General features: G+C 37.2%; 7 protein-coding genes and 1 pseudogene across 10 annotated transcripts; 4 read left to right on the top strand and 4 right to left on the bottom strand.

The window, feature by feature from the left end:
• The first annotated feature begins 2,722 nt into the window (after positions 1-2,722).
• On the top strand, positions 2,723-5,155 carry LOC137738752 (glycerol-3-phosphate acyltransferase 1-like). Of its 2 annotated transcripts, none has more exons than XM_068478228.2 (2): positions 2,723-3,568; positions 4,074-5,155. In XM_068478228.2, the coding sequence occupies exons 1-2, from the start codon at positions 2,834-2,836 to the stop codon at positions 4,962-4,964; spliced, it is 1,626 nt and encodes a 541-aa protein (XP_068334329.1). In that variant the 5' UTR covers positions 2,723-2,833; the 3' UTR covers positions 4,965-5,155. The 2 variants fall into 2 exon arrangements, with proteins under 2 accessions (XP_068334329.1, XP_088555743.1); XM_088699617.1 differs by having other exon boundaries at positions 2,742-3,572; positions 4,078-5,155.
• Positions 5,156-16,485: 11,330 nt separating this feature from the next.
• LOC137741174 (uncharacterized) lies at positions 16,486-19,776 on the bottom strand. 2 transcript variants are annotated; one of them, XM_088699473.1, is made up of 4 exons: positions 19,297-19,776; positions 17,216-17,742; positions 17,006-17,036; positions 16,486-16,919 (listed from the first exon to the last, which is right to left on the bottom strand). In XM_088699473.1, exons 1-4 carry the CDS (start codon positions 19,305-19,307, stop codon positions 16,739-16,741), a joined length of 750 nt encoding a protein of 249 aa, XP_088555599.1. In that variant the 5' UTR covers positions 19,308-19,776; the 3' UTR covers positions 16,486-16,738. The 2 variants fall into 2 exon arrangements, with proteins under 2 accessions (XP_088555599.1, XP_068337084.2); XM_068480983.2 differs by having other exon boundaries at positions 17,216-17,737; positions 19,232-19,760.
• A 1,706-nt stretch (positions 19,777-21,482) lies between these two features.
• Positions 21,483-24,323, top strand: LOC137739928 (pentatricopeptide repeat-containing protein At2g42920, chloroplastic). The gene has a single exon (XM_068479681.2). The coding sequence runs from the start codon at positions 21,542-21,544 to the stop codon at positions 23,180-23,182; it is 1,641 nt and encodes a 546-aa protein (XP_068335782.2). The 5' UTR covers positions 21,483-21,541; the 3' UTR covers positions 23,183-24,323.
• LOC137739929 (AT-hook motif nuclear-localized protein 16 pseudogene) lies at positions 23,285-24,274 on the bottom strand (annotated as a pseudogene). Its single transcript, XR_015966309.1, has one exon. The product of XR_015966309.1 is annotated as an AT-hook motif nuclear-localized protein 16 pseudogene (transcript).
• A 302-nt stretch (positions 24,324-24,625) lies between the features above and the next one.
• LOC137739927 (uncharacterized) lies at positions 24,626-31,318 on the bottom strand. Its single transcript, XM_068479680.2, has 10 exons — positions 30,656-31,318; positions 29,770-29,813; positions 29,547-29,664; positions 29,328-29,433; positions 28,251-28,870; positions 27,064-27,379; positions 26,717-26,984; positions 25,909-26,037; positions 25,328-25,768; positions 24,626-25,143 (listed from the first exon to the last, which is right to left on the bottom strand). The coding sequence occupies exons 1-10, from the start codon at positions 30,831-30,833 to the stop codon at positions 24,880-24,882; spliced, it is 2,484 nt and encodes an 827-aa protein (XP_068335781.2). The 5' UTR covers positions 30,834-31,318; the 3' UTR covers positions 24,626-24,879.
• A 4,531-nt stretch (positions 31,319-35,849) lies between these two features.
• LOC137740909 (two-pore potassium channel 3-like) lies at positions 35,850-37,722 on the top strand. Its single transcript, XM_068480713.2, has 2 exons — positions 35,850-37,037; positions 37,353-37,722. Exons 1-2 carry the CDS (start codon positions 35,983-35,985, stop codon positions 37,498-37,500), a joined length of 1,203 nt encoding a protein of 400 aa, XP_068336814.1. The 5' UTR covers positions 35,850-35,982; the 3' UTR covers positions 37,501-37,722.
• A 3,526-nt stretch (positions 37,723-41,248) lies between these two features.
• Positions 41,249-41,967, top strand: LOC137740509 (uncharacterized). Its single transcript, XM_088699620.1, has 3 exons — positions 41,249-41,297; positions 41,382-41,500; positions 41,596-41,967. Exons 1-3 carry the CDS (start codon positions 41,264-41,266, stop codon positions 41,872-41,874), a joined length of 432 nt encoding a protein of 143 aa, XP_088555746.1. The 5' UTR covers positions 41,249-41,263; the 3' UTR covers positions 41,875-41,967.
• A 354-nt stretch (positions 41,968-42,321) lies between these two features.
• On the bottom strand, positions 42,322-45,013 carry LOC137740508 (uncharacterized; the record flags this gene model as incomplete). Its single annotated transcript, XM_088700646.1, has 4 exons — positions 42,322-43,104; positions 43,211-43,674; positions 44,232-44,431; positions 44,872-45,013. Coding segments are annotated over 4 exons (837 nt in total), but the record flags the coding sequence as incomplete, so codon positions are not given.
• Positions 45,014-53,549: the final 8,536 nt, after the last annotated feature.

The raw sequence follows: 53,549 nt of genomic DNA, 5'->3' as shown, positions 1-53,549 counted from the left end.
TATATGGACATAATTAGATAAGACATATACTGCACTCTTAATCCATCTTCAAAATTTGGTAGTGCTTCGTTTTTAAGTGAGTGATTTTATGTAACATCTCATTAATTGGCAGGTATTGAAGATAGGATAAACTAACACGCCATTCCCAATTTGTTCCAACGAGAAAGAAAAGTTTATTAGAACAATGGATAGTACTTGTACAAAAGAGTAATGCTCGATCGTGATACCAAATAATTGTTTAAACTTAATTAATCGATATAAAATTACTTAAAGATTGTGAAGAAGAGAGTACAAATAATATTGCTGCTCTAGACTAAGGGGAAATGAAGCAGGGTTTAAACCTATCAAGAAAAGAATTGCAATAGCTAAATGATAATGTGCAAAATCAATCAACCATAGACGTCTGACTTACGGGATATAATCCTCCACGAAACATAAGAGATTTTGTATATTTTGAAAATTCAAGGTGAAAAATGGGCTTGGCACCTTCACCAAAATCAGGATAAAATTGAGCCAAAAGACTCCGACTAAAGATGAATGCATGAGCAAGCGAAATTTCTTAAGAAAATACGCATGCAACATTCAAGAATTGGTTAATTGGTAAAGATATATGTGCTTGATGCCTCACCCAAGAGAGAAGAACCAAGCCTTGTAGCACTAGTAAATGGTGATTCAACTTCAACATGGATTATATTTATCAAGGCAATCCATTACGTATACTCAAAGACTCTTTTGATCAAAGGAGATTTATGACTAGAAAAATTAATTAGTATTTATATCAAACGTTGAACTACAATACTAAAACATTTCATAATTCATGATATTTTTGTTAGATTGCTTTATTTTTTTGAAATTTGAACTTCATTTACTTTTAAAAATTAAAAATTGTTAGATTCAAGATTAGGAAATTTCGTCACTTTTATAGGATTTCTTTTTTCTTTGGCAAAAGAACTAGGTGTCGAAATCACCTTGTTCCACAAAAGCTAATTTTTGTAGGTCAATATTCATCATATTTAAGGTGGGTCACCTGTCATTGCTTTGAGCCAATTCACATCTCCATCTTATTAGGTGTACGCTTAATAGGAATAGAAAACAGAAATCTAACTACTTGAAAAGCTTGTCGTCATTGTCGTGTGCTAGCTAGCTTCCAACACCCATACTGAATGATTCATATTTCATTAGTCAGCAAAAACATAGAAAAATAAATAAAGAGGAAAAAACAGTAAACTCACGTTTAGATGCTTCTGAATCTTCTATTGTTCCTTCTTCCACGCAAACAATATGCATGGTTATCAAACATCCATATCAAATGATTAAGTGTTCACCAACCTTGCTAATCAGAACTGCATGATCTTAACTGCCATGCAAAAACAAACCAAAATATAAGTAAAATCAGTAGAGAGTTTCATAGATTTTGTGCCCGAATCATGCATATTGAATCTCTGACTAGTATTTCATATAAATCTGTTTTTCTTTTTCGTTTTGGAAATTATTTTGTATGGCTAGCTAGCTTCAATATGCATGCGCGGCCAGCTTCCCATGCCGATTTATTTAAATGAAAATTATTTTGTACATTGACATTGCATGTCGATTTTTAATCTTTTATTATTTTGTAAAGCTCACATTCAAGTTATAAATGGAAGGTTGACGAAAATTTTAATTTTAAGCTTAATTTGCAACAAACTTCATCATAAATACTATCTTTCAACTACTTTATCACAAAGTTGATCAAATGATACGATGCTTTGGGATTCCAAAGTTCCAATGCATGGTACTGTTGGTGTTTTGTGAAAACCAAAAATTGGAAGCTGTTATTTACTATAGAAAGTCAAAGGACAATAGTAGTTGCAAATTACTGATTAATTACTTGACTATCTGCAAACGCCTAGATGATAAAAAATAAAAAAAAAAGAAAAAAAAAGGTCAATAAATCGGATGGTATATGGGTGATCTAACTCATGGATTGGTCCATCTGGACTAAAATAGGTTTGAATGTAATTTCATAGCTGAAGCCATCTCCCTAGTTTTCTCTCCATGCCGTGGAGATAAAAAACTTTATGATACGCTCGAACTACGATGCAGTATATCATATCATTATACAATTAAATTTTTTTTTTTTTTTTTTAATATCTCTTCAATTATATAATAACATAGAACATATCGTCCTTTGTTCTAGATAGACTGAAAAATTTCTCTTGATTACCAAAGAGTTCACCAATTTGGATACTTAATATTGTACACGCATTCCAATGCCCTTGCAATAGTATATAGTCTAGAGTGAGAGATTGCAAATTAAGGCGGTCACCAACAATCCAACCTACTGTTTGTTGCTATCCAGAAAGCTAAAAAGGGGCGGCCTGGCACAGCATGTTGACGAGCTCAATTTGCATAAACGTTTAAGGAAGTTTTAATTAGAATATCGCTAGAGTGTAAATTAAGGGATTACAGTTATATAAATTAAAATGCAAACAGTTTCATCTTTCATTATTAAGAAATATATTATAGATGACGAGTGTATGACACTCCACCTAAAATGTTCCCTTTTTAATGCCCTTGTAAAGATGACAAGAAGGAAAAAAAAATGAAAATAATAGGAGAAACACAAAATTTTGAGGTTTGAATTAATGCCAACGGTGTGGCTATCCAAATGCTTTTGGTCAACCATCCTTCTCACTCTTTAATCGTGTTCCTATAAATACACAGCAAACCCTTCCTCTTCCCCACAACCTCCTCTGTTTCTGTATCTCTCTTCTCTCGTTCTATCTTTCTTTGTCATATCTATCAAAACTTCTCTTACCATCTCTGAAATAGGTCTAGGGTATATCAAGAAACCATGGTCCTCCCAATGGTTCTTCTCAAACTCACAGACTGGGTTTTGTACCAGCTGCTAGCAAACTCATGCCAAAGAGCTGCAAGAAAAGTGAGAAACTATGGTTCCCTCGTAGGCAATTCTCCTCCTCTCACATCACCGCAAAAACAACCCTTTTCATTTCCCAGTGTCACAAAGTGTAATTTAGAGGGCAGAGAGTATGACACAATTGCATGTGACATTTTTGGATCCCTTTTGAAATCCCCATCTGTCTTCCCTTACTTCATGCTTGTTGCCTTTGAAGGTGGCAGCATTTTAAGAGCCCTTCTTTTGCTTCTATCGTACCCGATTTTGCTGGTTTTCAACTACGAGCACAGCTTAAGGGTCATGATTTTCATAACTTTTTGTGGTCTCAGAAAAAAAGATATGGAGAGTGTTGGAAGGGCTGTTTTGCCCAAGTTTTATCTGGAAAATCTCAACCTTCAGGTCTATGAGGTTTTGGGCTCAGCGGGATCTAGGGTTGTCCTCACAAGTGTCCCTAGAGTCATGGTTGAACATTTTCTCAAGGATTATTTGGAAGTTGGTGATGTTTTGGGGACTGAGTTGCACACCATCGGGCACTACTTCACTGGTTTGTTATCCAAGTCTGGTTTTCTTGTGAAGCACAAAGCTCTCAAGAAACATTTTGGAGACAAAAAACCAGATATTGGAATTGGTTCTTCAAGCCTCCAAGATCAACACTTTATATCCCTTTGCAAGGTATGTAATACTACTTTCAAATTGTTTCCTATTTATCCATGCACTCTCAAGTTTGATTTCTCCTTGCACCTGAAGTTTCAGTTTGATCCTAATATTGCTTGTATAAAAGAAATTATATCTAATAAAAATTGTCATGTATTTTTCCTTTTTAGGCATAATCTTACACCTAACCCATAATGCATTAGAAAATCATTTTCAAAAATTACATCCTTTTCCCACTTTCCAATTTCCATCATGTAATTTTTATCTAAAATAACCCAAGAAGAATCCCCCTTTCATTCCTCTAATTAATGGGAGATGTTGCACAAATTAATTTAATTTCCTTGTTTGCAAGAATAATATTATTTTGGCCTAGACACGGTACATGTATGTATTACCATGCATTGGTATTTGAGTCTACTATGTACATTTATGAAAAGTTAATTAGAACATTATGAGAAGTTTTAAAATGTGATGGCATGATCACACCGCCATTTGGTGTTATTAACCCACATAATTGCAACAGGAAGCCTATGTAGTGAACAAGGAAGACAGCAAGAGTGGTGCAAAATCAGCAATGCCTAGGCACAAGCACCCAAAGCCAGTAATATTTCATGATGGAAGGCTAGCATTCTTGCCTACTCCATCTGCAACCCTATCCATGTTTTTGTGGCTTCCTATTGGAATAATCCTATCCATATTCAGGATCTCAGTTGGCAACATCCTCCCCTACGAAATTGCCCTATTTTTGGCCTCCTGGACAGGTGTCAATCTCTCAGTCAAAGGCTGCATAAACTCCACTTCTTCAAACCCACAAAAAACGGGAGTCCTCTATGTTTGCACACACAGAACCCTACTGGACCCAGTTTTCCTCAGTACAGCTTTACGCAAGCCTTTAACTGCAGTCACATACAGCCTGAGCAAAATGTCCGAAATCTTAGCGCCGATCAAGACTGTCCGGTTAACCAGAGACCGAAAACAAGACGGTGAAACCATGGAGAGGCTACTTAGTGAAGGAGATTTGGTCGTTTGCCCTGAAGGAACAACGTGTCGAGAGCCATACTTGCTGAGATTCAGCTCACTGTTTGCAGAACTGGCTGATGAGATTGTGCCAGTGGCTATCAACACAAATGTGAGCATGTTTTATGGGACAACAGCCAGTGGATTAAAATGCTTGGACCCAATTTTCTTCCTGATGAACCCTAGGCCTGCATATTACGTTGAGGTTCTTGGGAAGCTCCCAAAAGAGCTTACTTGTGCTGGGGGGAAGTCTAGCAATGAAGTTGCTAATTACATCCAGAGGAAATTGGCTGATGCTTTGGGTTTTGAGTGCACCTCTCTTACAAGGAGGGATAAGTATTTGATGCTGGCTGGGAATGAAGGAATTGTCCCTGATAATAAGAGAAAGAAGCCTTAATTTTCATATAATTAAACTTTTTTCTCTTAAAATTCATGGACGGATTTGATTATATTTATTTAGCTTCTTCTTTGTTAAGGTGGTTAGGAAACCATTTGCTTTGATGTTGTATATGGTAATTTTTTGTTAGATACCACTATTATTGGCAGATTGTTATTTCTTTATTTGAATTCAATTTCTTCTTTTTCTTATTACTGTTGTTTTAACCTAATGATATACATATTCCTATCTTTCACGTCCTTTTCTTGAGTAAAGATTATGTGAAATTAACTAATCATGTATCAAAGTAATGGTAAAGAGAAATGTCACAGAGTTTACATTTTGTAAATCTCATCTCTAATAAAAATAAAATCTACCTATATTGACGGACTATATCTCTATTATCACATAGAGATACATTTAATAAAAAAAGACACAAATTAATACAATTCATTTTGTTTTACATGGCCATGCACTTGATTAATGTACAAACAAAATACAAGGGCCGATTTATTTGACTTTTTCTTAAGATTTAAGTTTTCCCATCTGCATTGGTATTGAGGAATGTTCTGTGCTTGCAATGAATGAGATATAAAAGTAACAGTCATAAAATTGCAGAGGGCTTATCATAGTAATCATTAATCTTAGGGACGAAGATCTAAAGAAAACAGATGGTACGCATGCACATTGGTCGACACAAGGTTCTCACACGTTTTCTTTTTGTAGTTGAATTAGGTTTAGACTGGAAACGTTTGACAATTTGAGATGGTGACTTCGAGCAGCTATTTATGTTTTCGTAGTTGACGAACAATTGAACAACTTGAGCTACTCTTATCTGCTAACCATATTATCTTTCTTTTCTTTTATTGCATTACAACTTAGACAAGAAAGGAAGGAGATGAGATAACAAAACAAAAAGCCTTTTTTTTTTTTTTTGAAAGCAAAAAGTATCGAATTGAAATTGTTATTGGCACACAAAAAAAATTTCATTTTGCATTTTGAACTTTCAATAATTAGGAAAAAAAAAATACACTTGTGAGGAGTATAGAATTAAAATTTTAAAATGCTAATAACAATTCTCTTGATTATAGTACACTTTGAAGAAAACTATGCAATAAATCTATTCTATGGAGTTCCCCCAAAAATTTACTTATCTTATTTTTAATCAAGAATTTCGTATTAAATTCGATACTTTAGAAAAATATCAGAATAATCCTATTCTTACCACATTAATACACCACATTAGTGTACCACATTATGTGGCATCTGATGTGGCTGTCCACATCATCTAAATTAATCATAATTTAATTTAAATTAAAAACCATTTAATAAACCAATAATAAAAATAAAAATCTGGAATTAAATAGTGATTGTGGCATACAAGAAGTCTCTCCTTCCTTCCTTCCTTCCTTCCCCGTTGCTTCTTCTCCCATTTCTTCTTCCACCCCATTTTTTTGTTTCAGACCAGATTTTTTCACATTAGTGTGGATACCACAATCTCAACTAATTCTTAAAAGGAGTAGATGTTTAATCAACAAAATTGAAAAACAAAATGCCTATATCCAAACACTGCTTTCTAAAGCTATAAACCAGAAACCAATTTCTTCCAAGATTCAATCTTGCAATCCTGCAGCAACGCTTATAGCTCAAGAAGAATGCAGAGGAAGTTAAGCAAAAAGTGTCTTAAAAATTGAAGCAAAAATTGAATCTTCCAATATTCATAATCTGATCATGAAAATGTTTCTACTTTTTATTCACATTTACAAGTTGTAGAACAATATTGATTGAACTGATAAATCTACTGTATACAAAAAATGTCTAAAAAATTGAAGAAAAATCCAAACCAGAAAAAAAGTACAAAAAATCTTAGAACCAGAATGTTCGTCATCTAACTACATAAGCAATAGTATGAGGCCACCATTTGAGATTGTCTTTCATGTCAATTTCAGTCTCCAATGCAGAAAACCTCCAATTCATGAATGGATTCTCTATCTTCCTCTTCTCCCTGATGTTTGCAGCCCAGGAATGATTCTCTCCAAGAACCGTTCTGGCAGCACACCCTCCAAATCAAAGTCGTCAACTCCGAGGACCTGCTTTATTTTCTCATCAACCAACGACTTCAATTCCATTACTTCGTCTGCTTCCACTAATGGCGAGGCTGCAAAAAAAAAATCTGGGCTGAAACAAAAAAAATGGCGTGGAAGAAGAAACGGGAGAAAAAGCAACGGGGAAGGAAGGAAGGAAGGAGAAGACTCCTCGTATGCCACAATCATCATTTAATTTCATTTTTTTTTGTTATTGGTTTATTAAATGGTTTTTAATTTAAATTCAATTATGATTGATTTAGATGATGTGGACAGCCACATCAGATGTCACATAATGTGGTATATTAATGTGGTAAGAATAGCATTACTGAAAATATCATGTTAAACTCTAGAATATGGGAAGGGCACCAAATGAATTTGATAAATAATAGTCAATTAGAAAATGACGAGCGAAATAATAAATAGTGATATGAAAGTCGTAGTTGGACTGGTCAAAGAACGTCAAAGCAATATCTCGGGCCAATGCCCAGGAAAGATACAAAAGATGAACCCAAAAACCAACGGACCCAAACAACCCAAAATAGGTTGGTCGCCCCTCAAGTGAAAAATAAAGAGGTATACAAGTAAAAAATAGTATGGGAAGTCATTTCAATAAGAAAACTCCCCTAAATATATATGTGATATCCCGTCCTCAAAATTATTATTTTATTTTATTCTTGACGTATTTCGAAGATTTGATTGGAACTAGTTCTTTATTTCTCCAAATTTGAGAAAAACAAAATGAGGGGTACTTTAGTCATTTTCAATTTTCTCGACCTTTTCGGTCAACTCTTGAATTGGTTAGGTAGAGTTCGATTCCATGAGCGCGTAGGTGTAAACGGATCTTATTTTCGAGTCAAAACAGAGAAGTTAGAGTCGTTTGAAGTTGGAGTGATGACGTGCATATTGGAAATATGGTTTGTTTTGTATGATTGGCTTGATTTGATGAAAGGTGAGGGCTAGTAGTGGACTAGGACCCTGCTTGGTTAATCCGCATTGGGGGACCATACTATATGCATGGATCGTGTTTGGTTAATCCGCGTTAGGTGATCCTTATGGCCATGTATGCTTAGGAGTAATCATGCTTGGTTAATCCACATTGGGTGATCACTTCCTAACAGCTGTAGGAGTGACTCTGCTTGGTTAATCCACATTGGGGGGTCACGGCCTGCTGGGTTACTTTCTTGGGGGTGGCTCTGCTTGGTTAATCTGCTTTGGGGGGCCACTTCCTGTTTGGTTACTTACGTAGGCTTCGGTCGAACTGCATCCCTCTAGCCATACTTTTCATTGTGTTGTATAAGATTATGGTTGTGAGATATTGTGATTTGTTTCAGATGAACCGTTAGATGTCTAGTTGACTCCTTTAGAGTTTTCAAAAGTTTGGTATTGGTTTCTTATGAATGATTTATATTCAAGGTTTATAAATTGTGATTGATGGCTGGTTTTATTATTGTATCACATGCTTATTTTATTATCACTCACCCGAGTTTCTCAGCTTATCTGAGTGCATGATTTGCCGGTGCATCAATTCCATAATGTTGGCATTGACTTTACATATGACAGGTCTGGGCAGATTATGAGAAACCACTTGATATTTTGGTTCCGTTGAGTGGTCCGAAATCCTTGCTCTTGTTCATTCCATAAGGTGATCTTAGAATCCTAAATTCGAGTAGATGGGAATTACCACAATAGATATTGTGAAAATAAATTAGAATTACCATGTTTATTACTCATAATCCAAGTGGGGAATTTTATAGAGTTTCTTGGCTAATTCGTGAAATTTTATGTTATCGCATTGTTTGATTAACGTAATTAAATGCTAAGATTGTACATCTTAGATTCATGAATTGATTAATTGACAGGATTGTGGAATGACGTTGGATATGAGTGTGGTTATTATGAGTATTTTAGTTGATTAATATTTCTAGAGAATAATATGTACTTTGTTAATTCTTAAATATGTTACACGCTATGAAATGCGATTTTATGTGGAAACGTGATGATTATGTGATGGATGAAGTGGAAATGTTAATCGTCATGTGGGATTATTATGTTGGATATCATTGTTATTGTTATGATTAGACTTGTTGATAAATGTGGCTAGAGAATGGTATTGTACATTGTTGGTTCTTTGAAGTGATATATGTTGTGAATTGCGGTATCATGTTGTGACATAATGACCTATATATTGATGGAGGGGAAATCACGATTTTCAGGTGGGTTTGTTATGTAACCCTGAGTCTAGTAATTTCATGCTTGTCAAGTTCTATTGATTGATTGAGAAATGTTATGCCTTTCGACTTAATCGGACTGTGTTATATGTCAATTATTGTGCATGACAAACTACGAATGGCTTGATCCCTGTTTAGGGTACGTAGGCAGTCTAACGGGGAGGTTAGATGCAGCCATAAAGCATACGAAAAATTACTATGCGATTCGATTATTAAGTTGTGCTTTGCCCATATCCCGGAGGTGGGGTATGATAGATACGGATTTTTGGTGACGTCACGTGTCAATTCTGGATATATGTCGGGATTGGGGCGTGACAACTTTTATGGTATCAGAGCATTGGTCCCCGGACCTTTGAATTTTCAGCGGACGCTGATGCTTGCCCTGTAGTATCAGTGGTGTCAAATTTAGAGTTTCCTTAGATTTGTGAACCTTGGAGGGAGAGACTAGTACGTCTAGCCTATGGGATATGAATTGGGTAGCTATGTTGACCGTTCGTTCGAATCATTTACATTGGTTGTGGTGATTCAATTCGTATCAGTTTCATTGTTTTCTTATTCTAAGTGTTCTGTCCAAGAACGTTGTGTTCTTTTGAATCTGGTGGCTAAAGTTTCCTTAGTGAGTTAGTCGTTAAGGTAGAAGTTTAGTTTCGTGGTGAAGTGGTTGTCTTGAAATCTCCGTGTTGGATTTGATTGACAAAAGCGTTAGTGGGGGGATACTTCTTGGATTCGTATTTTTGGATTCTTGAAGTATCGAAAGTGAAGTTGGTTAAGTTCTTAGTGTCGATGAGAAGGGTGAGATCCTTATCCGATGTTGATGACGTGGTTGTCAATATGAGTTCAAATAGTGGTGTGGTAGTTCCTTGTAGTTGGGCTTATGGAAATTTCAGGGGCGAAATTTTTACAAGGTGGGGAGGATGTGATATCCTGTCCCCAAAATTATTATTTGATTTTATTCTTGACGTATTTCGAAGATTTGATTTGAACTAGTTCTTTATTTCTCCAAATTTGAGAAAAACGAAGTGAGGGGTACTTTAGTCATTTCTAATTTTCTTGACCTTTTCGGTCAACTCTTGAATTGGTTAGGTAGAGTTCGTTTCCATAAGCGTGTAGGTGTAAACGGATCTTATTTCTGAATCAGAACGAAGAAGTTAGAGTCGTTTGAAATTGGTGGCATTTTGGTAATTTTACCAAAATGCTATAATTGGAGTGAAACCTCCAGGGGGAGGTTTCTGAAAAATGGGAGGAAAAGCTACTGTTAACCCGTTTTAGGGGAGAATTGGACCCATAAACCCACAATACTTGACCCGCTTGTATCTTCTTCATTCGAGCTCCGTTTTGGGTGATCTTGATGTCCATGTAAAGCTCTTGACGAACCCTATATCTCTGTGATGTTAGATTTCCCAATTTATTTTCCATGTTTGCAGTTTGAGGTTGCAAAGTCCACGAGTTTTCCGGCGGTTTTATCATTTTTCCGGTGATTCCGGCAACCCTTTCCTTCGAGTGAGGTATGAAACTTCATCTACTCTTCATAATCTTCAAGTTTGTATGCTTAGTTTGTGCTTTCGTATTTATTTTAGAGTTGGGTGTTTAGAACCCTAGAAATCCGGTTTTCTCCGGTGAATTTGGACGGTTTTCGGTTAGAATTTATTGTCGGCCTAGTTATGAAAAATGTTTCCCTTGTTGAGCTCTAGCTACCACGTAAATTTGAGCTCATCTAGTTAATGTTGAAAATTCGGGGTTTCTAAACCCTTCATCTTGACTACCACCGCGTGTGGCGGTGCGTGGGATCGTTCATGAGTGTTGTCTAGGTTTCAAATACCTTCTAGTGACCCTGTGAACCTATGTCTAGCTTGGTTTCCGAAGATTCAATTGTTTGGTGTGGTGATCAATTTGGACCGCCACTTGCTTGTGTGATTGACGACAATCCGACCGTTGGATCATAAGAAAATTTTAGTATGTTATTCTAGATGCATAATGTGGACCTTGGGTGGTTATGGATCATAAATCCGATGTGTGGATCTTCAAGATCGAATTACGTAGAGTGTGGACCCTATCGTTGACCGAGAGTTGAATGGTGGTCAACATGTCTCGATACGTTCTAAATAATAAAATCAGTACTATGGGAGACTTAAGTGAAGTCTAGTGGGCCTACATTGGTTAGAGAATGACTTGAACATATGTGATACGTTTATTACCTTGATTTCTTATATTGGTATCATCTATGAATTTAACTTGGTTTTATAATGTGATTCTATTGAAATGTGATTATTAAACATATATTTAGTCATAGACCTATATATATATATATATATATATATATATATATATATATATATTTAGTCATAGACCTATGTTTATTAAACATGATTTGGCTTGTGTACTGATGATGATCGTGATATGTGATTTGACGTGCATATTTGAAAGGTGGTTGATTTGCATAGATGGTATGATATGATGAAATGTGAGTGATTTTAATATATATGAATATGAAATGGTATTATAATTATGTTTCCTAAATTGTTAATTTTTATATTTAGCCATCGAGGTAGTTTATGAAGTGGGATTTGACGTGCATATTGGAAATATGGTTTGTTTTGTATGATTGGCTTGATTTGATGAAAGGTGAGGGCTAGTAGTGGACTAGGACCCTGCTTGGTTAATCCGCATTGGGGGGTCACTAGTGGTCCTGCTTGGTTAATCCGTATTGGGGGACCATACTATATGCATGGATCGTGCTTGGTTAATCCGCCTTAGGCGATCCTTATGACCATGTATGCTTAGGAGTGATCATGCTTGGTTAATCCGCATTGGGTGATCATTTCCTAACAGCTGTAGGAGTGACACTGCTTAGTTAATCCGCATCGGGGGGTCACGGCATGTTGGGTTACTTTCTTGCGGGTGGCTCTGCTTGGTTAATCCGCTTTGGGGGGCCACTTCCTGTTTGATTACTTACGTAGTCTTCGGTCAAACTGCATCCCTCTAGCCATACTTTTCATTGTGTTATATGAGATTATGGTTGTGAGATATTGTGATTTGTTTCAGATGAACCGTTGGATGTCTAGTTGACTCATTCAGTGTTTTCAAAAGTTTAGTATTGATTTCTTATGAATGATTTATATTCAAGGTTTATAACTTGCGATTGATGGCTGGTTTTATTATTGTATCACATGCTTATTTTATTGTCACTCACCCGAGCCTCTCAGCTTATCTGAGTGGCAGATTTTCCAGTGCACCAATTCCATAATATTGGCATTGACTTTACATATAACAGGTCTGGGTAGATTATGAGAAACCGCTTGATATTTTGGTTCCATTGAGTGGTCCGGAACCCGATGTTGTTGAATTCCGTTGAGTGGTCCGGAATCCTTACTCTTGTTCATTCTGTAAGGTGATCTTAGAATCCTAAATTCGAGTAGATGGGAATTACCACAATAGATATTGTGAAAATAAATTAGAATTACCATGTTTATTACTCATAATCCAAGTGGGGAATTTTATAGAGTTTCTTGGTTAATTCGTGAAATGTTATGTTATCGCACTGTTTGATTAACATAATTAAATGCTAAGATCGTGCATCTTAGATTCATGAATTGATTAATTGACAGGATTGTGGAATGACGTTGGATATGAGTGTGGTTATTATGAGTATTTTAGTTGATTAATACTTCTAGAGAATAATATGTACTTTGTTAATTCTTAAATATGTTACATGCTTTGAAATACGATTTTATGTGGGGAACGTGATGATTTATGTGATGGATGAAGTGGAAATGTTAATCGTCATGTGGGATTGTTATGTTGGATATCATTGTTATTGTTATGATTAGACTTGTTGATAAATGTGGCTAGAGAATGGTATTGTACATTGTTGGTTCTTTGAAATGATATATGTTGTGAATTGTGGTATCATGTTGCGACATAATGACCTAAATATTGATGAAGGGGAAATCATGATTTTCAGGTGGGTTTGTTATGTAACCCTGAGTCTAGTAATTTCATGCTTGTCAAGTTCTATTGATTGATTGAGAAATGTTATGCCTTTCGACTTAATCAGACTGTGTTATATGTCAATTATTGTGCATGACGAACTACAAATGGCTTGATCCCTGTTTAGGGTACATAGGCAGTCTAACGGGGAGGTTAGATGCATCCATAAAGCATACGAAAAATTACTATGCGATTTGATTATTGAGTTGTGCTTTGCCCATATCCCGGAGGTGGGGTATGATAGATACAGATTTTTTGTGACGTCACGTGTCAATTCTGGATGTATGTCGAGATTGGGGCGTGACAATATAACTAGCCATTCTAATTATAAAACATTAATCTTTATGTACAAAGAGAGAAAAATTGTTTATCCAATTAGGTCCCAACTGGCCAAACCAAATTATGGACAAGCAATTGCCCATACATTAGGAGAGATGGAAACAAAGGTGTCCACGTGATTCAATCCACTAATGTTATGTCTGTTTGCATCGGTCGCAGTTCTGGTGTCTCTAAATTTTGTGTCTCCTCAATGTCTCTTCTCTAATTGTTTTACACGTGTCTTTCAACTTAACATTGTTAACTTTATTATTTCTTTCATTAAAAGGAGAATTTCCAAAAATCCTCTAGGCACACCCACCGCAACCCCGCAGGGAAAACATCCCCTTCTTCCAGTTTCACGGCCTGAAAAACATCATTCCCCTCCAGTTTCATGGCCGAGAAAACATCATCCCCCTCCAGTCTCTCTGGGCACACAAATCGACTGAATTTCAACCATCGTCGGCAGATTCGTCGGGGAAACATCTACTCAAATCCTTTGACCGTGAGCATCTGGCCTGATTAGAAACCAGACTATCCATCCCACAACAAGGCCACCACCAAGTCCCTCATTAGAATCCAACATCCTCCTCCTCCAGTCCCTCTCACTATCATTATAATGCAAAATCCAAACCAACACATCCTCCTCATTTGATGGTTGAATCCATATGAAATCCTGGGGGAGAGAGAAAGATAGAGGAGACTTGGTTGGCGTTTATGAATATACGGAGTTGTCGTCGGCAATGTGGGTAGGTCGTGGATTTGGGTGATTCGATGGCTATCGGTAAAATTGAAGAATTTGGCGTTTACTCTACCTTGGTATTTCTGGGTTTTTGGTTTTAATTTCCGATACAAAATAATGAAGTTAATAGTGTTAACCTTTTAGTAAGTTGGAAGACACGTGCCAAGTAATTAGAAAAGATACACTAAAGAGACACAAAATTTAGAGACACCAGACCTGCGGCCGTTTGCATCATGCATGGATCAATAATAATGTGACAACTCAATTATAAATCATGCTACACTATATATTCAACAGGATCTTCTTCGGATCATTTTGGTGAGGATCCTAGGAATTCGTAAATCGTATCTATTTATCGTACATCGTGCAGTTAGTTTTTGTTAGGTACTGTTTGTATTTAATTGTAAATAAAAATATTTAAATTAATTTTTGATCATACAATATACGATAAACGGATATGATTTACGGATCTCTGGGATTCTCACAAAGAGGATCCACCAAGGATACGGATTCCATTATATATAACACCAAGAAGAACAGAAAACAAAACACCCACTGAAATTTAAATCCACCGACTCTCAAAAGCTGTAATTAGATAATCTATATGATCCACAAAAATATTGCAATGCATGCCTAATGCATCAGCCACCATCCGATCGTGCCACTTGTCCTTCACAACCCCGTTTAACCGTTGGATGACATTGCACCACCACTTCAGGGTCTTTGCCCTTCCACCAGAATTTATCACACTCCGGCTGTTTGGTGCCAGTGACTGTGCCTTAACTTTTCATGTGACCAAATGAGCGTCCAGCCACCATCCTTGTGTACTCCACCATGCCGTCTATAAACTCTGGTGGAGCGCAGGCCTCGCCGTTCCATATCCAGACACGCATCTTGCCACGTAAGACCAAGTCCAATGCATGTTTGGCATGTTCCATGATTGAAGGCCTTATTTGAAGGAAAAAAAGGCCAACTTCTTTGTTGGGTGAGAAGTGGACAATGACTCCAATATTGGTGTACTTGTGCCATATAAAGTTGTTCACCAATGTTAGAGGAAGTCGAGCTCATGCTAGAAAGCTTCAAAACGACTTGGTTTACGTGCTTCTTAGGATGATGATGATGATCGTCGTCAGAGTAAAAAATGTGTTCGACAAACTTGCTAACGTCGAGGATAATGCGGGTGGCTTTGTCGTTGGAGATGTAGAGGAGGTTGAAGCGTCGACAGGCGACAGAGTCTTTGGCATCGTTTACGATGCTTATGTCAAACCCTTTGGATGCTTCGTGGTTTGCATAGATTGCGAGTAGTCTGATGAGAGAAAACGAACGAGGATACCACTATTCGGTGCATAAATAGTATGGTCGTTTTCTAAAATAGGGTTTACTGGTTTTCCATGGATAAGGGGTTAGAAGAGGGATTGTTGGTCCTCCATTGTAGAGAGAAAGTGTAAGAAAAGAAAGGAAAAAGGAATCAAAGTGATTGATGGATAAGAAACGAAGAACCAAGACAGAATAATGAGATGAAGCAAATATGAGTGGACATTGGTTTGTATATGTTTAGGGGTCCCCCCAATCCCATGTGCTCCACATACAATTATATTAAAAGTGGGCAAAGAAAAGAACTACGTATGTACCTAACCTATTTTTGTATTTGATGGAAAATCAATGAAGGATATGAAGATTATTTGGTATTACGGATTTTTGTTTTTGACTCGAGCGATATTGGGCGAGGGAGAATGAGAATACAGGACCTCAAGTGCATGGATGAATATTTTTTAGAAAATAGTAATAATCAATGCATTTGTTGATCTTTTGTTAATTTTGTGTTTTAATTTTTTGATCAATATTGTGTTTTTTTAATTTGTCAATATAATGATAGCACAATAGGAAGTACAAGATTTATGAGTCTATGACCACGCCCCAAAATTTATGTTGCAAAATGAAAAATGGTTTGAGGAGTTTATTGAAGGTGGTTACTGGTGTAGACTCTAGATCAAAGCCCAAACCAGCGAAGGCCGTTAACTATACCATCATCCAAGGTCCAATCAAAATTTCTATTCCCCTTAATTACAAGGGAGTTTTAACAAAAAGTTCGTGGTACTGTTTACTTTAACGAAAAATCATATTTTTATACTAAAAAGTTAATCTTGATACTATTTACTTTACCGTTTATTTTGTCATTATAATTAAAATTCAAAGTTTTCAAACTATTTTCATTAATTTTTTTTAATTACAAATGGTACAAGATTGTTTCATTATGTTTATATGTTGCTGCTCTCAAACTAAACAAAAACCCTTATGGCTGTAGCCCTACAAGAATTCATGAGACGCTCTGGACCCGAGACCCGAGGTCCGAGGCGTGACAATCCATCACATATGCTCTCTTTCTCTCTACCTAGTTCTCTTTCCTCAGTAAGAATGGCATATCTATTACAAGATTCATCTCAACTTAAAATTAGGCCGCAAAAACAGCATCAAACATGCCATGATGAACAAAATATTTTGCAGGCTGTGTGTGTTTGCATCTACTGTTGCTGCTGAGGTGGTAGGGCCTGAAGGGACCGCACCAAACACAGTTGAGCCACTAGTATTTGTTGTGTTCAAGACTGATGAACTTGTGCTGCAGACGCAATATGAATATACAAATATTAATTTTTGTCTTTCTAAATGAAAAAGGAGGTACGAAAACATGAGAGAGTAAATTACCTAGTAGACGGATATTGACAAGACCCTGTACCTGAGAACATTGTAGCAAAACCAGAGATCATTTAGAAGGAAAGAAGAAAAGCGTGACAAATCTTTTTAATTGAAAACAGGATCTCGGGTGCAAGGATAGATGGTTTTAAAAACTTGAGCTATAAGTCCTTTGCAGTATGACATAGAGTTTACAAACGGTAGTATAAAATGGTGACTTACTTGGGTCAGTGCTAGTGATCATAGCAGTTCCACCAAAGTTGCAACAATTTGGAACTGGATTCTTCTGATAATAGTTATTGAATGCGTAAGAAGCATGATCCCGGACACTATTTGGGTTGTAACAGCTTCGTCCCGGCTGAATTTCTGAGCAATCAGTGCCACCATGGCCACAAGCATAGTCCAAAGCAACTTGCAATGCCATTTGTGATGCACTTTGGCTAGCAACACACCAACTTGAACCAGTGGATGCTGGTGATGATGGTGTTGTTGTTGTAGTAAATGGGGTCATGCTAGGGGAGGATGTGACAGGGACAGTTGAATCAGCTGGATTGGAATTAGGGTTCACAATTGGTGTTGATGAAGCGGGATTTGTGGGAGTTATAGTAGGAACTGTTGTTATTGGAGTAGTGATGTCTCTCTGGGTGGTGGAAATTAGGGTTTCAGGGAATTTCAGCCCTTTATTTTCTTGGTCTTTTTCTTTGACGTGTCCAATGTTCTTTTCCTTTTTTGTCACATTCAAACCTGTACTAGAAAAATCAAAACTAAAGTAAGCCTTACATTTTTTGTATTCTGCACTTTATGAGCATTGAAAGAACGGTGCCAAATCTGAATTGGGTTGTGGTTCCAGGTTCCAAAATAAAATCAAAACCCTATAAACCAATAGTTTCACAAGCCATCACAACTAGTTGAACAATTGATGCTTAAATTTGGAAATAGGGGTAAATAATAAAGTTTTCTGTTTGGACTTTAAAGAAGATGGTAAAAACTGAAAAGTTCAGTGACTTTACTGCAGTATAGGGTGTTACCCAATTGGGGTCTTACCAAGATGAAAGACTGCTGTTTTCAAAATGTAATCATGTAAGAGGGGTGATATCCACACATCCCATTTTACTTCTCACACACCTTTTTAATTTTTAACTGTCGGATCAGATGAATTGAAGAAAATCAACGGACATAAATTATCAAAGGGTGTGTGAAAAGTAAAATAGGATGTATGGATAGCACATCCCAAATGCTCGAAGGAACTGAAGAAGTAAAAAGGTAACAAAATGTTTATCTGAGTGAGATGACATCTCTTTCCACTGGGACAGGTTTGGAGACTATGATTGGATTAGATAATTCATCATATTCAAGGTATGTTGGGGAAAAAAAAAAAAAGAATAAATTTTGTCCAATTTAAAGATAGAAGGTGGATTACTCGTAAAAAAAAAAAAAAAAACTTTTTTCTTACCATCCTCACAAATTAGTAGGATCAATAGAAAGAAGTTTCCTTTATATCTAATCTCTTATAATCCTCCCAAAATACAAAATTAATCACAATGACCTTCGTGCATACCTTAAATTACATGTGTTATCCTATCCAAGCACCCCAAGAAATTTAAAATAAATGCAAAGTAAAAGCTATAAGAGGGAAAATTTAAATTGATCTTAGCCATCATGAAAATTTGAAAATAGATAGTACTCTGACCCCTACTTTGACTGAGGAAACAAACAAAAGAAAAAGGAGATAGCATCATGAAAAAAAACTATATCTAGAAGGGTGAAAAATTAATGGAACTTTTTCATCCACAAAAGAAAATGTCTAACTTAAAGAAAGAAAAATGATAAACAGAGTACAATTGATAAGCAGCATTATTTGTAAAGCAACAAATTATGAACAAAGAACAAGAGCCACATTTGAAATGACACAATTCTGAGCTAGGACATTACATATATTCATAAAAATTTCATATCTCTCAATCCAAACTCTGACCCAGAAAAAGATATTCGAATGCAGACATGGATGATTAGCGAGCCGAAAGTGGATGGGGAAGAGGGAAAGCATAAAAATTCACTTGTCAAAGGCAGAAAGAAACAAAGAAAAAAAGAAAAAGAAGCAAATGGTATTATTACCAAATATATTAATTAACAAAACAGAATGATAGATGCTGCCATAACAAATCATAAATAAGAAAAACCAAATATAAAATTGTATAGGATGCAACTCAAAGTTCACATCAAGACAAAGGAAGTCACCTGAACAGAAGAAAATACCCAATAGGAGTAACAAGCAGGAGATTAGAGTTACAGGATAAATAAACCTTCCACCCATTTGGTGCCTTTGCTTACTTCTACTTTCTTGTACTTCTTCTTCTTCTTCTCTTTGATGACTTGTTCTTCTTCCGCTTACTTCTCCTTCTTCTTCTTCTTCTTCTTCTTCTTCTTCACTTTGATGACTTGTTCTTCTTCGGCTTCTTCTGATCTAATCTAGTTCTACTTTGTTTGGTTGGTTGAAAGAAAGAAAGAAAGAAAGAGGAGCAAATAATACTTAAACTAGAGAAGCATCAACGATGTTGTTGAAAAGAAGGTCTTTGTACCCTTTGTCTCAATTGTTATACACTTGAAAAATATTTTCACACTCACACGCATATATATGTATAAGAGAGAGGTGTAGGTGTAGGGAGGTGGAAGCGGGGGAGGGAGGGAGGGAGGGGTGGAAAAAGGAGGCAAAAGGTAGGGCAGAGAAGAAGGTTGAGGAAAAAGGAAAAGAGGTGAGAGGAATTGTTTGGAATTTAGTTTTGGGTTTGTGGCTGTTAAGTGATGATTGTAATGATGGTGGTTATGTGTGCATTTTGCCTTTCTCCTTTTTCTCTGCCTCTTCTTTTTGAAGTTTGACAACATTTTATCTGAGTAACCATCAACCAACCAACCAACATTGCAGCTTTGCAAGTGTGGTGTTGTAGAATATGTCTTCTAAGTTAATATAACTTGTTTACAGTAGGAGAGAGAGGGTAGTATTACATATTCAACTATGAAAATAAACTCTTGAAATTAAAAAATAATAATAATAAGATTAACAAGAAACTTGTACCTTAAGTGGATAAGCATCCGATTCATTCCTCAGTATCGATCAAATTAAAAGATATAACTATCTAGTATGGATGTACCCAAATTACCAAAAGTGTCAATCACGTTTTTTTTTTTTTTTTTTTTTAAGCTTTTTGGTTTGTGTTGCTACTGGAAAAACATCTTGAAGATAGCATAAAATTTCACACGTATAATTTTACGATTGATCGGATACAATATATGCTATTTATTTATATACTAAAACACACGATTAAAATTCGTTGGACTCATGTAAATACATCATCAAACTCACAAAAATAAAAACCTTTGTTCTTCTAAATAGTGTAGAGAAAATGTTAGCTTAAATAATGATCTAATTAGCCCTTATTTGCCGTTTCAGTTACAAAATATATGCGTGTGTGTGTATTATGGATCTTTATGTGGGGCACCATGTATGAACAAAGTGAGCTGGATTGGTGAAATAAGTCCTTAAAGTGGACGGTCTAAAATCCTATCCTATGGCTTGCACTTTTGACCAATTGGATTCGAAATATACCTATGTGGATTAATTTATTAATCCAAAGTTTTTGCTTTATGCTTTGGTTCCAAATAAAGATTGTTACTACCATAATCCCCATTTGTAGATGAGTGGTGAGAATGTCTTTGATTGAGACTATTAAGTATAAAATTACTGGAGGCTAAGATCTTATTAGTCTTTAATCATGCTATAAGCAGCCTATGATAAGTATGTTTACCGACAAATCTTGTATTTGTGTGCCTAAATCTTTGACAATGATCCTAATACCTTGCACAAAGGTCAAGCTTTACCGTAGTGCTGGGTCATGTTAAGCAAAAGCCACACTTGCAAGGGACGTTTTCTGTTTACTTTGCCATAAACAAACTAGAAGGAAACCATCGTGGGTGGCAGATGAGTTTAGTAAGAGAGTAATAATCTTTTTTTGCTAGACTTAAAAATCCAGATAAATGTTTATGTTGTCATACTGTAATTTTAGATTAAATATTTTGTCAAAAATCAACTTAAGTCGATGCTTCAGAGATGGTTCAATGGCTCAATATTACTAATCAACATCAATATCGCTCTTAATTTAACCACTTGTCGTCCAATAATTGTGGGTTTTCTTTGTACAAAAAGCTTTGGTAAAGTTAGTACTGAAATCATTCAATACAAATAAATTTAACTTCATAAGGTTTCTGATGTGAGAAATGCTTGAACAAATCAATGGCTTGAACCCACGATATGACAATATATAAGCATTATGATACGAGTAGTTTCGAAATGTACATCATACGCTGCTGTGAATGGCCGATCGACCAACCCTAGCAAACAAAAAAGAAAGAAGATTGGCCCATAACTATAGTGTACCATCAAGTCCATGGAAGAAATTTGGGCTACGACCACAAGTACCAAGCCCTCAATGTTCAACTAGCATTTCTTACAAATTTTACTCTTTGCACATTATACTACCACAAGAGGATTAGATGCAGCTCAAAAAACGGAAGACAAGAGCCACAAGAAATATGACACCATGCTGTTGCTCCTTCACTTCTTCTACCTCCATATCCAAATTCATCTCAGAAAATCCACACCTCTCCATGCTAGAAAATCAATGCACCTCCATGAAAGACCTCCAAAAGATCCACGCGCACCTCCTCAAAACTGGCCTAACCAAGGACACGGTCGTCGCCAGCCGGGTCCTGGCCTTCTCTGCCTGCCGAGCCGGAGACATCAACTATGCCTACATGGTTTTCCGACACATAAAAAAGCCAAACCCCTTCATTTGGAATACCATCATCAGAGGCTTCTCCGAAAGCCAAAACCCGAAAACTGCAATCTCTCTTTTCATTGAAATGCTGGTAGCTTCAGAAATTGAGCCACAGAGATTGACTTACCCTTCAGTTTTCAAGGCTTATTCTCAAGTTGGCCTTGCCGAAGACGGAGCTCAGCTTCATGGAAGAGTTATAAAATTGGGTCTCGAAGGCGATGAATTTACGCGAAACACGATTATACACATGTATGCAAATTGTGGGTTTCTGAGAGAAGCAAGAAAACTGTTTGATGAGGACTTGGAATGTGACAGTGTTGCATGGAATTCTATGATCATGGGCCTTTCCAAATGTGGTGAAGTGAGTGAATCCAAGAGGCTGTTTGATAAGATGCCTTCGAGGAATTCGGTTTCTTGGAATTCAATGACTAGCGGATTTGTTAGGAATGGGAAGTATGCAGAGGCATTGGAACTTTTTGGTGAAATGCAGAAGGAGAGGATTAGGCCTAGTGAGTTTACAATGGTGAGCTTGTTGAATGCTTCTGCTCAGTTGGGAGCAATTGGACAAGGGGAGTGGATTCATGAATACATAAAGAAAAATGGGATTGAAATGAATGGAATTGTTGTCACGGCGATTATAAACATGTACTGCAAATGTGGAAGCATCGAAAAGGCTCTTCGTGTTTTCGAGGCTGCCCCAAATAAAGTGTTGTCCTGTTGGAACACCATGATCATGGGCTTGGCCGTTAATGGTTGCGAGGAGGAAGCAATTGAGCTGTTCTCAAGGCTTGAAACTTCAAATTTTATACCGGATGGTGTCAGTTTTCTTGGGGTCCTAACAGCGTGTAATCATTCGGGGAAGGTGGAGAAAGCAAGGGATTATCTCTCGAAAATGACACGAAGTTATAAGATTGAACCTTCGATAAAGCACTATAGTTGCATGGTTGATGTGTTAGGCAGGGCAGGACTTCTTGAAGAAGCAGAAGAGCTTATAGATAACATGCCGGTAAAAGCAGATGCCATTATTTGGGGGTCATTGCTCTCGTGTTGTAGGAAGCACAGTAACATTGAGATGGCAAAACGAGCAGCAAAGCATGTGATCGAATTGGACCCAAACGACAGCTGCAGTTATGTTCTTATGTCAAATGTCTATGCTGCCTCTAGTCAGTTTCAGGAAGCGACGAAGGAGAGGCTATCAATGAAGGAACAGAAGATAGAGAAAGAACCGGGGTGTAGTTTGATCGAAGTGGACGGAGAGGTTCATGAGTTTATAGCCGGTGGAAGGCTACATCACAAAGCCCCAGAGATCTATTCTCTGTTGGATGAGTTGGGGTTTATGATTCCGGAAATGGGGTAGGTTACGATACTTTAACTTCAAACTATCATTGGCGGAATCAGCGTGCGCGATTTTCAGATACCGAATTTGTGCACAAAGTAAAGGCATAGAACAGAAGTGAAGTAGATCAACTGTATTTTATAGCTGCTCTTGCAATGGTTACATGATTTATATACTTAAAAGTAGGTTACATGAAAAGAAAAACAAGCAGTAATAAAGGAATCGAAACTATTTCGATAAAGCTTAATGCTACTGGAGAGATGACACATCTCCAGAATATTAATCACCACTTACTAATACAGATTTTGATTTCTTGCAACTCTAAGTTTTTGACATGGTTCGGCCGGATGCCCAGGAGTACACCTCAGGAGGGACATTACCATTAGTGATCAGGTTCTGAGGAAGTCCATATAAATCCGAGATGTCCAGGTGGTGGTGGCGGCTGTTTTGGTGCTGCTGATTTTGCAAAGCCGCCGCAACTTCCTCTTCATCCAGTGGCAGGCGATCAAAAGTGACGTTCATGAACGAGGCAGCCATGATCACCACAGGGCCCGAAGCAATGAGCGCACCGACCACACCCCCTCCCATAACCTGCCCCTGAGCCCCTGCGAGATATATGGTTAGCCCTGTGATCCCTGGAGGGGCTGGCGGGGGCAGGATTGACCCGAGCAATGAGAGGATTTCAAACCGGCCATGGAGGGTCACAATAGCGCCAGATGAAGCTGGTTGTCGCAGCGTGACATTGGTCACACAGCCACTTCCACTCAGTATGCAAATGCCTCTCTGCTTCCTCCTTGCAAAGTTGGTTAAACTCTCACTCACATCACAGCCAGAACTTACCTCCATTGCATGAGCACGAAGCGCATTAGCGCTGTCACGGGTGACTATGATGGGCGGCTTCGGCTTGTTCTTCGAACCTGCTGGCCTCCCACGTGGCCGGCGAAGAGTCTCCCCCTCAGGAACCGGTGCCACTTCCTTGGGCAACTTGGGTGCCATAAGCATTGCATCAATCCCAGGCCTGTGGTGACTCTTGCTTTTATCGGCATCTTGTCTCCGATCAATTACAGTTTTCAACACAACGGAAGGAGCCGCCAGATCTGCACCTCCTGCCATTAGCGAACCCGTTCAAGCACGCAGTCTTTGCAGTCACAAGAGATTCACCATAAGATGTGTTCAGAACGTGTGATTAAATAGCAACATTTCTACCAATAGTTTTGTGAAGCAAACCAGAAAGAATGATCCAGAATTAGGAGAAGATTAAGTGACACCAACCACAAAATTAATCACTAAACTATATCACAACGGTAATATCACTCTCACTGCCTACCTCCCAACTGACTTTTCCAACACTTAGATGTATTATATTTAAGCACAAATCTACCAACTCGATCTTTTCATAAGATATCCACCGGAGAAAACAGGTAAAGCGAGAATTCCGTCGAGCTTTTAAGCTTTCTGCAGTAGTAGAAACAAAAATTGCAGGTCATCGCATTGAATGTAGAATTCATGCCACAACAGTTTCGTAAGATACATCGTCGAGGCACAAGGCAAAAAACGATAACTTCTCCATTTAGAGTATGTACAATTGGACAGCCAGACAGAACCGCCGTAGATTCTGAACTAAAGTGACACCCTAATTTGGCAACTCCAAACTCACTACAAGCCCCATTGCAGAAAACAAAAATAGAAAGAAAAAAAAGAGAGGGAAAAACTTTCTATTAGTAGGTCCCCTGCCAAATCTGGTGCAACTGCTGAGGTGACAGGTCTTGGAAACCTCCTAAGCCTAAATCATTGAGGCGTTGCCGCTGAAGTTCTTGTGTTACGTCCACTTGGGAATGATAGAAATCTGGGTGTCCTCGATAACTCTGCAACTGGGAGGGCAGCTGTCCAGCCTGCCCTTGTCGATATCCTGCATGCTGTTGATTCTGCCCAAGTAAGTTGTTAAATGCACTGTCTGGAACGGAAGGCAATGTTCTTGAACTCTGGAATCCACAGAAAACAGAAACTTTAAAGTGGAGAAATGACGGCCAATCATCAGAAATCAGTATCCGAAACAGTGAATATCAAATCAGAAGTCATGCTGAACTACTGCTCTGAAGCACATTACAAGTAATAAGATGCACAAACACAAATTGCGCCTAACTACTTCTACGTTTCAATCTCTACCTGATAAAGAGCGGTTAAATGGTTTCCATCCTTATACTGAGGGCGGAAAACATCATCATAGTCAGCTATGCTGCCAGGAGTAGCAGATGCATTATGCAAGAAACTCCCGTGATTGTTATTAGAGGCCCCAAAACTTCCATGACCAGCAACAGCAGCAGCAGCAGACGTAGGCAATCTGCTTACTGAGGCTCCACTTCTATACTGAGGGAAGTTGTATTCCATGCTAGCCCCTGACTGATGGAATGCACTACTACCTAGATATTCTTGCTGCAAATTTGATGGCATAGGCGAGTAGTTCTGAGCCTGAGGCATGGAAGGGTACCCAATAATGTTTGCTAACTGTTCGTAAGAATGGGTAGGTTGAGCATATGAACGGGCTGCATGGCGTTGAGGAAGAACAGAAGACACCTCAGATAACGGTACGGTGCCTGGTCTCAGAGCCTGTATGGTTTAATGTCACAGATATCAGCAAACACCGCCGTATTTCATTTATTCCATAAAAATAATAATAAGTTGCATGTGGGCATCAAATTCAAGAGGGGTTTAATGCACTGAACAATGTGGGGTCACCCATCACTTACCTCGGACATGGAACTAGTTGGGTTCTTTACGGATGAAACTACACTGTTGTACATTGAAGGCACAGAAGGCTTCACCAAAAACTGTTGGAATGACTCCAATAGATCACTTCGTATAGAATCTGAATATGCCTGCAGAATTTTTTTTCAAGAGGGGGAGAGAGTGAGAGTGAGAGAGAACAACAAGAATACAAGGAAATCAGGCCACATGCATAATCACAATGTTCAAAACCCTGAAAGAAAATAAAAATTAGACAAGACTGGCAAACACCAATGAAGAAGCCAAAAGAGATATCGGATAATAGATAATGATGATGGATAGAGAACAAATCTGTCAGGGATTAGCTATAACACCAGAAATGCTCTTTCTTGAAAACATACTCAGATTCAACTAGAAATTCCATCTAAGGAGTAGGCAAATTAGCAGAGCAGTTACAAGTAGGGATTGCTCCACCAACAGACAGTAGATGTGCATATTTTCCAACATGATTTTTCTTAATGTGTACAGTGTAACGCATCAAAATGCTCAGAAAACCATGGTACCATGAAAAGTGTTATAAATTCTTTAAGCCAACTCCATGAACAGAAAATCATTAATGTTGTATACAGATCAACATTCCATAGCATAGAAACAAGTCTTGGTTAAAAACTAAACCAATTAGAATCATCAACATTTGGAAATAATGTATAAAAGTAACTACTCATAAAATTCAGTCAAAAAATGAACACTTTCCATAATTCAGCAGCAAACAAATCCTCCTTATAAGTTGGGCATAAAAGAATGCAGAAAGTTAAGAAATATAACTCTTACCATATTGTTTTGAAGAGGAATATTTCTGAATTCAGGATCTGCCTTTGCAAAAGGCAATCCAGAAGTTGCTCTTTCAATGTTCTCAGAATTAAAATTACGTAGTGATGAGGTAGAGCTGTCTCTATGTCCACGCGTTGCTTCAAGGATATCCTGTTTTATCAGATCTGGCTGTGAAGGTACTGGAAAATCATAATTTTTAGCACCTATGGTTGCTCTCCCAGTATTATACATGTATCCAAGAAGTTCGTCGTGATTGTACCCTGAATTTCTGAACAGGAAAAAAAATCCAAAAATTTAAGAGACATTACAACCATATGATAGATTTGAACTAAGTGAAAAACGCATGCCTTGTATCCAAGCGCCCGGCTGAGAAAACATCAACTCCTGCTTCTCCTGCAGAAGATCCTCCCAAGTCATTTTTCAAGGAATTAGATGGCTTGCTGGATAATGCAGAACTTTGAGACGGTCTAAAGGTGCCAAAACTCAAATGCGAACAATCGGCAGCCAATTCTTGCAAATTATTTGGAAGGACTACTGCACAATTATCTTGATCTTCCTCCTTTCTTAAGTTCAGTTGTTGCATTCTCATAGTAGCTGATGCCACACCAACATCATTAGAGGCAGAATGATTTGGATATGGCGCATTTGAACCAATAACAGTTCCTGGAAATACACAAAAGTAATGAACAAGAACGACAATAAGAAAGGGTAGCATAAACTTCTTCCCTGATGGCAACAATAATAAGATTTCAGAGTCAAAACTACTTTCTTTCAAACATTTAGCCATATGACATGGAGGTAAATTTGCAACCTTTCACCGCCAGAACAATCACAAACCCTTCATCAAAGACATTTCAGTTTCATAAACAAAATCCAAACCTAAGCACCACTGTTTTCAGTTTCAAATACCACATTTTAGGTTGAGGACTAGGGGGGAAGATAACATCAACAACTCCACAAATCTAGTCCGAAACAGAGTTTAGATACATAAAAAGTATCAGGACTTCAAAATGAAACAAAGTATTTTGCCAAAAAAAAGTCAATTGGCTACTCAAGCACATTTAGACTCTTCTCAAGTAACTTCCTCTATTATTACCAATTTTAGTGAAGGTTAAAGGACAAAGTACTAGGAGCAATTTTTACCATGCAAAAAAAAACAAGTAGTAGTACGTCAACAAATAAAAGTAACAGATAAACTTAAGCTTATACCAGTCATAAAACTTTCAGAACATAGAAAAGAACAAAACATGAAATTATAAAAGCAGCCAAAGAAGGTTATAATGACAAAAATGAGAAACAGAAATGTAGAGACGTGTTTCATTCAGCCAAAGACGATAGATCTAACAATTCAAACAACCATGGATGTAACCAACACAATAACAACCATGATGTTTTTATATGTTATCTATTACAATACAATGATCTGGATTGATATAGATTCTAGCATGAATGTCATTAGCAATGATCTCTTATATCGTATGTGTAATTGAGTAAACAATCATCCCAAATACCTATATAACACAAAAATAATTACCTTTTCCATTCTCATATGCAGACCTATGAGATTCGTCGGAACTAGAATTGGAAGACAAATCATCAACATAATACGATTTTCCACCAGAACCATCCACCATCTTCTGTCTACTGGAAGCAAAAGCAATGCAGTCGGAACTAAGACTTTCACTACTAATATTCCCCTCTGATAGTTGGACCTTATGTGACTGGTAATCCCTTGGCACATTGGATTCATTGATATAAAACTTAGATTGATTTGCATTTAAAGCTGATGACCTATTTGCAGCTGTTGGCTGCTCAATCACAGGCCATTCATCATGGAATCCGTTCTGTCCAGCACTATCACCAGTTTTATGCATCATCTCTGACACATGAGGATTATGAAAGTGCATATATTGGTGCATCTCTGTTTGGGAAGATTCAATGTGGCTATTACATGAATTTGTAGAAAATGCATCCTGATGCAAAGATGTATCAGATGAAATACGTGAGCCCATGCTAGGTGGTCTACCCATCTTAACAATGTCGGCCATTGAAAGATTCCCTGAGCTGGTTCCGGAAGTAGATTGATTTCCCGTAGAAGGTTGTAGAGATACACAGACTGCATCACCTGGCCTTATTGAAGTACTAAAATATTCGCTGCAGCAGATATTGAACGATGACTTGCATGAGTATTGAGTAATAAAAAGTACATAAGAAGATCTGACTAATCTTAAAACTGTTTCTGATTCTAGTTCTTTCATCAGTTACTTTAATAATAGAAGGGTATTATGATATTAATAAAACAATAAAAGAAAACAAGGAAACCTGCCCTGTTCAAACCACTGAACTAAACAACTCGAGGGAAAAAAACAGCCCCACTCTGTCCCTTCCCCTTCCCCTCCCCCTCTCCTATCCTTTCGCATTTCTCCACCTTTGCTTTACTTACTAAGATTCTGATACCCATCCCTCGTACATGCATTGTTATGGAAGTAAACTATCCTGAATCAACAAATGCAAAATTGCTCGAGAAAATGTACGGCTCATGCATGATGTCACCCCCGCAGCTAATTTCATATAAGAAATAGAGGACACTAGAACTTCAGTTTAAACTTACCGCTGAGATGAAGGTTGCTGGCTTGTGGCTCCTCCTGTAAAGTGAGAAGCTGAAGTATGAGGTGAAACAAACCCATTCTGTCCCTTATAAGCAGCTTTACCGGGCTCTAACAAAGGGAAAACAAGCAGTTCACAATTAAAAACATGCGATACTAAAATGCACCGCAATGCTACTCATACAAGTACTAGATAGTGATTTTACACAATGAGATCAGCATACCATTGGAACCAGTTTGAGTTGATCCACACCATCCACCAGTATGCTCATTACTACCTTTAGCACAACGATTTGAACCTGCACTGTGAACTCGTGGCTTGGAGTCTTGTGTCTCCTTTATCTGGGATTTTTAAAATACCACGACATAACAAGATAAAATATAAAGTACAAAAATAAATAAATGATGTAACCACCGAAAAAAGGGAGCGCATTTTAGCAAGGGAACCTCTTTCCTTCTTTCACGTTTGCTCTTGACTTCGTGAAAAGTATCTACACATTTGGAGAATACTAAATCAAAGATGACTCAAAGAGATTATTAGATAGCGGAAGAAAATTCCATCGATTAAACAAAACTTAAATGCAAAACACTAAAGAGAAACAGAAAATAAGACATCTTATATAAAAATCATATTAGCATATATATATATATATATATATCTGTGTGTGTGTGTGTGTGTGTGTGTGTGTGTGTGTGTGTGTGTATGTGTGTGTATAATGCGGATAGCTATGGCCACCTTACTAAATCAATATTGAATAAGCAACTGCCTATAATTTCTTTAAATTGCCATCGAAAATGCAATGCATAATAAATTTCTGTCTTTGAAATAAAAATTGTTATCTTCTATCATCTCTATACTAAAAAAATCGAAACAACCGTTAGGGTCTACATATCAGCACTCTTAGCCATCAGCCAGTGAGTAGTACAATACAAATTAGATCATCCTAATGCATTGCTTGGATGAAGAAAGAAGTAAACCGAAACGTCTAACAATGCCATTATAAATTTGTTTAAAAATTTGGTTAAAAATCAAAACAAGCAAGGTTAGTCAACCCTATGCAACCAATTTGCTCCGGAAAAATCAAATCTTCTAAATTTTGCCGGAAACAAAAAATCAAACTTTTAATTTTCCCGGCAATAAACCCAAAATTTCACAACGTTCATAACTTTAAATTTGGTTTATCTCCTCCTACGGTTTCTTGGCATCCAAACAAAAAATTACTAAATAAAGCCTACATTTTTCATTCTTTCCTCAAACCTAAAACATCCAAATTTGATTTATAATAAATAAATAGGACTGAGAAATAAAAAGGTGGTGGCGCAGCATAAAAACCTAAAGAGAGCAGGCGCTGAACGGCGTCGTTCGGGTCCATATTGCACTCTTTAAGTACCGAGTAGATCTCAGGCTCCGGACAGTTAACAATCTCCTTCAGGCTCTGTATAATCTTCTTCGTCATCGGCGGAAACTGCGCCGCCGCTGCCGCCACTCCATTCTTCGTCTCGCTCCCCATCCCTCTCTCTCCTAAAAAATATAATCGGAGAAAAAAATTTCCCAGGAAAAACTTTCTTTGCGGCTAGAGATTTTCCGATCAGCCAAACAGAAAACCAAAACCCTCACAGTCTCTCACTCCTCTCGTTCTCTCTCTCTCTCTCTCTCTCTCTCTCTCTCTAAATCTCCCAAAACGACATTACAAAATCTTCTCTCTCTATCGTTTGGCTTTTATTTGCGACACCCCGTTTTTTTCTTTTCTTGGTGGACTGATTGAGGAGGAGAACTGGTAACGTCAGCGAGGATGCTAAATGTACGGGCTGTTACGTTTTTGTTGTGACGGTCGCTTGGTTTTTAATTCAGGCCGTCCGTGTGGGTTGATTGCCGAAGGAATCGACCGGCTGTGGAGAGGGTGAGATTTGAGGGTTTACGATTGACGGTGAGATTAGATGGGCTTGTTGGTCGAGGACTAGAAAGCCTTTTAGGGTCGTTTTTAGGTTGCTTGTCAGCAGAAAAGCGCCGTAGCGGCGTATTGTAATTAGCACACTATTGGTTAATTTAATTTTTATTTAGTAGAAAGATAATAATTTCTTTTCAATTAAAAAAAAGGAAATATTAGAATTAGTAAATGACGAGTGATTTCACGTTCTTTTTTTGCTTTCACACACTCGTTTCTTTTTCTTAGCCTCAGAATTTAGTTAATCAAAACGAAATCAGTTGGCAGAAACAATTTGTGGAATGCAGAGGCCCAAAGTATATGGAATGTGAAATGTAATTTGAATTTCACTCGTTATAGTAGGTAAATATTTTTCTCCTTAATGTTTTTTTAACAATGTGCGAATGTGAGCATCGAAACCCCAAAAATCCTTTAACCGTTAACAATTTTCTTGAATCAGATATTACAGGAAAAAATTAAATTGGGAAGTGAAAAGAATCGCTCAAATTGAAGATTGGTCTCTTGAGAGTAGACGAATGTTTGGAAATAATTATTTTTTATTCTCCCAAAAAACTTATTAGAAAAACGTTTTTACATGAAAAAAACATTGTGATATATAAATTTACATAATTATATAAAATACTTATCAAAATTAGTTTATCTGTATTAAATCCAAAATATATAGTTCTTGTCAAATAATTCTTAAACAGATAAAATAGTTTATAGTTACTTTCTATAGAAGGACACTTTGGATTTTATGGTATTCAGATGGGAATGAGGATTCTTTCCGGATCGTCTTTGTGATGATCCAAATGATTTTTTAATCATGTTCGTTCATCGTAAATCATACGGTTTTCGTCAAATACTATTTATATTCAATTTTAAATAAAAAATTTAAAATAATTTGTAATCGTCCGATGTATGATAAATGGACTCGATTAAAGGATGACAGAATCCTCACAAAGAAGATCCGGAGAGGATCCTGATTCTTCAGATGGGGACGGTCGCAACCTCAAATGCAGAGCACTGTCCCCCCATGGTTGCAGGTTTTCATACAAACTCAAATGCTCAATTTGTCATTGATCCCTTGCAACCTCACAAATAACTTTCGTTAGCTCAAATATTTTATCCCTACGAGAAATTCATTTCACTATGCATACAGTGGAAACGTAATTTGAACTAGGAGAATTAATTTGTAGCATAAATTTGTGAACAACCAACGAATATTGCAACATTGATATATTGCAACATTGATGTTTTGCTTTGTATAATAAATGTTCCTCACAATATATGTCATATTGTTGGTAAGAATTTTCTGACATAGTTATGGGTAAGTTCGGACACATTATGCTCGGATAAATATTTATGAGTCGTATCAAGTCGGCGTTGTCTATTATGAGGTGCACTGAAGTGGCTACATGAATCGTATCAAGAAGGATCGCCAAGTGCATTTGCTCTGTTTTTGGCCATTTATGTCTTGTTAGGGGTTGTGCTGAAATTAGAAAAGTAGAGCATTAACCAGATGTTTCAGCAAGAATCTGAGTCTCGCACAGGTACGAAAAACTGTTCCGAGAACCAACCCAACTACTGCGGGTAGACTGCCGGAAAGTGTTGCAGGTTATGTTCTCATCAGCTAAACAAAAAATATGCAAGTTATATGCTACGCTTTATTCACCGAGTAAGTGCATTTACTAGTACAAGAGGGTTCCTCGTGACATGTTTTTGTTGGTCTATTTGTTTGGGGCAAGCAGTGTTCTTGGCAGCTGAACCAATTTCCTTTTCTCTCAATTTTTCTTATTTCCTCCACAACCCCTAATTTTTTCCCTAGTTGTTTCCTCCATCCCCAGTTTTTTTTCCTGACACCCATTACCCTCATCCCTTCGCTCTTCCCACCCCTCTTTCATTTACTCTCCCCATCCCCAAATTTAAAAATCCAAACAAATAAATAACGAAATTTTAGACAAGAGAAGCTTACCAGAGGAAGGAGGGAAGGCGACGGCGGTGTCTGTAGCGCTGAGACTGACGGAGAGAGAGGAAAAGGAGGAGGAGGAAGAGGTACAACGGCATGCAACATAGGAAGAGGGCATGCGAGAGGGCTTGCGAGAGAGAGTTTGAAAGTGTGAGAAAGGCAAGAGAAATGAGAAAGGAGAAAGGAGGGCAATGTTGGCAAATTGAAAAATTCATTAACAAAATTACTGTAGCTCTGTGTTTTTCACTATAAGCTACTTTTTGCAGCTTCCAGTTTTTGGGTTTTTTTTTCATCTGAAACTTTGAAATAAAACTGGTTTGTGGTGTTTACTAAACACCAAAAACTCTCCCATTTTTTTTAAAAATCACCTCAACCCCAAACCATACCTTAATTTGAAGTTGTATGTGGACCTGTTTGTTGTTTGTTGGGTAACAAGAGTTCTTCCATACAAAAAAGTATATTTGTCCTTCTAGTTTTTTATTTTTTAGTTTTTTAGTCAAAATGGTTCCTGAAATTTGCATAACTCATTACTTTGGTCTCTAAGATTTGAAATCAATAGAAGTGGTCATTGAATTTGTCAACTATTAATCATTTTGGTTATTCAATGAAAATTTAGATTAAATAAGGACCAAAATGACAAAAATACCTCAATTTAATAAACAATGGGCCAAATGATTTGACAAAAATTAAGGGTATTTTTGTTATTTTAGCCTTATTTAATGGAGATTTTTTATCCGAGCTCATTGTGAACCGCACAATTACACATTAATAAAATTGTTAAACTTCGTGTTACAAGGGGATCATGTAAGAACAAAATCTAAAATCATAAATTAGGATAAGGAGTACGATGTCCATAGGTCGATCACATCAGCTAATCACCCCATGATCCCAGAATACTAAATGAAGTAAATCCAACAAATCAAACAACTACGCTCTTCACATATAGATCCAAAAGGGGCAGTACCCACTACAAAAGTTAAAATCACGCACTCTTCTTGTTGTTCGTAGGATATATCATATATTACATGGGCCTGCAGCATCTATTTTTCTACAATAAATACATCCATATCCACCAAATACAAGAGTTACTAAAATACAAAACCTTAATTAAATAAATGTGCAAATGCAACGAGCTTAAAACTCAGTTCATTAAAAGCACTTTTTTCCTGCAACAGTGTCTCGAGTTTAAATTTTCCTCTTTTTAATATCGCTTGTATAAGAATAATAATAATATGTAATTAAATTTCATGAGAAAAAAGAATTAACATAAATTAATGACTCACACTCCATGCTGGTGACTGGATCATGAGTTTGACACTCCAACAGTCAATTTCCATCAAGTTCTGGGTTCTTCTAAAAGGATAATTGAAAAGGATTGAGTTGTAAATGTGGTGGAAATATATTAATCAAATGCATAAGTAATATAAAAAACCAATATATCAATACTTATGTTGGTCAACTCAATATGCGTTTGAAATTATTTCTATAAAAAGCACATTTGTAAGAAGTGCTTTTGTTATAAGCATGTTAAAATTTTTGTTAAACATCCAAGTGCTTTCTAAAAAAAAATACTTACCTAACCCAAAGCACACTTAAGTTTTTTTACCGAATGTAGTTAAAAATGTTTTTGATTGTCAAAAAATGCTTATAACCCTACCAAAGAGGCCTATATACTTTGAGAAGTAGGCCAAATTTTGGGTTTGGTTTTTTAATTATTTTTGCCGCAAATTTTGAATTATTTGCCATCTATTTTAGCAAGAACAAGTAGACGTTAATTTATTAATTATACTATGCTAACTACTGCTTAATTGAATATAATAAACAATTATTTAATTTCAGGGCACCGTAGTACCTATTCTGCTATTCACAGGGTTCAAAAGTGATTGGGGGTTTGGGAAAGCTAAATTACAATTTGTATACCTCCATTAATACATTTAAAAGCTCTAAACCTAAAGAAAATTTTCAGCGCACCCGAAACATAATCAGCACACGTGTCATGATACCATTGGAGAAATATTTGTAAAAAAAAACTTTCTTCAATTGTATTATTACAACCCGTATTCCAAACCACTGAAACAATTGGACAACCTTGGTCAACTTTTGCTGTCGGATGGAGGGTAATGACAAACAGAAATGTGGAGCATTTCTCATTGATCTAATTTTATTTTAAGGGGTAAAGTTGGAATTAAAAAACTTTATCAGGGTTAGTTAAGTAATTTTCTAGATCAACGAGAGATTCTACTCCTATTACTAAAAATATATATCAATGTGAAAAATTAACTCAAATCATACAAATTAAATACTGTGACATTCAAGATTTTCTCTGAATCGAGAAACAACTACCTCACTATTGACCAAAGTACTATACTTGAACAGTAGTTGGACAACTCAGTTAACTTAGTAAATTTCTTGGTCAACAAGAGATTTTGCACTTGTCGACTGGGAACATTATATTAATGTGAATGTCGCACTCTCGCGATGAGCGCGATTAGATGATGAGTCACACTAACGTGTGTGGCCCTCAAATATACATAAGCTTCCCCAAGTTTGCGGAAAGTAGGAAAAGGATTCAACTTAGGTGAACAACCACTCAAACTCGAGCCAAAACCTTCACTTCATGCATGGATTGACTTGTAGTTGGAGTTCATTTTTTCTTTTATTTGTTTTTTATATCACTTTTCCGTAGAACAAACGAAACATATCGATAACACCAACAATATGAACCTTTAATTTCCTACAATATATGCAGACTCCCCAATCACCACGATGGACGAACCTTTACTTTCCAGGATTCAGACAGCACTTGGTGTCGGAGGTGACGATCAACAAGTAGAGTCTTCGAGCAGATCAACGGCCAGGACACCCAGAACACCGCGAAGAAGAAGCTACCCCTCAGGTTACCTTGATGTACTCAACTCCGATGTTATTGTCCCCATCATCACAACACCAAACTCCTCCTCCTACGCCAATCTCCTCGCGAACCTGAACAAGAACAAGCGGAGGCAGCTCAAGCACCGCTCCCACTCAGCTCCCTCGGTGTTCACTGACATCAAGGAGCTGATTCAAGACCCCGTCGATGATCCAAGACCTGCCCCTAAATCAACCCCTCTCATCGTTCGCCAGGCTTTCATCGGTGTCATTATCTATGTCATCATCGGCATTGTCATAATCTTGACAACCGGGGGTTTCAAGGGAGAAGTCACTTACAAGCCGGTTGATGCCTTGTACTTCATTGTGGTCACGCTCTGTACGATTGGCTATGGTGACATTGTTCCTGACACGACCGGTACCAAGCTCTTCACCTGTTTCTTCATCTTGGTCGGTTTTGGATTCATCGATATCCTGCTCAACGGTTTGGTGGTGTACATCTGCGACAGGCAAGAATCGGTGTTGTTGAGCACCATTGATGAGACGAAGTTCAACCACATGATTCAGACGTACATGATCGACAAAGAGAAAGGACGAATGAGGATAAGGATCAAGGTAGGGTTGGCACTGGGAGTGGTGATTGGTTGTATAGCTATAGGGACAATTGCAGTACATTTTCTCGAGAAGATAAGCTGGGTTGATAGTTTCTACCTCTCTGTTACTTCAGTCACAACTGTAGGTTATGGCGATTTCGGTTTCCAGACAATTGCAGGTAGGTGTTTTGCAATAATCTGGTTACTGGTTAGCACATTAGCTGTCGCTAGGGCTTTTCTGTACCTGACCGAGCTTAGAATCGACAAGCGGAATCGTCGAATCGCGAAATGGGTTCTTCAGAAGGAGATCACCCTCAGGGATTTGTTGGCAGCAGACCTGGATAATGATGGATGCATCAGGTACACCCCCTAATTTTGTTTTTCCCTAATTTTTCTCTAATTTGGAATTAAGCCAGTTTTTGATGAGTTTGCTTCTAGTAAAGTTTCCCCTAAATAGAGAAAGTGGAAAGCAACTTTGTTTGGCATCTTAAGGGTTTTTGTCAAGTTCCTAAAAACTCAAAACTTTTCCCAATATGCATTTATGTTAACAGACGTGGGTTGCACCAGTTGACTACGGCAGTGTGCCTGCCCCCTTCCCGTAGTTTAGAGTATCGTCCTGTAAACAAAATATGTATATACATGGTAAGTTTATACTTTCTATCTTCAATGCTGCAGCAAAGCGGAGTTCGTCATATACAAGCTTAAGGAGATGGGGAGAGTGGCAGAGAATGATATTCTGCAGATATGCAAGCAATTTGATTCTTTGGAACATAGCAACAATGACAAAATTACTCTTGTTGATCTAATGGGAAGCGACATGTGAGTGATTCCAATAAGGTTTCCCTCAATCGAAAGTCCGAGGCATCACACAGATCTTGCTACAGAAATTAACAGAAGCAAACTGTGAGAATTCCGAATTTTTACACTACATGTATATAGAACTAGGCATATGAATTTGATGTTTCACTACAGAGCAGAAAACTCAATTCAATTCTTTTGTAAATACTTTTGGTTTCGAATAAAAATGGAAACTTTGACGATCTCATTTCATTGTTTCTTTCTTTGGTTTCTGGAGTCATTTGACATATTATATCAGTCCCTATAGTTTTAGTGAAAGGTCATTTGCGTTCTCTGATCTATAAAGCTTATGAGTTCATCAGAGAGCATGCACTGCTCTACACACATTCAGATACGGACCATATACAGCCTGCTCATCTACAGGGTATGGAACGCGGTGGGAATGCAACTGTGTTTCGGGTTTTTCTTTTCTAAAGCAAACCAAACATTTTAAAGCTGAAGCAGGGGCATCAAAGGCAGCTAAAATTCATTCAATCCTCAAATCTTACAGGATGCTGGCTGAAGCAATGAAGTATCGGTTTATCGCTCTTTACAATCCTATGGCAAAATGCACTGCAGCATGCAAACATAAGTTCATAGCAGAAGGTGGAGCCAACAGATTTATGTAACACTTGGCCTACCCGGCAGTATGGACAAAGAGATTATCATGAGCCAATATCAGTCAAATGTTGATTAGTTTCTTTCTCCATTACACAATGTAAAATACTGTTTTACAATCTTTTTTTTAATCACGCAGTACAACTGTTTGATTAAAAAATGGGTGAAATATAGCCTATATAGGTAAACGTATGACAAAAAGCACGAAGGAAAAAGGAGGGATAATATGACATCTATTGATGACAACACGATAATCATATTATAAAGAACATAATGGACATAACTAGTTACCGTGAATAAGTGGTGTATCTTTTCCAATGTTTTAAAAAACTGGCCTCGGGGCGCGCCTAGGGCACCTTTGAGGCTGGGCGGTGAGGCTAACGCCTCTGTTTTGTTGGAATGGGCAAAAGGCTTTGCCGGAGACGCCTATGCGGCGGAGGCGCGCCTCAAGGCGTCTCAGGCGCCTTGTTTGCCCTTTTTTTTTTTTTTTTTTTAACCATCCAAACCCAAAACGACACCATTTGGGTAAGGGTTTTCAGTTTCAAAATACAGATTCCACTACCTTCGATTGTCCTCCCGAGTCCCTGCAGCTTTCTTCACCCTCTTCTCCCACACCAGAAATACATAGCCGCATCATCCCAGTTGATCGTCCTCTCCCAGTCGCCACGCCGTCATCGCCCTGCCGCCGTCACCCTAGCACCATCAACAAGCCCACAATCAAGTCCCCTATTTTAAAGGTTAGGGTTTCTGAAATTCTGAAAAAGCTAGGGATTTGACTTTTTGATTTTTGATTTTTTTTTTTTTTAACTGATGTGAAAGCTAGAGTTGGAAAGCAAAAAAACAGGGAGGAGTGGAGGTATAAGGGGAGGAGGCTAAAGGCTTTAGGGGATGGGAGAAGGATACGTAGGGCTGCTGGGCTGGGTTTTATAATGGTAGAATTGTAAGGCTGGGTAGGCAGAATTGTAGGGCTGGGTTTTACTAACCTGCTTTGTTGCTTGATCCCTTGTTGGATGATCCAACTGATTGGGCTGTATGTGCTGTGTACATAAAAATAATTGAAAAATTAGTCCCATGTTGGTATTGTACTATTGTTGGAAAACTTCAACTATATCTGTATATGATAGATACCCTTTTTTTTTTACTAATCAAGTTGTTTCTTCATGATTCTGTGGTGCATCTCTAGTATACCGTATGTGGCATGCCTCGTGTGAATTTTCCAAACAATTTTTGTTGGATGTCCATCTTCTCGAAGTGTTCTATTAAGCTTTTTATTGGATTGTTTTATCTCATTCAAAAAATTACTTTTGTAATTGTTCTTGATATATTTCATTAATTGTATGCATAAATTGAGTATGGTTAATTGGTCATCATAGTAATTGTTGCATAAATTAATAGATTGTTGGTTCATTAACTGTATGCATCAAATGTTTATTGTTTAGGCATTGAAAAATATGGCTTCTTCTTCTTCTAAGAAAGGTTTTGCTTGGCAATGGACAAAAGATTTGGATCTTGTCACCAAGCACTTCTATTGTGTTTTTTGTAACCACAAATGCACGGATTCAATTTCTAGATTCAAACATCACTCGGGTGGTGTAAGTTCGGGAGGAATGATAAGTTGTAAAAAAGTCCCACCCAATGTGAAGGACGAATGCTTTGCTAATGTTATGGGAACTAAAGAAAAGAGGAAAGCTAGCCATGAGTTGTGTCATGGTGGTGGAGAAGAAAGTGAAAGTGTCGATATGGGCACAACAAGGACACCATATGTAAGTAGTGGGAGTGTGAGTGCCACACATTCACAACAAACCGATTCTTTTCTACCACATAGGTCAAGGGGACCACTTGATAGGTATGTTACATCGGAAGCTCATCAAGCCACATTGAATACACCTTTCAAAAAAGAGGAAAGAAGACAAACATCCCGAGCACTTGTGCGATGGTTCTACACTAGTATCATTCCATTCAATGCGGCAAACAATGAACATTATGTTAATGAAATGAAATTGTTATCCAATTTTGGTCCCAGCTTTAATGCTCCTACAAGCCATGAATATAGAACTTGGATGCTCAAAGAAGAAGTTAAGGATGTACAAACTATGATGAATGAACATCAAAAGGCTTGGAAGAGATATGGATGCACTATTATGTCGAATGGATGGTCAGATGGCAAAAGTAAGTGTTTAATCAACTTTCTTGTCAATAGCTCGCAAGGTACTTGGTTCTTGAAATTGGTTGATGCACCCGCCTCTATTAAGAATGGAGATTTGTTGTATGGGTATTTGGATGATGTTAGTCAAGAAATTGGGGAGGAGAATGTGGTTCAAGTTATATCCGACAATGCTTCGAACTACAAGAATGTCGGGGCAAAACTTATGGAAAGGAAAGAGAAGGTGTGGTGGACTCCATGTGCGGCTCATTGCATTGATTTGATGCTAGAAGATATTTCTAAGATGGCATGGTTTGATGACACACTCAAACATGGTAGGTGTATTTCAAAGTATCTATATGGGCATCATTGGGTACTAGCTTTGATGAGAAAGTAGCAACAATTCCGAAATTTTTCGTCCGGCGGTCACTAGGTTTGCCACTTCTTTCCCTACACTATAAAGCTTACAAAAGCAAAAGGAAAATCTTGTTGCTTTGTTTGCCTCTCAAGAATGGTCGGAAAGTACCTATGCGAAATCTCGTGAAGCAAAGTTAGCTAAGCATCATGTGTTACATGATCGTGCATTTTGGGGTCGAGTTTCCTTTTGCATTAAGGGTGTTCTTCCTCTTGTTTGTGTTTTGAGAGAGGTTGATTCGGAGGAAAGACCTCCCATGGGTTTTATATATGAGTTGATGGATGCCGCAAAAGAGAAAATTGCAAGCAATCTTAACAAAGTGGAGAAAAAATTATGCCTATTTGGAGAAAGATAGATCGTAGATGGGACGATCAACTTCATCAACCACTACATGCGGCTGGCTATTGCTTAAACCCACAATTTCGATATGAGGAAAATTTCTCAGATACTAATGAAGTGCGAAATCGATTGTTTGCTTGCATGGATAGGATGCCTGGGAAAGGGAAAGAACGTGAAGAGGCCGATTGTCAATTGGATTTATATAATGATAAGCGTGGTCCATTTGCAGATTCTATGGCTATGCAAAATAGGAAAAAGCAAACACCAAGTAAGATTTAATTAGTCAATTGATAATATCTTTTTATCATTAACCCTTAAATTACTTACCCTACTAATATTGTTTTTCTTTTAGCGGCTTGGTGGGAGTGCTTTGGGCATAAAATATCCGAGTTAAGGAAGTTTGTTGTCCGAGTTCTAAGCCTTACTTGTAGTGCGTCGAGATGTGAGAGGAATTGGAGCACATTTTCAATGGTAAATAAATATATTATTAATTTATTAGTATCTTAAGTGTCATTTTTGCTTAAGATGATTAGACTTGAGTAATAATAGAATTGATTTATTTGCAGATTCATACAAAAAGAAGGAATAGGCTTGAACACAAAAGGCTTAATGCTTTAGCCTATGTCAAGTATAATTTGGCTTTACAACAGAGAAGTAAGAAAATGAGGGAGAAGTATGATCCTATTGTTGTGGAAGAAATTGCCTCCGATGATGAATGGATAACGGAGATAGAAGATCCCGTTCTTCCTGAATATCCTACATGGCTTGAAGATGAGTTATTGTATAATGTTGAGGCCGTAAGGAATGTGCCACCCCCGGTTTATGAAGGTGGCCCATACATTTGAGAGCCTAGAGAGTCTTCTCCTCCTCCTCTTCGTGAGCCTACTCCTCCTCCTCATGAGCCCACTCTTCCTCCTCGTGAACCTACTCCTCCTCGTGAGCCTACTCAACCTCGGGGTCCTATTATATACAAAAGAAAATGGGGTAATGAAGAATCCTCAAGTCGAAGAAATGTGGAGTATGATTCGGAAGAATCTTTTGATGAATTGATGACATACCCTACAAGTTCATCTAGAGTTGGCAATGAAGAGGATGATGCCTTTTATTTAGAATTAGATGAAGAGGATTTGGATGATTGATTGATATCTTTGTTTGTATTTTGATTTCTATGAAGAGGATGTGGATGAATGATTGTTTTCTTTGTTTGTATTACCTTTTGAATGATGAATTTGGATAATATTACCTTTGAATGATGAATTTAGATGATATTATCTTTTGAATGACTATGGATTTGAATGAAAAATTGAGAATGAATGTTTATTTTACATAGTATTATTTTTATACAATTATATGTATAATATATAAAACATATATATATATATATATAAATAAATAAATAAATCCCATGAGGCTTCGCCTCACGCTTCCCGCCTTGGCCGGGCTTCGCCTTGGACGCTCGCCCACACCTCACGCTTTTAATACATTGATCTTTTCACACCAAAGCGAAGATACATTCCTAGATTGAACAGGTGCAAGCTACAGCCGAAACTTTAAATCTCGCCTGTCTCTTTGCATCGTATGGGGACGTTTGCTGTTAACTGTTCAGAGAAACAAATGATGGACATGTTATCACCAAGGAGCAAAACCAGTAACATAAAACTGAACCCCAAACTATTCCATTAATAATCAGGTTCAGGGATGAGAACTTCCAAACGCCTAAATCACCAAGAAAACTTGACAAAACATGCTATAGCTCGAACTTCCAAAACTTGGTGATTTAGGCCTTTGGAAGTTCCAAAACTTGCATCAAATTCAGACACAGTCCTTGCTAGTTTTCATGCTATAAACAATTACTGCAGTTCTGAAAAGATGGCTCGAGAAAACCAGGAACATCTATGAATTAGTTATTCACACGTAATTTATACGAACTCCACCTTCTAGTTTAAACAACTTTACTGCCAAAAACAGATTCGGAAGTGTTAGATTCTCATGCATAAAATGCAACCCTTGCCACATTTAGAGATTGAATACAACAACCGAAGCTTTATCTGATCTCCACATTTGCCATCTTGATACTTGAAGTTATCAATGAGCATATTCAGATAGAGATATGATTGTTAAGTCTTGTAAGGGGGACAATCGAAAAACTACACCAACCTTTGAGTTCACTAATGTGCATACCTCTGTCTAACGCCAGAGACAGTATCAAGAAGTTCCATCGTTTTTTGCACCTTAAATTTTTTTGATTTCTCCTGGCTGTCCACAACCAAGGTTGAGATTCTCAAAATAGTGATAAGTTCAGCTTCAGTTTTGTTAAGTTGGTAATCCAGATGTTCTAAGAAACTCTCGAAAGAGGTTATTCCCTTCAAGCTACTAATTGTCTCATCTTCATTCCAAGCTCCCTTATTTAAACGTTCTCGAAGGTCCTCCCCTTCTGGCTCAACAGGTGAGCCTTCTTGGTTGTCTTTAGGAAGCGGCATTTCTTTATTGAGATCATTTGGGACAAATTCTTTGCTCTCCTTCAAATCTTCTGCAACTTCCGCCGTTGGTGAAACAATTCGAACAGGACTAAAAGCATCTTCTCTGACAAGTCCAAGATCCAAAGAAACATTCCCGATTAGCTGCCTTTCTTTCAGAGAAATCTCCTGAAACCAAATTTGTCGTCTTCTGATCATATTATCGCTGAAAGGTAAAGATCTTGAATAAGTTACAGTAAGGGAACAAAGATTGGAATAAGAACATTAAGAAAAAGTATATCTTACTAGTGGTTGCTATTTTTCCAGTTGTAACATTACGAGGAAGGAGGTTATGAATTTGGGACCTCCATTTCAAAGATGTGTGTGGCTATCAACTGAGCCTTACCCTGACCTCCTTTCTAAAGGCTCGACTGAGCTAAGATAGCGTATAATATCTTCTCTTATGCAGTCATCATTAAGTTTTGACTACAATTTTGCAGACAATCCATAACCACATCTGGAAAAGTTGAAAACATGGCAGCTTGAAACATCATAAACCAATTACGGACCTTTTTCAATTCGGTAAACAACCACTAATTTTGGTGATAGTCGATTTTTGTCAATGGAAACATAATGGATTAGTGGAATTCCATCTTAAACTGCATTATTAAAAACAATGGTTTAATCCAGTATTCCTCCACTTACACTGGAAAATCTCGTCCATAATTATTAACAGTTTATTTTACCTCATTAAGCTTTGTGGAAAGCTCATCGAGCAACTCTATGCGGTGATTTGACTTCTCCAATGCTTCCATGATCTTTTTCTTCTGCAAGAGCAGCTCCCTTGCATCGTCTTCCTTCCCGGTTTGGACATTAATTGCTGCTTGCGGTTTCAGCTTCTCGGCTGCCTCTGACAGCCGCAAAAGCCTCAATCTTGCATTGTTTGCTAAGCCAACAACCATGAAATGTTCTTAAAATTACGTCACGTAGTTTGTTCTAAAGTGCAGAAATTCACCAAAACAGTAACAGCCGAGAAAACAGACAATTTAACTCAACCCATCAAACTATTGGATTGAAATTCATCAACCACTTCTTGGTGCAGAAAATCTAAAGATCACATTAAAAAATGTGTAATTTTGTAAACGAAAGAAGCTTTCATACAAATTAATTATCTAGCAAAAAAGCTTATAACAACAAAAGAAACAAACAAGGCGGGAACTTGCAATAAATTGAACATAAAAAATGTAGTCTTTCAATGAAAAAGGAAAATGGGTAATCTCCAATGCATATAAAATATTATGAAAGAGAGGAAAGCAGGTGTATTGTTTATATATATATATATATATGTATGTATGTATGTATGTATGTATGTATGTATGTATATACCTTTGGCTCTGGCGATCTCAGCCTCAGAGTGGAGCTGACCGAGCTGGGCACGTAGCTCCTCTGTGTTGACGTTGGAAGCCAAGCACATGGGCGTCCTCCATGAAGCTCTCCGACGAACAACCATGGCTGTTCCACCACCACTTCACTGTATCATCTCTCTCTCTCTCTCTCTCTCTCTCGTCTGTCCGGACGAATGGGGGTTCCACCATGGATGAGGCCCATAGCTTATGGTCTAGAAGGTTGAAGCCTATTTTCGAATGACCCAAAGAAGACCTCTCTTTGAAATGGGCTTTGAGATTGTATATTACTTTTAAGGCCTCGTTTGATTTGGATTGAGTTTTGATAATTCACTCGATTCAGAAAGAATGGTACACCTAGCTTCCTCAACCTGATCAAATCGATTGCGTGTTGAATGGGCAAATGGATCATAACTTTTATAACTTATAAAAGTTGACGTGAGAATGTGAGGACAAAATCACACATCGGTGAGACCAAACTATGTAAGGATTTATAAGAGGTTGAACTATTTTTCATATTGTCAATTGGTTTTATAGTTAAACCTTAATTTTTTTCATGTCATGAAAGCAGGTTGGACATGTGTGAAGTCTAACGACCACACGTGCTCCACATCACTCCATTTGTGTTGTCCACGTGTTCGGCTTGAAAATTTGCCACACGTGAGATGACATATGAGAATGTTAGGACAAAGTATGGCTATGTTGGGCCACTCCCCATGTTGCAAATTAGTTTTTATGATGAAACCCCCACTTCCTTCAGTTGAAAATAATAAGGTTTTCTTAGTTGTTTTTCGGATTTACCTCATTAAAAAAATTTCTAGATCAGTCCCTGTATACATATCATTGCATTCTTTGCGGCAAAAATTCTAATTTTAATTTTCTTCTCTCTATCGCCGAGCCTGATCAAATCGAATGATTGTTGAATGGAGAAATGGATCCTAACTTTTATAATTTGTAAAAGTTCAAGATAAAAAATGCAACAGCATGAAGAAACTTATTCCTCATAATTTAGATAAATATACAGCTCACATCTGATTAAATCCTAAACAGTGGTTTAGACACAAAACGTGGCTAATCTAAACTTCATTCCATTTACTTTTTTCGCAATTTCCCTTCTTTTGCTAATCACTTTTGTCAAATTATAATAGTGATTTGTTTCCTATCTTACTTGCATGCTATAATAGTTAAAAGGATTGATCCCCATACACTTGTTTTCTTGTTGGATTCTTCCTCTTCTAGTTTTTCAGTTGGCGTCGTTCATAAAAAACATGTTTTATCTGCCTTTTCTTATGAAGCATGCATGAATTAACCCAAGTAAATTGAAGCCTCTATCAACTGTGGAAACTTTTATTTCCATATGTTGTCACATCCATTTTCCTTTCAAACCGAGTATTCTTTCGCTTCGATTTGCCATCAAAATTTGGGTCCACTCAAGAAGCTCGTCCAAGACTACTCGAGTGTTTGATACCCCACGATTTGACCTAAAATACCCTAATAATATGGACATCATCTCACCAGTTTTGATCCACAACCAACCAATATGAATGATGAATGACTGTTATGAGTCAGTAATGACAGCCTCCTATCAACGACCCCAACCCACGCTCAACACTCAATCTCAAAAAATTGACATTGACAACCTCCTAATTCATCTCACGGTAAAAGAAAGAGAGAATTCGGGTAAAATGTTATGTCTCATTCAGTTATTCGAATTGTACAAGATTTAATAGTTGTAAAGACCGATTAGATCTTTATATGTAATATCTAACTGTTTATTTTTCGGACCACTTAATTCTACCCGTTAAGAAAGAAATACCTGAAAGAAAAATTATGAATTTGTAGTTTTTTTTAGACGAATATATATTAAAAGAAAGTTCAGGTGACGCATGCTGCAGGGTTTCTACTTTCTATCACACAAGGGCTCAGAACCTAAGATTGCAGTCTATACCAGGTTTCAGATGCCCACATTTTTCCATATAAATCATTGCATCCCCCCTTTTCTCTTTGTTTCTTTAACAGAATAATATGCTATATGGTGGATATGCTTGCACAAAATTTTAAGGGCATGAAATTATCCTCCTTTTAACAATTTATAATTTTATTTTGAAAATTATTGCGAAGAGGAGGCGTGTAATTACAAAACAAAGTTGCATGGCCTGCAATCTGCATAATGAGATTACTTCTGCAGTGAACATGGGAGATTTAAGTGCACTTTCCATAATAGGAAATGTTCTCACGTTAGATTGTCTAACAACATAATTACATGTCTACATTCTATGAGCTAATTAGCATAATTAATATTCATACTTGATAGGTCGTTTATATTTAGTTAATTAGCATTTGCTCGACAGCATAATTCTGGTAACTAAGAAAAAGTATTGTGTCAAACACAAAGCATATATATGGCTTTGAAGGAGAAGAAGCGAGCTAGACACTTCCACAATGCAAATGAGTTAACTTATGATCATAACGTGAATCAAATTGTCAATCGAGGAGCTATAACTTCATTAATTTGTTTACATAAGATGTATAGATGTATGGTTGCTGCTGATATGTATATGTACAAATGTAGCCCGTGAATTATGCCGGATTTTTGGGGTTAAAAGTTTGACTTTGTAGCGAAAGCCTACAGCTTAATTAATTTCATTAGATGACATTTGATCATCTGTTATATTATAACAAGACATGACAAGCAAGATATCCATTCAAGAAAGAAAAAATCTTCTAGAGCGGTCGTGTATTAAAATGATTAAAGCATCCAAACTTCGTTCCTTGTACATATAGAATTCATGATATGTATGTTTTCAATTGAGTATATATTGAAGAATAGGAGAGATTGTTTTTAATGTTCTGAATACGGGATAGTACACTATATATTTTTTAAGTGTCTCTTTAATTGTATAATGACATATGGCGAATGTGTTGATGTTTCGAATACACTGAAAAATCTCTTAAAGAATAAAGCACAATAATGAAACATATACATACATACATGCATTCATACATACATACATACATATACATATATGTATATATACATATATATATTCATATATAACTTAAGGGCTTTCATATGTAACTCTATTAATAGTCGTTCAAACTAGGCCAAACTTGCGAATATTAACAAAATGATAACAATTAACCTCCTACACCAGTCAAAGGAAGACATCGCATATACATATATATATATATATATATATATATATATATAGGTAGCCTTGACATCTTGTTCGAAAACTACGGTTTGAGGAGTTCTATACAAGCAAGTAAACCCGAGTGAGCATTCAAATGATCCCGTACATATAAGAGACATCTATCATATAGCACCCAATAATTTTTTCAAGAGGATGCATGCTTTACTCATCACTTTGTTATATCATATACCTTAATCTTTTGGGTATGCCCTTATATTAATATTTTGAATTGGTTTTCCCCCTCTGATGCCAAGTTCGCTTTGTAGTTTGAACATGATTTTTTTTTTTTGCTTTTCAATTAAAATGTTTTATGAGATTAACATAACTTCTCATTTTCGTCTATGACAATAAAAGTCGATAGAAGTGGTTCTGAGTTTATACACTGTAAACCATTTTGGTCATTTCGTAAAAAATATGTCAATATCCTCTTTAAATTGTCATGTGACCACGTTTTAAGGGAATATTTGTCAAATCAACCCCTCCACTGAAAGAGGATTTGACATTGTTTTTAGGGAATGACCAAAATGACTAATGGTGGATAAACTTAGGAACCACTTCTATCGATTTTCATTGAACCAAAGTAAAGAGTTATACCAATCTCATGAACTATTTTGATTAAAAAGACTTTTTTTGTTTTTTTTTGGGGGTCCGAAATGGAGATAAAGCCTAAAAAGAAATACCTAATAAATTGTCTTTCGAAAGGGTCTTAATATAAATAGGATGGTCACAGAGATAGTAAGCCCCAACTCAAGGCCAACGACATGATTTGTTTAAAGAGTTTTTTTTTTTTTTTTTTTATTTATTTTTTTTATTTTTTTTATTTTTCAATAAAATGCTGCCATTTGGCTCAGAAAAAAAAACCTTTACCACTAACAGGAGGGGAATGAGGTAGACGAAGCACGCCCTCCCCTCCTCCCCCTTGTATCCCTTCTTTTTTGTTCAATGTCTTTCTTCGTGGTATAATATTCTCTTATGTTACTCAGACTTAGTTTTGAGTTCCCCATCATCGCTTTTTCACTTTTTCCTCATGCCATTTCTGTAGAATTATCAGAGAAACGGGTCATACGGCCCATTTTTAACAACACCGATATTGTCTCCAACTTGGTAATTACCACCTGCACAATCCGTCAGGTGTAGGGTTTTATCACAAAAGGCTCCAACTTGGTAATTACCACCTGCACAATCCGTCAGGTATGGGGTTTTATCACAAAAGGCCTCGGTGTTAGTTAGAGTGAGATTATAATATTTAAACTATTACTTTTCGTTTTGTATGGCCAATGTGGGATTCAACACACCCCCTCACGTGGGACCCAATTAGTGGGTCACACGTGAGAGATCCATACATCGACAACCACGTGGAGCCAAGAGGACTCACCCTATACACGAGGCCAAGGGACCCACCATCATCGCGCGGGGTCAAGAGGACCCACACATCACGTGGCAATACAGTATGGGCTCGCTCCCTGGCTCTGATACCATGTAGAATTATCAGAGAGACGGGCCATACAGCCCACTTCCAACAACACCGATATTGTTCCTAACTTGGTAATTACCACATGCACAATCCGTCAGGTGTGAGGCCTCGGTGTTAGTTAAAGTGGAGTTAGAATATTTAAACTATTACTTTTCTTTTTGTATGGACGATGTGGGATTCAACAATTTCCACTCCCAAATACCATTTTTTCCAAGATTTCTTTGTTTTTTTTTTTTTTGGTCAAAGAAGATTTCTTATTTTCTACTCGTTGATTCATCATCAGTTTGAAGAACTTCGTTAGCATATACTTAAACGGCTTTCTAAGTTAAATCAAGATTGTTTTCGCTTTTATGCGTAATTGGATCTTTAGAGACCAAGTTCGAGTCCACAGATCTACAATTGTTAAATAGGTTCTTCATGGTTAGATGAGATGATTTCAATGACAGCACTGGTTCGATTTTGTGGTGCCTGTCAAGGTTTAGGATTATGGCTTTATTTAGGATTTTGGTTATTGTGAATTATATGAGCTTGGCTTTGGATTATGTTTGAATTTGGTATAATTTTTGCTTTTTGAGATTGTACTTTTACTGTTAGTATATATCTTTAATCTCTTTGTACACGTGTTTGATGTACAATTAAAGTTTATTTAATAAATAATGTTTTATATATAAAAAAAATGCCCATACATGTAAATTACTCATATGGCTAGGTATATTGTACTAAGAATTGCACCCAACACTTGTTAAGATATAGGTAGATCCGGTATAAGTTGTATCCAATACGTGCATTAGTTTTTCCAAGTTGTTGTTATATGTAGGAACTGCAGAAATCTTGAAGAAAAGATATAGAACACAGAAGAAAGAGGAGGAAATGAGAGAGAGAGAGAGAGAGAGAGAGAGAGAGAGTTAGGCTTAGAGAGAAAGAAATGACTTTGTTATTTTTCCGTAGTTACTTCACAGTTTACAAAACTGTTATATCTAGTTACAAAGCTTTCTCACTAAGCTAAGAACTAACTGTCTAACTACCTTATAACAAACTATGTAGTCTCTTGACAAGTGTCATTCATTTCTACCATAGATTTATCTGTCACTTGGATGTTGGTTTTCTTCACTTCACTACTCTTACATCCCCCCTCAATCTCATGCTTGTAGGAGCTGAGCATGAGATTGCCACAATGCAACTGAAACAATGGCACAGACAAACCTTTAGTCAATATGTTAGCAGACTGATCAGATGAAGAAACATGTTGAATCTGGAGATCTCCTCTTGTTACTCATTCTCGCACAAAATGGTAATCGATTTCAATATGTTTGGACTTAGCATGAAACACTGGATTGGTGGATAGAGCGATGGCAGAAACATTGTCACAATGAATCATGGGAGGCAATTGTAATGGAATGTGAAGATCACAGAATAATTGTCATATCCAGGCAAGCTCAGCCGCAGTGATGGCAATAGCTCTATATTCAGCTTCTGTTGAGGACCTAGAAACAGTATGTTGCTTCTTTGAAGCCCACGAAATTGGATTAGAACCAAGAAACACAATGAAACCAGATGTAGACCTTCTGTCATTGGAATCTCCAGCCCAATCTACATCACTATATGATTGTAGATAGATTGGTCCTGATTGAAATCTAATACCATACTCCGAAGTGCCTTTGAGATACCTAATTATTCTTTTGACTGCAATGACATGGGATTCCATATGATTGTGCATAAACTGGCAAGCTTGATTAACTGAAAACGCTATATCAGGTCGAGTAAACGTGAGATATTGCAGGGCGCCAACAATACTTCGATACTGGTCAGGACTGTGATAAGGTTTCCTATCATCTTTTAGCAGTCTATGATAGGGAAGACAAGGAGTAGCACAAGGTTTGCAATCTTGAAGGTCAACTTTGTCAATTAACTCCTTTGTATATTTGGATTGAGAAACAAATAAGCCATAAGAAGTATATTGAATCTGTAGCCCTAAGAAATAGTTCAAAACTCCCAAATCCTTCATATCAAATTCCTTTGTGAGAGCTATAATAACATCTGAAACCAATTTAGGATCACTCCGTGTGAGAATCACATCATCCACATAAAGCACTAGAACAATCGTGCCCTGTGATGTGTGTTTAACAAATAAAGAAGGATCAGCTTGAGACAGTTGAAAACCCAATCTTGGCAAAAAACTTGTGAACCGCTCATTCCAGGCTCGAGGAGCTTGTTTCAGACCATATAGAGATTTTTGAAGCTTGCATACATAACTGGAGGGATGACTAGAACTTTGAAAGCCTTGAGGTTGTTCCATATACACCTCTTCTTGGAGTAAACCATGTAAGAATGCATTTTTAACATCCAGTTGTCTAAGAGTCCAATGAAATTGTGCTGCCAATGCTAGGATCAATCTAATGGTTGTTGGTTTAACCACTGGACTGAACGTTTCACCATAATCAATGTCTTCCTCTTGACTGTACCTCTTTGCAACAAGGCGTGCTTTATATCGGGAGATCGAACCATCTGCATTCCTTTTGATTATGTACACCCACTTACAGCCAACAAGATTTTTATGTGGTGGAAGAGGAACAAGAGACCACGTTTGTTGAGAATGTAAAGCAGCAATTTCCTCTTGCATAGCAGATTGCCACTCTTTTATTTTTGCAACTGCTTTGAATGTTTTGGGTTCTAGTTGGGGTGAGGTGATAGCCATGAATTCAGAATAAGCCTTTCTTTTGACAATGTCACTCTTTGAACGGGTCTGCATGGGATGCAGATTCATATGGATGGGAAGATCAACAATTAGTTGGTCTTGTTGGAAATCAGAATCATCAGGGATATGGAACTGTGTAACTTCATGGGGGCTAGATTCTGTGGGTGAATAGGGTAACTGTGTAGCTGAATGATGTAGTAAGGATGGTTGAATAGACTCTGAAGCAGTACATGATTGTGTTTGCAAGAACTCTGAGGCTATAGATGCAGGCAAGGAATCTGTGGCACTAGATGAAATTGGACTCAAGGACTTTGAGGCTCAAGATGAAGATGAATGTAGATGAGATGATGGTAATGTGACTTGATTACGCAATGAAACTAATGGTATGAATGGTGCAGATGAATGGAGTAATGACTTGGATGTTGTATGAATCATCTGAGGTATAGCAAATGATGTGGTTGAGTATGGAAACTGTGTTTCATCAAAAATGACATGTCTAGAAATATAAATCTTGTTTGTGATCCCATCTAGACAGAGAAAACCTTTGTAGTTGGCTGGATATCCCAAAAATGTACAAGTTGTTGTTTTGGGTTGTAGTTTTGAGTTGTTATAAGGTTTTAATAAAGGATAACAAGCACATCCAAATACTTTGAGGTGTGTAAGAGTTGGAGATTGACCAAATAACAACTTGTAAGGGGATTGCATTTTTAAAGAAAGACAAGGCATTCTATTTATCAAATAAATGGCTGTGGAACAAGCAAAGAACCATAATTTGGATGGAAGTGTAGCTGTTTGCAAAAATGTGATGGCAGTTTCCAGAATGTGCCTGTGTTTCCTTTCTGCCAATCCATTTTGCTCTGGAGTGTATGGGCAAGATTTTTGATGCAAAATGCCTTTGGTTGTTAGAAAATGTTGAAATTGATGACTTGTATATTCACCACCACCATCACTTTGGAAGGTTTTAATATGAGCAGAAAATTGGGTACTTAAGTATGCATGAAACTTAACAAAGATTTGAAATACTTCTGCTTTATTTCTCAATGGAAAAATCCATGTGTATCGAGTACATTCATCAACAAAACTAGCATAGTACTTATACCCTTCAAAAGACATCACAGGGGCAGGTCCCCATACATCACTATGAATAACATCTAATGGGGTTACAGACTTATTTGCAGGAGAAGAAAAAGACAATTTTGTAAATTTGCCTTTCAAACAAGGAGTACAAATGTTTTGACAAGTATCTATGAGTGTAGAAGGTTTGATGTGTTGTAACATTGCAGAGGTGACTGTATTTG

Source organism: Pyrus communis, chromosome 9, assembly GCF_041283825.1.
Source record: "Pyrus communis isolate YQ-2024b chromosome 9, ASM4128382v1, whole genome shotgun sequence".
Taxonomy (NCBI): Eukaryota; Viridiplantae; Streptophyta; class Magnoliopsida; order Rosales; family Rosaceae; genus Pyrus; species Pyrus communis.
The sequence above is the reverse complement of the archived record's forward strand: the minus strand, read 5'-3'. Positions and strand labels throughout refer to the sequence as shown.

What these genes read in the sequence shown, in the direction of transcription:
- LOC137738752 (XM_068478228.2), top strand. Translation starts at nt 2,834, where the DNA reads ATGGTCCTCCCAATGGTTCTTCTCAAACTCACAGACTGGGTTTTGTAC. An exon ending in ACTTTATATCCCTTTGCAAG is followed by an intron (nt 3,569 to 4,073) that starts GTATGTAATACT and finishes TAATTGCAACAG; the next exon opens with GAAGCCTATGTAGTGAACAA.
- LOC137741174 (XM_068480983.2), bottom strand. Translation starts at nt 19,307, where the DNA reads ATGGGTGGAAGGTTTATTTATCCTGTAACTCTAATCTCCTGCTTGTTA. An exon ending in GGGTATTTTCTTCTGTTCAG is followed by an intron (nt 17,738 to 19,231) that starts GTGACTTCCTTT and finishes TTTCTAGTACAG; the next exon opens with GTTTGAATGTGACAAAAAAG. An exon ending in TGTCAATATCCGTCTACTAG is followed by an intron (nt 16,920 to 17,005) that starts GTAATTTACTCT and finishes TTGCGTCTGCAG; the next exon opens with CACAAGTTCATCAGTCTTGA.
- LOC137739928 (XM_068479681.2), top strand. Translation starts at nt 21,542, where the DNA reads ATGCAGCTCAAAAAACGGAAGACAAGAGCCACAAGAAATATGACACCA.
- LOC137739927 (XM_068479680.2), bottom strand. Translation starts at nt 30,833, where the DNA reads ATGGGGAGCGAGACGAAGAATGGAGTGGCGGCAGCGGCGGCGCAGTTT. An exon ending in CAGCAACCTTCATCTCAGCG is followed by an intron (nt 28,871 to 29,327) that starts GTAAGTTTAAAC and finishes TATCTGCTGCAG; the next exon opens with CGAATATTTTAGTACTTCAA. An exon ending in TTCCTCTTCAAAACAATATG is followed by an intron (nt 26,038 to 26,716) that starts GTAAGAGTTATA and finishes AAAATTCTGCAG; the next exon opens with GCATATTCAGATTCTATACG.
- LOC137740909 (XM_068480713.2), top strand. Translation starts at nt 35,983, where the DNA reads ATGGACGAACCTTTACTTTCCAGGATTCAGACAGCACTTGGTGTCGGA. An exon ending in GATAATGATGGATGCATCAG is followed by an intron (nt 37,038 to 37,352) that starts GTACACCCCCTA and finishes TCAATGCTGCAG; the next exon opens with CAAAGCGGAGTTCGTCATAT.
- LOC137740509 (XM_088699620.1), top strand. Translation starts at nt 41,264, where the DNA reads ATGGCTATGCAAAATAGGAAAAAGCAAACACCAA. An exon ending in TAGGAAAAAGCAAACACCAA is followed by an intron (nt 41,298 to 41,381) that starts GTAAGATTTAAT and finishes TTTTTCTTTTAG; the next exon opens with CGGCTTGGTGGGAGTGCTTT. An exon ending in ATTGGAGCACATTTTCAATG is followed by an intron (nt 41,501 to 41,595) that starts GTAAATAAATAT and finishes ATTTATTTGCAG; the next exon opens with ATTCATACAAAAAGAAGGAA.